Source organism: Haliotis rubra, unplaced genomic scaffold (assembly GCF_003918875.1).
Source record: "Haliotis rubra isolate DU_JTF1 unplaced genomic scaffold, ASM391887v1 Scf1120, whole genome shotgun sequence".
NCBI classification, from domain to species: Eukaryota; Metazoa; Mollusca; class Gastropoda; order Lepetellida; family Haliotidae; genus Haliotis; species Haliotis rubra.
The window spans coordinates 223,375-292,231 of record NW_025765027.1 but is presented as its reverse complement, the minus strand read 5'-3'; the positions used below and the strand labels follow the sequence as shown (position 1 = coordinate 292,231).

General features: G+C 40.5%; 1 protein-coding gene and 3 long non-coding RNA genes across 4 annotated transcripts; 3 read left to right on the top strand and 1 right to left on the bottom strand.

The window, feature by feature from the left end:
• The first annotated feature begins 14,815 nt into the window (after positions 1–14,815).
• On the top strand, positions 14,816–28,489 carry LOC124290093. Its single transcript, XR_006901830.1, has 3 exons — positions 14,816–14,928; positions 20,322–20,325; positions 28,179–28,489. It is a non-coding gene; the product is annotated as an uncharacterized LOC124290093 (long non-coding RNA).
• Positions 28,490–33,808: 5,319 nt separating this feature from the next.
• Positions 33,809–38,940, top strand: LOC124290081. The gene is made up of 3 exons (XR_006901827.1): positions 33,809–33,884; positions 36,541–36,580; positions 38,380–38,940. It is a non-coding gene; the product is annotated as an uncharacterized LOC124290081 (long non-coding RNA).
• A 50-nt stretch (positions 38,941–38,990) lies between these two features.
• Positions 38,991–40,099, top strand: LOC124290071 (MAP7 domain-containing protein 2-like). Its single transcript, XM_046726762.1, has 2 exons — positions 38,991–39,304; positions 40,089–40,099. Exons 1-2 carry the CDS (start codon positions 39,004–39,006, stop codon positions 40,094–40,096), a joined length of 309 nt encoding a protein of 102 aa, XP_046582718.1. The 5' UTR covers positions 38,991–39,003; the 3' UTR covers positions 40,097–40,099.
• Positions 40,100–44,728: 4,629 nt separating this feature from the next.
• Positions 44,729–46,172, bottom strand: LOC124290100. The gene is made up of 2 exons (XR_006901834.1): positions 45,706–46,172; positions 44,729–45,669 (listed from the first exon to the last, which is right to left on the bottom strand). It is a non-coding gene; the product is annotated as an uncharacterized LOC124290100 (long non-coding RNA).
• Between the last annotated feature and the right edge of the window lie 22,685 nt (positions 46,173–68,857).

Here is a 68,857-nt window from a genome sequence, read left to right as displayed (position 1 = left end):
AATGATGGTAAAATCCGTGTTAAACCTTACTTAATCATTTACGCAATCCAAACTGACAATTACCCATATTATTTCTACGATTATTTTTCAATAATGGAAAAAGGGTATGCTCGCTCCGCTATCCAGAATATTCTGTAATTTCTCATGCTGACAACAAGAAATTGTTGCAATGGCGCTCAAGCATCCAAGATGCTTTGTAATTTCTGTCCCACCACCTAATAACCGAACCAGGAAGGTATCTGGATCCGAAAAACACAACAGTCCCAGGGAAACGAATAAATAGGTCACAGTTGATGGCTCGTGAGACACTCCAACGTCGAGCCTTTGTGCTTACTTGTAAACATCAGACTCTAGGCTCAAGATAGGGCTATTTGAGGTTCATTGTACATACCTAAAAGCATTGAAAATGTAAACTGAGTTTAGTCATGTATATCTTTAGAAGTTCTTTAGCATTATGCGATCGTTCTGGGTTAATCATCGTGTACAGCACATTCTATTTGACTAGTTTTGTAAACGAGATATGCAAATATTTCTGCACTCTATTATTTGGTGTAGGCACCTTAATAAAGTGTTTGGGTGTGTTATACTGACACTGATCAAAGATCAAATTAATGATGGTTAAAGTGTAGATTATCTCTTTGTACAAACATACAGCAAAGGCATTATATATTTAGTTCAAATTTCACAATTAATGAATGTTTAACAAGGGTCTCTCAATTCCAAACATACGGTAAAGGCATTATGCGTTTGGTTCAATTTCACTTGGGACAATTAATGATCGAATGTTAAGTCGACAAGTGTCCCTCAATTGCAAATATACGTTAAAGGCATTATGTATTAGGTTTAGACTTCACTTTGATTAAATGTAGGCCTTTGGCACCTGCACATAGACAATTGTAATTTGGCATTTTATTGATCGAATGTTAAAGACAACAAGTGTCCCTCAATTGCAAATATACGTTAAAGGCAGTATGAATTAGGTTTAGACTTCACTTTGATGAAATGTAGGCCTTTGGCACCTGTACATCGGTTCCCAATTGCTGTTGATAACTGGATTGTCTGGTCCAGACTGGATTATTTACAGACCGCCGCCGTACACCTGGAATATTGCTAGGTGCGGCGTAAAACTAAACTCACTCACTCACTTTGGCACCTGCACATGGAAAATTGCAATTTGGCATTTTATTGGAAGACTGTAAATATTCACCATTCTACGAATTAAACAAACTGCGTGGGTTGAAATAGGGTTATCAAATAGCACTGTTCATCGGAGTTGTCATACGGCGCTGATCTACCTGTGCTGGGACACAGAGCATGGACCGCACAATATCTTCACTGCGCTGGTGATAAATAAACGTTTTTAGAGAAGGACACAATAGATAAGCTACTAAACTTTCAATGTCCGGGAGAAGGTAGTTTATGTCATTTGTCTGTCGACAGATATTGTTCACACCAGGATTGGTAGGACTAGTAATTTGATCACGGTAAGAGGACGATAGAATGTGAGGCGCTGTGTTTGATGGTACTGTTTCCAGGCTGGCATGTTGTCGCGTTGTACAGGTATTGGACAAAGTGATATATCAGGAATCGTGTTTGCGTAATATGTTAACAAAACAAACATCGTGTAGTAGACCAGTCAAGAGATCAAGAGTTCATTACAGTTGGTTTGATGAGGTGGGGATTATGCTTGTGCTTGAGTGTCTCTGTGTATGAGTGTGTGTATATATATATATATATATATATATATATATATATATATATATATATATATATATATATATATATATATATATATATATATATATATATATATATATATGTGTGTGCGAAAGTGTTTGTGTGCGTGAGTGAGTAAGTGAGTGAGTGGATGGGTGGGTGAGTGAGTGATTGAGTGGGTGGGTGGGTGGGTGGGTGAGTGAGTGAGTGAGTTAGTGAGTGTATGAGTGAGTGAGTGAGTGAGTGAGTGAGTGAGTGAGTGACTCGGTCGGGGATCGAACCACTGTCCTCTCTCTCGACATATCCACCAGTCCACCCATGGAGGTATAACTCACGACTGTACTTTAATAAGGTACGAATTTGTCCCCAGAGAGAACGGACGTTAAGCAAGGCGTTTTCTTTCTAACGTGACGTCAAAATGAGATGATGCTGGCGAAGAACACCAGATGATCTTTAATTCTAACTTGCACGCCACTAAGCTGGGATTGCAACATATCATCAGCTGATGAATGACTCGTCCCATTTCCCACGTCGTGCCTTGAGTTTCTCGTAATATGGCCTTCAGCCTGTTCCGTGTCTCCGCACCAGTTCACGTGTCGACAGCTTAAGCTATATCTAGAATTTAGGTAGGTGTATAGTCGAGCAGTCAACCAATTCATGAACCTGACCATCTAGATGCACACTGTCATCTCGTACGAAAGGTAGTTGTTGCTGGGGTCTAGTTATTTTTAACCCGGAAACCTTTCAGCTGTTGAAACAGACTGAGCATAGACTTACCGAGTCAAGGGGCGAGTAGCCTCATATCGTTTTCTGCCCCTCACATTGGTTCAGGATACCCCAGATGGGTACTACGTGTGAAGCCCATTTCTGGCATCCACCGCAGTGATATTGCTGGAATATTGCTAAAAGCGGCGTAAAACCACATTCACTCATATACACTCACTTACTACTGGGTTAAGGTAATGTGACTATGTTCCACAAATCACGAAGTTTGGGATTTTGTCTGGATGGGACTCAACCCTCAGAAGAGGACAAGGGTTTGTATTATACTGAGCAAGTTTAATCTGACACATATGTTGTTATATTAAGGTTCACTTCTATAGAAAACGACTAACAACATGCGTCAGTGTTGCCTTCCATGACAAACTCTTGGCGACTGGGCGCCTTGATAACCGCACAAAATACAAGCGCCAAATAGTTATAAGATGTGTTTATTTTGTTTATTGACTAACCACACACACACACACAAACACACGCACACGCACGCACGCACGCACGTACGCACGCGCGCGCATACACAGACGTACACACACACATATTTCAGCTATCTCACGGCTGTCTGTACATAAAGAAGTCTGAACCAGACAATCCAATGATCAACAGCATGAGCAATGATCTATGACATGTGTCCCGATTCCCTTAGTCGCTTCTTGCGACAAACATGGGTTACTGAAGATCAATTCTAACCCAGATCTTCACGGGTATTATCTTAAGAAGTCGCAGCTAATAACAAAGTCCCAATGTCCGACCATGTCTGTATTGTTCAAGCGATCGATTCAGGGCAAGCACCTAGCGCTGTAGGGGGCGTTGTCGTTGTCGTTGTCGTCACGGTCTGATTTTGTCCAGGTTCGTGTCTGCATGCTGTAACGTACCAGGCACAGGGGCTTGTAACGCGAAAAACTGACATCAAGGTATATACTGTCACTGGCGGGGTCTTAGTACTATATAAAAGGAAAGGGATGTAACGAGGTTCGTTTCAGGGCGAATTCAACAATGCTCACTGTATTATCCCATTTAAAGTATGCACACATTTCAAGCCAATAGATTTAACTACAAAATGAGACATACAGCACCAAACTTCGAAGCAGTACTTTGGGAGCTAGGGTCTTCGGAAGCTCGGAAATCGTGATTTCGCGATTCCGAGCCAAAATCCCTGCTCAGAATTTGTAGCGGTAACTCACCCATTTTCTTGTTTATTTCACAGTATACGCAAATGACATGCACGTGCATCCGAAAAATAAATATGTGTAAAAGTACATAAAAACATTCTGTCATGAAAAGCCTCCACGTTAATCAAACCCCGACATCCCGAATTGATTGGCATATACATGTATGAACGATTAAGAGAGGAACGAGGGTTTTGGGATCTGTTATCAGGCATGACCCTTCTGGACAGCCGGTCATGTCTTTCTTTGTCCAATCAACAACTCCAAAAGAATAGGAAAGGACTGGCACAGCAAAAGTATTGCTGGTTTTGACCTTGTTTTGATCATTTAGCTCAGAGCTCCAAATTTTCTTTAAGCGAGTTTTATTCTGAGCCGGAAGTTTTCTTGAATTTGAGCGTTTTGGAGCTTGTCTCGAACTTGCATTCCAAGATAGGTGTATGCCTGATCTTCCAGAAGATGCTCGATAACTCTCCCCATTGAATAGATTCCGAAGTCTGCACTTGCCCTTCCGTGTTCATCTCAAGTCGACCAGCAACTCATTAAAGACTTGAGTAAATCAAGTAGTCGCTCAGGGAAGTCAATACAATGAAGAGACTTCAGAATCTTTTCATGAGAGACAGAGTCGTGTGCCTTTTTGTAGTCGGCCCAAGTAACAATTGCATGTACAGATCCCCATCACTTCGTGGCTATCAGATACATGACGTTGTAGTCTCGCTGTCTGTCCCCACTGTTTGGTACAATGAGTGTAACTATGTATTTATTCATCCATGTCAGATGACCTGAGCTACAGAAGCCTTGACCAAGAAGCCGAAAAATTTACGGGACACTAACACCAGTAATAAGACAACTAAGTGCCGGAGTGAGTTTAGTTTTACGCCGCACACAGCAATATTCCTACTTAGAACTGCACACACTGACCCTTGCAAATAGCCTTAGCAACGTCAAATGTGCCTTCACAACACATTACGCATGCGCGGTGGGAGTTTCATGAACATGGTGACGAATATGTTGTGTGATTCGTGTGACGGAAGTAATGGGCGATATGTAATATCTCTGTGCGTTTGCATACTGACCTATAGCTGCGATAAGATATCGTCTTCTCAGAATCAGTTGTTGCAAAAAACTGCCTGACTTCAAGTTAATGTTTTAATGCTTGTTATTGTGTAAGAAATAGGCGTCACGCAGGGACTTGCAAAATGACGGGCGTATTTATGACCCACTTCTGGCATATGTCGCAAACACATGCACACGACAGTCATTTAGTACTGTGTACCGAAACAAAACATGGCATATTTACGCCGCATTTAGTAATATTCCAGCAACATCACGGCGGGGGACACCAGAAATGGGCTTCACATATTGTACCCATGTGGGGATTCGAACCCGGGTCTTCGGGGTGACGAGTCAACGTTTTAACCACTAGGCTACCCCACCGCCCCAAATTTAGTAGAACACGAAATGGGGAATTGAACTGGACACCCCAGTAGACGCTCGTGCGTCAAGTTCGGGCACAGCTGACTGAATACTAACAAAGATGGTGCAAGTTGATTTCAATTTTGACATGTTCAAAACCACGTTCCAAGGTTTACACATACGACATCTGCTAAATGCATGTTTCAATCCACTTACGTAAAATGTAGTTCCGCTGTCATGCATTTCAATACGATCACTTTATGATGTAACATGGAGCGAGTTTGTTATATACAATGTACTTTGTTCACTCATGCTCAACCCATATAAGTAAAGACGGAGTCTGGAAAGACAGCTAAATGTTTTCGCGTTTTAAAGTTGTGGGCGTGGTTGTGAGAAGGTTGAATGTAGACAGTGGTGAGAGCCACCTAACATGCTGTTAAACATTACAGTGTACAAACCCTAAAACTGGTTTTACAGTTGGTTTGTGCATTCCGACTAAGTCACCGCGTACTCGTTTGTCCAGAAATGAGAACCCGTGAAGACCCGGGTTATAATTGATCTTCAGCAACCCATGCTTGGCGTAAGAGGCGACTGACGGGATCAGGTGGTCAGGCTCGCTGACTCGGTTGTCACATGTCATTGTATCCCAACTGCGTAGATCGATGCTCATGATGTTAATCACCGAACTGTCTGGTCCGGACACAATTATTTACATATCGTTGTAATATTGCTGAGTGCGGTGTTAAACAAACAAACAGAAATGAGATCACACATATTTTCGTGAGTGGGAGTGATTGAGTTTAGTTTAACGCCCCACTCAGCAATGTTCAACTATATATGGAGCCTGACCACCCGATCCCGTTAGTCGCCTCTTACGGCAAGCGTGGGTTACTGAGGATTAATTCTAACCCGGATCTTCACGGCTGAACGCGACTTGAAAGAGCATGGGTAGATATAGGGATAAGGAGACTTGGAATGTGGCGTTCTTTATGTTTGGTCGTTTATGACTTCCCATGAATAATTAGTTCCTGATCGTTGTGTAAAGCATGAGTGTCGGTTTTATGAAAATCCGTTCTATTTTTCTTCATTTTTGTTGGGGAAGAGTAAGTGAGTTGGTGTTTACTCGGCTTGTAGCAATATTCCAGCAATATCACGGCGGGATCACCAGAAATGGGCGTGACACATTGTACGCATTTGGGAAATCGAACCCGAGTCTTCGGCGAGACGAGAGAACGCTTTAACCACTAGGCTACCCGACAGCTCCCGTCGGGGCAGAAGCTGAATAATCCAATTATCAGACATACAGAAAATGTGCTATACTATAATGCTTGTGTGATCGATAGGAGTATAACCACAGAGCACGTTAGGCAGTTATTGCAAGACAAGTGACAACAGTAATGTCCGGGTGGAACAAAGGCCGATAATCCAGACTGGCTTGCGACATCCACTATAGAAACACAGACGAGGATATTTGGAAATATATGACAATTTTGATGATTTGTTCACCCAAATGAATTTGATTGATATAATGCTTGTTTCAGAGTATCGATAAGTATTGGTTGTTTGATCGGGGCTCTATAAGCATGAAGTTGTTATCCAATAAGATGTCTGTCTGACTGACTGTGTTTAGTTTTACGCCGCTTTTAGCAATATTCCAGCAACATCACGGCGGGGGACACCAGAAATGGGCTTAACACATTGTGCCCATGTGGGGAATCGAACCCGGGCCTTCGGCGTGACGAGCCAACGCTTTAACCACTAGGCTACCCCACCGCCCTCCAATAAGATGTATGCTTCAATGCTTCATTATTTATGACTATTGTTACGTACACATACATACAATTATTTTTAATTCTTAATGCTATCAGTAAATGCTAGTCAACACAGCTCACTACGTCGGCGGATCTTACGTATGTATAGGTGCATAGGTCAGTGACCTTGTATAACGTGGCGTAATGTCCCTATCTATATAACCTGACTGACATTGTCACTCAGGGAGACCAAGCAGGGAGACCAGGCAGAGACCACTCAGGGGGACGATACGGGCCCAGATCATCGACAGAAGCCAAGGCCGTCGCCTCACCAACGACTACGTCGACGATGAAGAATCGCCGTCCGACTTCTGAATGTGTGTAAGTGACAGAGCGGGTCTCCACATCGGGAACATTTGCAACTCGGTCCCGATGTGCGTTCTGTCAAATGATTTCCATCTTATGTACCATTTCTACCATTATTCCCCAACCATAATAAACATGGCTGCTGCTGTCTTCAACTCTATCGCTGACTTTTGTACTCCATCTCTTGTCCACCATCCTGAACTACCATCCGAGAGCACCCCGACGAGCGCTCTTGGACACGTGGAACATATCAGCTGTATGTTTGTTGGTTGTTGAACGCCGCACTAAGCAATGTACAACCTGAATGATAACAGCTTGTAAATACCCGAGTCTGGACCAGACAATCCCATGAGCTCATGAGCATAGATTTACGCTAATGGAAGACGACGGAACGATTCAACCAATACTGCCAGTTCCTATTGGTCGCCTTTAACGACAAGCATGGGTGGCTGAAGAATTATTCCAACAGGTTCGGAGCATGGTGCATGTTAAGCAGCTGCCGAGAACGAATTCTTCCTGCTTTATGCAAGGACGATTTACACAACACACATACGGGATTCAAAACGTTCCAATTTATTTTTTAAATGTTTTCAACAAGAAAATAAATTGTAAGTTTGAAAGGGTAGGGTAATGTCAGTGTATGAAAGACCTGTCCGACAGCCCGTAACCTGATATCTTACGGTCTGGGCTGGCAGCTTTCGAAGTGTTTGTTTAATTTTGCCATTTAAATAGACACAATATCACATTCGGGCTGGCTAGTTTTCAAACGTATTTCATATAACGTGTCGTAACTCGCAATGGGCTGGTTGGTTGTTGTTCAACGCTGAAATATTCCAGCTATGCCGGCGGCCGACAATCCAGTGATCAACAGCATGAGCATCGATTTACGCAGTTGGGATACAAACAAGCATGGGTTGGGGAAGACCGGTGTAGCAGCCCAGAATACCCCCCCACCAGATATTACCCCGGGGTAAACTATGGGCTAGCCCAGTATATACCCCGGGGGTATAATCTTGACCAGGCCAAAGTATACCCCTCCAGCCCAGACTATACCCCTAAAAAAATATGTTGACAATTCACTCAATATGAGTGTGTGACTCAGGGCAATGGTCTTGGTGTCATTTAAAGGAATATGTAGGTGCATTTTATTTACATTACTGCATAATACAAAATTTATGAAGCATTTGTTTAGTGCCTCTCTGCGATGTGATATTTTCGACTTTGCGTAACCCAGCCATGCTGATATACCATCAAGGTTAGTAGTTAGTTATCTGCTTTATCTGGGTTAACTAAAGTATTTCGGCGACGGGGAATTACACTTATTAAGCAATGAGATGGAACCAAAAATAGAAAATTTGAGAGAAGTATATAGTAGTATCCTTAATCACTTGTTTTCTGTAGGGGTATAATCTGGGCTGGGGGGTATACTATGGCCTAGTTCAGAATATACCCCGGGGTATAAACTAGGCTAGCCCAGATTTTACCTGGGGTATAGTCTGGGCTAGCCCAGTTTAACCCCGGGTATAGTCTGGGACAGGGGTATACTCTGGCCTGTTACACCGGTTCTAACCTGAATCTTCACGGGTTACCCATAATAGGCCTCATGTGCCTTATTTAAAAAAGTGGAGTGGAGAGTTACTTGGACGGGCCCCTCGACGCGAAGAACATCACTTTGTTGAGAAAAAACATTCTTTACCAATGACGTTTCCTGGTGCAACGCACAGAGAAGAACATGTCTGTGTGAGCCACCTGAATCACACACCCATGTTGACATTCTCACGCGCGTCAACACATCATCGGTTTTAATACAAGACTTATGATTCATAACCAATACTATTGGAGAAAAGGATGTATATTGTGTAGGAGACTGTCCTCCCCGAACTCTCATCAACAAACAACTTCTACTATAACCTATAGTTGTGAAATATGTATTGGTAGGCGGACCTTGAATTCACCCAGTCAAGCGGCTCGCCCGATGGCTTAGAGAACACATTGTCAAACAAGGTCCATTGAGAACCTGCCTTTGTCAATGGTCCACTTTAGACGGAACATTTAGTAAAGGGTGGAAAAACTATTTGTGGAATGGGGTCAGGGTCAAGGTACATCAGCGTGCTCTCAAAATGTCCACATATTTGGAGGCATTTTGCCAATTTGTTTTAACATAACGGATGGATATATGTTTACGGTAGACTGTAGTTATTAGGAATGGAGTTTGTGCATGTATAGTTTGTTAGGCGGCGGTCTGTAAATATTCGAGTCTGGATCAGACAATCTAGTGATCAACATCATGAGCATCGATTTACGAAATTGGGATGCAATGACGTGTATCAACCGAGTCAGCGAGCGTGACTACCCGATCCCGTTAGTCGCCTCTTACGACAAGCATGGGTTTGTGAATGCCAGTTTTAACCCGGATCGGGTCTTTGAAGTTTTATTTGTATCACGAACGTATCCGTGTCCGTATCATGAAGCGGGTATGAAAGTAAAGCAACAAATGAGAGAAGGTATGTATGGGCGATCATCAAAACCTCCTCTCCTGTAGAAATGGGCCTTACACATTGAGTGAGTGAGTGAGTTTAGTTTTACGCCGCACTCAGCACTATGATGAATCGAACACGGGTCATCGCTTCAGCGAGCAAACGCTTCAACTACTGCGCTGCTTTATCGGTCCTTACTATAAAACTGACTGACTTAGTTTGTTTTTACGCCGCTTTTAGCAATATTCCAGCAACATCACGGCGGGGGACACCAGAAATGGGCTTCACACATTGTACCCATGTAGGGATTCGAACCCGGGTCTTCGACGTGACGAGCTAACGCTTTAACCACTAGGCTACCCCACCGCCCCTTACTATAAAAACATGACATTAAAAGAAATATCATGACCGCATCTATGGTGTAGTGGTTAGAGCGCTCGCCAGGAGAGAGGAAAGTCGCGGGTTCGATCCCAGGCCACCTTACACCAAAAGATGTTAATATATGGTACTTGTTGATCCCTGCCTGGTGATCGGTATTAATGGGTACAACAAGGACTGGTCGACTTGGTCAATGTCTCAGTGGGGTATTCATGCTTCACTACGGCATTGTATCTCAGAGGGCTAGCACTATAAAACCAGCTTAAGTCTGGGCTAGTACAAGCAGCCGCACGTACACACGCACGTACATCGTCATATGAGCGAAATATTCTTAGGTACGGCTTTAAACCCAAATTTACAGTAATGCTATGATCAAATCTATCTTTTCCCCCCTCATTTCACCACCCCCTCCCCTCCCCCCACCACCATCATTACAAAGAAGTGAGTAGATAAAAACAAATTGGATTTGTAAAAACAATTTGAATGTTATGCAAAACATCCACTCAAGATGATATTCAATGTGTCAAGGAATGGCTGTTTAGACTGGGATGTTGCTCTCGCATTACTTTGACGACGCATGGATTTAATGACTAAGAATATCTCAAAATGCAAATATACAGGCAACAGTTGAAGACTCTGAGCCTTATCCGTTCAAATGATGTTCCCCTTTTTAGTGAAGGGAGGTCTTACAAAGTGTGGTTATTTTCACCACTGGGAGGAATTCGATCTGCAAAATGGACCTAGTTCAAGTGACTAACTGACCAGGGAATTAAAGACAGTCTTAACGAAACAATGATTTAACCCTTGGTTACCTCAGCGCCCAACAAAATGGTATGCATGACGATGAACTGGAGTGAAAAAGGTTGTATTTGGAATCCCATTATTTACGCCAGGCAAAAAACCGCAGACACTGACGTATGTCAAAGCCAGGTTTTCCGACGTTTTGTACAAGTGGGATAAACCAGGTAAAACGTTAATGGTTTTAAAATCAGTCTTTTGAAATAGCCCCCCCGACACAATCCCAGTCCACAACTCGCCGCGTCTATTGGCATGTGTTCACCTTGGGAGGGGTGTGTATTACACGCTTGAGAAGGTTCACGTCCAGTGGATGTACATACACATCAGTGTTCATCACATTCAGCGTTAAGCCGGGCGGGCTCACCCATGCTTAGTAATGGATGGATGGATGCCTGTGTGGACGAATTGATGGACGTATGGATGGATCGATGCCTGTGTGGACGAACTGATGGGCGTATGGATGGATGGATGCCTGTGTGGACGAAATGATGGGCGTATGGATGGATGGATGCCTGTGTGGATGAATTGATGGACGTATGGATGGATGGATGCCTGTGTGGACGAATTGATGGACGTATGGATGGATGGATGCCTGTATGGACGAATTGATGGACGTATGGATGGATGGATGCCTGTGTGGACGAATTGATGGACGTATGGATGGATGGATGCCTGTGTGGACGAATTGATGGACGTATGGATGGATGGATGCCTGTGTGGACGAATTGATGGACGTATGGATGGATGGATGCCTGTGTGGACGAATTGATGGACGTATGGATGGTTGCAGTGATGTTTCTGTGCTTTGATATGATGATGGGCTGACGGATGGATGTTATGATGTCTAGGCGTGACGGGTGGACGAATAGAAGGTTGGATGGAAGGATAGATGGGTAGGTAGGCACGGATTGAGGGTGGGGCCTGGTTAGAGTGAGTGAGTATGGGTTTACGCGGCTTTTAGCAAGGGGCGGGGGGGGGGGCTCAACAGAAATGGGCTTCACACATTGTACGCATCTAAGATCGAACTCATGGCTTCGCGTGACGAGCGAATATTTAACCACTAGGCTGCTAGCCACCACCCCCTGGACACCACCCCCTGGTTAGATGGATATGTGGACGGGTGGACAGATGGATTTTTGATAATGGTTAGATTAAATATGGATGGACGGATGGGCGGACGAACGGATGGTCGATGGTGCTTTGGTCATGTATAAAAGGATGCATGGATATATGGATGAGCTGACGAACGGATGGTGGATGGTGGTTAGGAACAAATGAAAGGTCGGATGACTGGATATATGGATGGTAGGAGCGGAGGGAGAGTGGGTGATGTGTAGATGGATGGTAGGAGGGAAGGGAGAGCGGGTGATGTGTAGATGGATGGTAGGAGCGGAGGGAGAGTGGGTGATGTGTAGATGGATGGTAGGAGCGGAGGGAGAGTGGGTGATGTGTAGATGGATGGTAGGAGCGGAGGGACAGTGGGTGATGTGTAGATGGATGGTAGGAGCGGAGGGAGAGTGGGTGATGGGTAGATGGATGGTAGGAGCGGAGGGAGAGTGGGTGATGGGTAGATGAATGGTAGGAGCGGAGGGAGAGTGGGTGATGGGTAGATGGATAACACTGATGTATGGATGGTTTCATGGATGGATGATGGTTGCACGCGTGTGTAAATGTCTGTACATACCTGTATATACGCATATACATGAGAACTGTGTGATACATTCAACTATTGCTAGCTCTTCGGAAACCATAATCATATCTCGGGTAGTTATCTCGCAGTCAACCCTTAATCAAAATTTCTGCAAATATGCTCAAAACATAATCATCTCGACACCTAGTCAAGAGTACTGTTAGTTCAGATCGGTACTTAAAGAGCCAATTACTTCAAAATGGTATTTTGTATGTTTTGAGTATAAACGTGGTTTCATGCATGTGCATAACCCTATGACAAATGCGTTTCAAAAACGCTGACTTGCACCCATTATCATTATCGTCAGATTTTCAAAAAATGCAGCTAAGAGGGTTTAGGTGATCCTGACACAGTCAGGCTGGTAAGGCTCATCATCAGGTCAATGGGGTTTCTACCAGGGTGCGTGCCTTGTCGTGCCCACCAAGAACATATATAACAATCTGTAGAATTCCTGCATCACTCCGAGTGTCACAAGGGCTGTGCTTCTGCCAGCAAACCCACGCACTGTAATAATGTCAGGCTGGGAGGTACCAAACCTATGGTACGAAGAATATTGCGGAGTCCACTTAATACTATACTTCCTTCCAAACGTTTAGACTCACTAGTGTAAATATAGCCACTTACTTCAACTGTTCTATTCTAAATTTTGCAAAATAGTCCATACCGTTTAAAGGTACTGTTTACACATGAACTGATGTATTGTAAAACGAATCCGTAACGTTGAAAAGATTATAGTCATGAGTTCAATAAATGATAGAAATCAGTGAAAAGTGACGAATTCTTAACAAAACTTTACACCAAAACGCAGCTGGTCAAATGCACGATATTTTCACATGTTTTTCAGCAATTTGATGCATGTTCCTCATGCAATTCATCTGCATAAGGTTTGCAGTTGGTTCCCCCAAGTTAGTGGAGAAATCAATCTTTGATGTAACCATATGTATATGCATGCATATAGTGAATGTTTTAAGTGAGTCTAAACTCTTGAAATGAAGTATATTATACTAAATGCTAAAACGCGGATTTGGTGATCCTGACTTACTAAATCACCAATTAATGCCAATAAAATCGTCATCACAATGCATCGTACAGTCCATAAACGACTTCCTAACACTATTGAACTACAATTCATACGGCAATAAAACTATACTCTCACCTTCATGAAAGCGACAGACAAGCGAGCGCCGAGTTGTAGAGGACTTGCTCGACCCACACCTAAACCTGTTTTACTGTATCTCCAGAATGGCTCCCAGCTCCACGTTCTCGAGGTATTCAATGCGGTACAGAGATGACACAATGGGCGGACCATGAGTATCCCATACCAAAGGAGAGATAATTTTGTAAGTATATCCCACAGTTGAAAACAGGTCAGTGAATCTATTCATTCCATACGTTCAATCGGATTGTTTTGTTGTATGAATTAACTGCATGTACGGCGCTATAAGGTGCACTTCATGCTAAAGTGACTTTGAAAGGATTTTGTTTATGTTGACAGAGAGGTGAAATGGTTTTGTTGACTTACATCGCTTGGATGTGTCCGCCGGGTCGCCTGTTGGGAGGGTAGGGGGTGGGTGGCGGTGTCCTCATTCGGTTCAGTGATCACTGAATCTTTCTCAAGTTGCAAAATATTCCCAGGCGTAAGCATTTAACCTGAAACGTAGTTTACATGCAATATACAGGTAACGTGACACATTCTTAACAAAGTCATTTCGACCATCGAGTGATACATACCTCGAAACAAGCGGAGTGATAAACGGATGCTTTAGCACTGTTAAGCATTCTGCGTCTCCCTGTCATTAAAAAAACGGAAGTGACGCCATGATGCCATGGTAGAGAGAAACGCTGACGCTGCAAAATTGCTTTCGACATGTCAAAATTTCGAAACAAGCAGAGTGTCAGTCTGATGCTGCAGCACTGTTAAGATTGCTGTCGAGTTAACCAGACTTCGAAACTAGCAGAGTGACGAGTTGATGGTGCAGGGGTACGTTTTCTGTCGAGTTATCCAAAGTTCGGAACAAGCAGATTGTCAAGCTGGTGTTGCAGCTCTGTTAGACAGGCATAAGGCTATAGTGGACCCGTCTTAAATTTCGTCCTAAACGATATATCGAGAAAGGAATGGTTCGCGTTAAACGTGTATGCATGTAATTCACCTTTGATAACTAAGGAAACGTGAAACGCGAAATATGTAAGTCCGGTTAGTCAACTTATTTCAGACAATACCATGTCTAGTCAATCAACTTATTACTGACAATGCGAAGTCCATTCATCCAACTGATCACTTACAATACCGTGTCCATTCATTCAGCATATTACTGACAATGCGAAGTCCATTCATTCAACTTCATATTGACGATACCAAGCCCGTTCATTCAAATTATTACTGATAATACCCTGTCCATTTATTCAGCTTATTACTGACCATGCCATACCCATTCATTCTCCACGTATAACTGATAATACACCGTGACCATGCCATACCCATTCATTAATTCTATAATACCGTGCTTAATTCTACGACTACTGATACCATTTCATTACTACAGCCAGTAGTTCAACTTACTACTACGAGGGGCGTAGTCCAGTAGTCCCCCTTTGTTTCAAAGACGATATCTAACCATAACTAAATTTCATTTTGATTTTCAATACTTTTCATAAATTAGCCACCCTGCTCTGAAAACCGTTCCTACGCCCTGGAAATAAGGAGATAAACATTATTACTGACAATCGAATTACATTTTATTCAAATTATAACTGACAATACCCAGTCCATTAATTCAGCTGACAAAAATTCCATTAATCTAATTTATTTCTGACAGCACCAAGTCCATTAATTTAACATATTACTGATTCCATTAATTTAACATATTTCTGACAGCACCAAGTCCATTTTAATTTATTTCGACAGCACCATCCATTAATGAGACAAATTACTGGTAATAACAAGTCCAATGTTTCAACGTGATGAAAAACCCTGTCCATTTCCATTAGTTCTTTCTAAAAGCCACACAGTTAACTACGGTTATGACGAACTTAGGCGACCCCTAATTTTAGTTTATTATAACCTGTGTCCGTTATAAGCATTTCGTTCTGTTTGGATTTCCACTAAAGATTGGAGAGTGGAGCAAGTGGACTTGTTGGTCTTGATAAGCATGTTCGTTATGTTTGGATTACTGTCGTCCCAAGAGTTGTCTCGTCATATGAGCGAAATATGTCCATTGTATCGTCCATTCTCCCGTATGTCCACCCTATTCATTACGTACAGGATAGTTGTTTGTTGTTAAGGCAGTAAGTTACAGACATGTGACTCGAGAGACTTGACAAGACAAACATGTGATTGATAACAAGAACATCTGGTTTGTTTATATGTTTAACGCCGCACTCAGCTATATTTAAGCCATTTGACGGCGGTCTGTAAATAATCGAGTTTGGACCAGACAATTCAGTGATCAACAACATGAGCGTCGATCTACGCAACTGGGATGCGATGTGTCAACCAAGTCAGCCAGCTTGACCACCTGATCCCGTTAGTTGTCTCTAACGACTGGTGGGGTAGTCTAGTGGTTAAAGCGTTGGCTCGTCACGCCGAAGGCCCGGGTTCGATTCCCCACATGGGTACAATTTGTGAAGGCCATTTTTGGTGTCCCCCGCCGTGATGTTGCTGGAATATTGCTTAAAGCGGCGTAAAACCATACTCAGTCAGTCTAACGATTGGCATGGGTTGCTGAAGACAAATTCACGCCCGGATCTTCGCGGTTCTGAGAATATCATATACCCACATGGTAGTGAACATAATAAACCATGTCTCCGACCCCCGCCACTCGATCAGTTAGTCATCTATAAGGTCAAATAGCGTAGGTTGCTGAAGACCCCTTCGAGTCCAACACACCCACGAGGTAAGTAAGACAGTCTGAGAAACTACTTTACTTGTTCTGTGTCCATCAAAGCTGACACGCATTTCAAACCGTATAAATATATTTCTCAGATAATACCACTCAGCTGACATCGTGTGATGTGAATGTGAAATGTTTGTTCAGATTTACTAGCATTTACCCTCACAATTGTGCAAGTAAATCATACATTGTTGACCTTATGATTTGGGGATTGCGAAAGACGGCGATCCTCTATGTGCGTTGGAGTGCTGTTCCGCTGACGGCTGACAGTATCAAAAGTAGGTGTCGACAAAGATCAATAGGTATGGTCAGGGGCGGTTGGGTGACCAAGTGGTTAAAGCGTCCGCTCTTCACGCTGAATACCGGGGTTCGATTCCCCATATGGATACAATGTGTGAAGCCCATTTCTAGTCTTCCCTGTCGTGATATTGCTTGGATGTTGCTAAACTCATACTCACTCACTCACTGGTCATATACGGACAGTGTTATTACACTCAGTAGGCACGGAATGTTATTACACTCAGTAGGCACGGAATGTTATTACACTCTGTAGGCACGGAATGTTATTACACTCAGTAGGCACGGAATGTTATTACACTCTGTAGGCACGGAATGTTATTACACTCAGTAGGCACGGAATGTTATTACACTCAGTAGGCACGGAATGTTATTACACTTAGTAGGCACAGAATACAACAGTTACTGCTGAACAAGAGGAGAAGTGACTTTGTTAAGTCTGGCGGTCGGGTGGCCTAGTGGTTAAAGCATTCACTCGTCATGTCGATGGCTCGAGTTCTATGTTCCACATAGGTACAATGCGTGGTGTCCCCGCCGTGATATTGCTGGAACATTGCTAAAGGAGTAAAACCCAACTCACTCACTCATTATACACAGACGTAATTCAAAGTCGTAAATCCCTCACCAGCAAAGCAGATTCCACGTTTGTTTCATTATTCACTACAATCAAACGCATGTGGATACTTTGTTTTGTCGCTCAGTATGTGTTGTTCAAAGATACTCTCCGCATTGTTCCGGCAGTATGAAAGAAGTCGGTAAATGATGGAGTCTTGACTCGACTAGTCATCAGTTCCGAGATTGAACTCGCGACCTTCCGCTCTCCGGTCGGACGCTCCACTATAACCATTTCGCACTTTCTTTCGCAGTTGGGATACTATGACATGCATCATGTAAGTCAGCGAGCCCGAACAGTAAATTTAGTTGCTGAAGATCAATTCTGACCCGGATCTTCACGGACCGTTAGAATAGCGAACTGGGTGTACACTTGCATAGTATACTGCCCTGTGAAGGTAAGGAACAGCACGGCCACACGCAGGGATTGTTGGATGGAGGTCACAGCCGGGATATCTAGTCACGAGGTCTGTTTATTGTTTGAAGCTGCACTCAGCTATATTGTTTCCAGCGGCCTGTTCAAGACCAGACAATCCAGTGATTGATATACCGAGCGGAACGCCGTCGTCGGAGACGTCAGCCAACCACACCAACCACGCCACCTGACCTAAGTTGCTGGGTTTTGATACCCCATGATTCGTTCGCTGTCTGCACAACCGTGAGGGACCGTTCATTATGTATGGGTAGTGGGGTGATGATGATTTTTATGGAGCAGCATGTACAATGTGAATGACCCCCTACATTTATGTACAAGGTAAGTGACCCCCGGCTTGTCATGCGCAAAATTAATGACCCCCATAATTTTTAAGAATAATTTTTAATTCTATTATGACCTTCCCTAGTGCATGTGTACAAAATTGATGACCCCCTACTTTCCCAGAACAAAATGGGTGACCCCTTAAAATCGTCATCACCCCACTAACCATAACTTATGATCGGTCCCTAACGCTGGTACTGCAATGATGCAAATATAATTACTTGTGAGCTTTCAATCTCATTAGGAAAGAGTGGCCTCCCTTCGCAGTTGAGAGAACTAGTGTCAGCCATAGGCTGTTCTCCTTCTGCATGCTTTCAATCACATTAGCAGACACTTGTCTCCCTTTGCAGTTGAGTAGAGACAGTGTCAGCCATAGGCTGTTCTCCCTTTGCAGTTTCAATCTCTTTAGCAGAGACTTAGAGTTGAGTAGAGACAGTGTCAGCCATAGGCTGTTCTCCTTCTGCATGCTTTCAATCACATTAGCAGACACTTGTCTCCCTTCGCACATGAGTTGGCCTCAGACAACAATTATTTTCCAGTCCACCATAGTTGACATCGGTCGTACGCTGTTCTCCTGTTGCATGCTGACCGTCTTGTCTCTTGTCACTTAACCGGCAAAATATCGGCCTGGATTCATCATCTCAATGTAGCTGTATCAACTGTCAACAATGGTCCCCGGAAGTTTAGAGCCGAAAGACACTAAACAGCCTTGAACTTGAAGTCAAATCATGGAGGGCTGGAGTCAATACCATGTGCAGATTGTGGACATAAAGATTTTCAAATACAGTAGAATGTTCGATCTTTCACAGAAACAGCCACAATTCACCCAGGAAAAAATTGCACAGGCAGAACAGCTCATTTGAAAATTGTCCTTCCAATTCACCCAGGAAAAAATTGCACAGGCAGAACAGCTCATTTGAAAATTGTCCTTCCGGGTCAGGGGTAAAACTTAAGGGAGGTAACTGTGGTCAGATGCAAGTTGAGACAATGTAAGCCATTAAAACAACACTGTAGTCGATGTCTTATACATTGCCTGACTTTTACATTTAATTTTTACAAAAAACCCCAAAAACAAGCGAAAATAGAATATGAAATAACCACCAAACTGGACCTGCAAGATACTCTTAGTATTCATCTTAGCGGCTTTGTTTTCTTTCACCGCATCCGAGACGTTTCCTGTCGCCTATGTAAACAAAATCACACCATGTACTCTTATTGCACTGTTTCATTATATCCGTTTTAACGTATACCAAAACTTCACAACCGCGCCTAGCATAAAAATCTGTGTTGACAGTTTATCGTCAATCACTGACCCTTTCACGTGTTGGCCGTAATGGCCTATTTACTGGTGACGGGGTAAAACCAGTACTCGCACCTCTGTTTGCTTTCACAAAATTCAAAGAACGGAATACGATTGTTGCCCAGTGTGTTAAATGAAGCTTACAACATTATAAGCTCAAGCATATTTGTAAACGGTTTTGGAGTAGGCGTGTGGGGGACAATTCCTAATGAGACGGTTTCGACGTCATTACAGTGTGCCATAACTCGTAAACATCGACGACTCGATAGAAATATTCAGTTAATGAGTTTACCATACACCGTGTGACTGACTTTCATAGTGCATATGTAGGCGACATTTTCTGCTTAAGAAAAGTAGTTCTAAGAACGCTTAGTGTTGTGGAGGAGAAGAAGATTTCAATGACATTGTGCCTCAGAGGGGAGTTATTGGATCTCATTCGTAACTACTCGTGCCGGATGGTGTCTCGTACCCCTCTCGTGGCCATGTGGTTTAAACATATTTTTATTCCTAGAGAATCTGGTTTGGTAAACAAGCAGAACTTTGCTAAAAATCAATACCTCACCAGTACATATATCATTTAAACAAATACACAAGAACTGGATACAAAAACCGACAAATTAAATCATATATGTGCGTTGTAGGTGCTTATATACATTGAGCTTGCAGCTACACTTCATTAATTGATTGCATATAATTGTTAGTATAATTTGTCAAATCGTTTAGACTTAAAGATGTATTGATGCAGGGACTCTATTATGTTCTAATTGACGTTGTTGTTTGCCGGAGGTTTTCCGTATAACACAGATTGGAGATTGTGGCCATTTACATAGAAGTAGGTATTATTTCTAATAGCAGTGTATAACTTACATGTAAAAGGATAATGAACAGTATCTTCATTGTGGCATCCAGAAGCGCATCAAGGGTTGCTAGAAATGTGTCTAATTACTTCATCCGCATTCAAATCACTACAGCCGAGCTTAAGTCGACAGTGTACGATCTGACAGAATCGACTGCCATAATTTAGATCTAGATAAGTAATCAGTTTTAAGCAGAGATTTGAATTCACCCATTGAGTTAGCGAATACTAAATTATCAGGTAATGAATTCCAAATTTTAATTGTGTCAGGTAGGAACGACTTTTCATATATTTTAGTCCTACAATTTATTGTTTGTAACTTAAATTTATAACGGAGATTATATTGACTGTTTTCAGAGACAAAGTTAGGGACAAGGTCACAGAGGTAGTCAGGTGCGAGATCGTTATTCATCTTGTAAAAATTGATTAGTTTAATGTCGCGCCTCCTTTCTTTTAATGGTTTAGACTTTGTTTCGATATATAACCTATGATGACTAGTGCCACGAACTGCGCCGCATGTTGTACGAAGTGCATCTAGATGTAACCGTTTAAGAATAAGACACTGATCATTTGTACAATTATCCCAGATATGACAACAATAGTCAAATATCGGCATCAGAAACGATTTGTACATGTTTTCTAGCGTTTTTCCGGAGAGGCGATATTTAAAACTTCGAAGACAATTTATCATGGGGCTAACTTTCTTAACAATATCTTCAATATGACTTTTCCATCCACAATCACTCTGTAGAGTTATACCCAGGTGTTTATGACTTTCCACTTCTCGTATTAGGGTTTGGTTCATGTTCAAGGTCGGAATTGTGTCGTTTTTATGTTTACGAGAGAAATTGATTGTTTCGGTTTTATCAGGGTTGAAGGTAACTTGCCACTTGTCTGCCCAGCTAGAGATACGGTTTAAATCATCGTTCAGACAGGATGCGGCAGTATCGTGATCATCTACAATTACGTAAAGTGAGGTGTCGTCAGCAAATAAACGTATGTGGCTTTTTATACCAACTACTAAATCATTTATGTATACAATAAAAAGTAAGGGTCCCAATACGGAACCTTGTGGGACGCCAGCAAGTTCAGGTTTATAATCGGAACTGTATCCATTAATGACGACATTTTGTGATCTGTTTTGTAAATAACTTTCAAACCAATTCAAAAGTGATCCACCAATGCCATAGCTTTTAAGTTTAGAAATGATGCCCTTGTGCCATACCTTATCAAATACCTGGCATAAATCCCGATCGTAAATTGGTTAAAATATCATTGTCTCTAAAGAAATTCAATACATGTTTAAAAACACATTTTTCTAACTTTAGACAAACAGCTCGTAAGTGCGACCAGTCTGAAATTGGAACATTCATTTACACTATTTTTTTTTATGGAGGGGCATGACTGACGCTTCCTTCCAGAGGGCTGGAAAAGTGAATTTTTGAAGAGACATGTTAAATAGTTTTGTTAATAGAGGAGCTAAACTTTTCGCCATGGCTTTCAGAAATCTATTTCCTATTCCATCTGGTCCTGTAGCTTTTGATGGATCGAGAGAGAAGAGAATATCCTGAACTTCATCAAGTGTAAGATTGACTACATTTAGTGAGTCTGTAGTAAGTTCAAAATTACATTGGGGAGGTCGTAAATCTGAATTTTCTGTTGTAGACTGACTCACAATGAAATCATTCAAAACATTTGCAATGTCTACGGGGTCGTCGTAGATAATGTCATTTGATATGATTGGTGGAAAGTAGTTACTTTCAGACTTTTTGTTAATATATTGTTTTACCAAACGCCACCATGTTTTTGTACCCACCGAGGAATTTATCCTATCATCAATTTTTGAAACACATTTTCTTTTGGAAACGCGTATTAAGTTGACAACTTTGTTTCTGACTAATCGGAAATTAGCCCAGTCGGAACGACGGTTTCGATTTTTAGCTTTTTTATGAAAACTATTTCGCTTCCGTATTGCAGAACGGATTTCGCTCTTCATCCTTACGGGATCTTTAGCTCTAACATTGACCAGTCTGTTTGGTGTACAGATGTTTAATATGTACTTTATCTTTTCCGTTAGGATTTCTACTGCAGTGTCATGTGTCGTGGCCATGTTTACGACTGGGCCCTGTCTAATCGCAAACGGGCATGGAGATTAAAATAGTCTAGTACTATGATCTAATGTAAATAGAGGTGTTAACCAGAGTTATATTCTAACATTTATAGATGAAGAAAGTAGTGTTTATATCATATGACAACCAAAACAAATACAGATTTGTTTAATGCTGCGTAACATAGGTGTCTATCATACTGTAAACATACGACATGGTGTCATACTATAATAAAGCCATAATAGGGGGCGGTGGGGTAACCTAGTGGTTAAAGTGTACGCTCGTCACGCCGAAGACCCGGGTTCGATTCCCCACATGGGTACAATGTGTGAAACCCATTTCTGGTGTCCCCCGCCGTGATATTGCTGGAATATTGCTAAAAACGGCGTAAAACAAAGTTGTGCAACCTCCTCCGGAATTAGTGCGAAGGTTGTAGTAGATATTACAGATAAGGATGGTGGTTGAAAAGAATCACCGTGTAGTATCATGGGAAGAATCGCTGACAACTTTAAACTTCCCTAGCTCCACGTCCTAACGCGTTAGATTTCAGCAACCCATGCTTGTCGTAAGAAGCGACTAACGGGATCGGGTGGTCAGGCACGCTGACTTGTTGACCCGTGAAGATCCGGGTTAGAATTGATCTTCAGCAACCCATGTTTGTCGTAAGAAGCGACTAAGAGAATCGGGTGGTCAGGCTCGCTGATTTGGCGACCCGTGAAGATCCAGGTTAGATTTGGTCTTCTGCAACCCATGTTTGTCGTAAGAAGCGACTAAGAGAATCGGGTGGTCAGGCTCGCTGACTAGGCGACCCGTGAAGATCCGGGTTAGAATTGATCTTCTGCAACCCATGTTTGTCGTAAGAAGCGACTAAGAGAATCGGGTGGTCAGGCTCGCTGACTAGGCGACCCGTGAAGATCCGGGTTAGAATTGATCTTCTGCTACCCATGTTTGTCGTAAGAAGCGACTAAGAGAATCGGGTGGTCAGGCTCGCTGACTAGGCGACCCGTGAAGATCCGGGTTAGAATTGATCTTCAGCAACCCATGTTTGTCGTAAGAAGTGACTAAGGGAATCGTGTGGTCAGGCTCGCTGACTAGGCGACCCGTGAAGATCCGGGTTAGAATTGATCTTCAGCAACCCATGTTTGTCGTAAGAAGTGACTAAGAGAATCGTGTGGTCAGGCTCGCTGACTAGGCGACCCGTGAAGATCCGGGTTAGAATTGATCTTCAGCAACCCATGTTTGTCGTAAGAAGTGACTAAGGGAATCGTGTGGTCAGGCTAAATGACACATGTCATCGTATCCCAATTGCGTAGATCGATGTTCATGATGTTGATCACTGGATTATCTTATCCAGACTCGATTAGTTACAGACTGCCGCCATATAGCTGGAATATTGCTGAGTGCGGCGTTTAACAACAAGTAAACAAATAAACAAACATTAACATTGGAAAACAAATCGGATCCTTCAGTTTGGCGAGAGAACCCTCTCATCACGTCATTTGCAAAATGTGTAATGTTATAATATCGTGTTCCCAAAACAGACATCCCTCTTAGTCACAATAACTGGGTCTGCGTGTTCAGCTGATCTTGTCTCGAGTGTATTCCAGTTATTATATGTCCTTCTGACACGAACTGTCTTCACTCAACCGTGTGTGGGAATGTCTACCTTGCTGAAATTACATATACGCAGCCCGGCGGAAGAAAATACAGCTGCATACAAAAGTTTGTTCACCCAAGGAAATCCACTCAAACCATTCATATTAAGCTCGAATAAGCAAAAGAAAACAAGGAAAACACAATGAGAAGTAGTTTATGTGTGAACTTTATTCAATAATGAGTAGCTCCACCTTTGGCCGCGACCAGTGCTTTGATTCTCTTTGGCATGGGCTTGTAGAGATTCTTGAACACTGAATTTGGCAAAGAATACCAATGTTTTTTGACGGAGTTCATATGGCTTGATGTAGGCATATCTTTAGCTACTTTCTTCCCAATGATATCCCACACTGTCTCTATGGGATTCATATCAGGGGAACTTCCCGGCCATGGCAGCACCTGAATTTCCCTGCGAACCAGATAATCACGTGTAGATCTGGATTTTTGAGTTGGAGCATTATCATGCTGGAACACAAAGACTTTGTCTGGAAAGACCAGACAGGAACCAAGACCTGAAATATCGTTGATGATATGTTGTTGATATCGTTCACTATTCAATGTTCCTGGAACAATTTTCAGAATCCCTGGCCCGTTGTGGGAAATCATCCCCCAGACATGAACTTGAGGGGGGTGCTTTACAGTGCTCTGTAAACAAGTTGTTTTGTAGCGTTCATAGCTGAAACGTCGAACTCTCATGCGTCTTCGGATACTGAAGCAACGGAAAATGGATTCATCAGAAAATTAAATCTTGTTCCACTGCGGCAGCCGAAACTGTTTGACCCGTTTAGCCCATGAAAATCGCTGTTTTCTTTGCTTCTTATTGAGAAGAGGTTTTCTGGCAGGGACAAAACATTTTAACCCAAATGTTTGTAGTCTACGAGAGATAGTCATCCGACTAACCTGTTTACTCATTGATTGCTTTAGTCTACCATGAATAATGTTCAGTGTAGCATATCTATCTTTCAGACAGTTTCCTGATTATTCGATCTTCACGTCTTGAAGTACATCGAGGTCTGCCTGACCTTGGCAAATCTTCAATACCGCCAGATTCTTTGTATTTCTTATATAACTTGATCATACCTCTAACTGAGACATCACACTTGTATTCTCTCGCCATAAACTTCTGAATGGTCATCCATTTATTCCCTGTATCCCTCAATGTCACAATCCTGCTCCGTTCCAAGTTTGTCCAGTTTCGTTTCTTTGCCTGATCCATTCTGTAAAGACATCACGACAGTTTATTATTGACACATTGTGCGTTACCAAATGTTTCAAACCGAAGACTAAAAGCATCCCGGAAACGAAACATTATACTTTCAAGCAGAAAAGTTCAGATTTCTTACAGGGAAGATTTTATACGCTTAATTATGATGGCATGAAATTTGTAACTGTTCTATCTTTCTGCCAGAAGATAGTTTAAATATATCCTCACAAATGTTGACGTCATAATTTAAGCACAATAACAAAATAAAAGTATAACTCACCTTTCTTTCTCAATGAGCGCCGCTCCTGAATTTCATCCTGCGATTCCGTTAATGTATCAGAGCGGTTACTAAGTTGTGTAAACGCACAGCAATGATGAGAACACACAACTTGAGCTGATTTGAATGCATAATTTACGAATACGATTTGCAAACAGACACTGGAATTAAATTAAAAGCAGTACTTTAATGTAAAAGTACTAAAAGCGATTCCATTTATGAAGTGAACAAATTTTTGATACGCAGCTGTACAATGTACGGCCCTGGAAATTGGACTTGTCCAGCAAAATTTCGGACGTTTTCAACCCTAGACTTTATTTCCATCGGGGATTTACATACCGTACTGTTTCAGCAGAACATAGCTATATATACGTATGGAAGTGCATTCATTGTCAATATGATAGTGAGTGAGTGAGTTAAGTTATACGCCGCACACAGCAATATTCCAGCTATATGGCGACGGCCTGTACATAATCAAATCTGGACAAAACAATCCAGTGTTCAACATCATGAGCATCGATCTGCGCGATTAGGGACCGATGACATGTGTCAACCAAGCCAGCGAGCCTGACCGTCCGATCCTGTTAGTCTCTTCTTACGACAAGCATAGGTTACTGAAGGTCCATTCTGAGCCGGACCTTCACGGGTTGTAAAAACGATAGTGAACTTTCTGGAATTGATTGATGATTAACAAACGTTTCAAATATGTCTCCGTGATCACCAAACGACTGAAACTCGATCCTAACGATTCCTCCACCTAGTCTTGGTTGCAATTACATGGATACTGATCCAACCCAGTGTACAAAATAGATAGTGATCATAACAAAATGGACATAATGACAGCTAAATGAATAGTGTCGAGGCCTAAATAGATAGTGGCCATATCTAAATGGATAGCCCTTAAGCGGTACTTGGAAGATTTATGGATTTACAACTTCTTTACTGCCATATATGCGACGTTTCAAAATGGATAGCAAGTGATCACTTCTGTTCAAGTGATCACTTCTGTGATCACAATAAATGATGATCATAATGAATGGTGATCACAGTTAAATGGGTGACGATCACAACACAGGATAAAGAGATAGTGAGTGAGTGAGTTTAGTTTTAGGCCGCACTCAGCAATATTCCAGCTATATGGCGGCGGTCTGTAAATAATCGAGTCTGAACGAGACAATCCAATAATCAACATCATGAGCATCGATCTGCGCAATTGGGAACCAATGACATGTGTCAACCGAGTCAGCGAGCCTGACCACCCGATCCCGTTAGTCGCCTCTTACGACAAGCATGGGTTACTGATTTTAAGTTCATTCTAACCCGGACCTTCACGGGTGGATAAAGAGATAAGGACTGATTCGATGACAGAACGATAAGGCGATGATGGGGTGGAAACACCCCATTACCAAAATCATTTCTTTATGTACACATGAGTTACATAGCGTGCGTACGAAAGACAGGAGTGGGTGAGTGAGTATGGTTTTACGCCGCTTTTAGCAATATTCCAGCAATATCATGGCGGGGTACACCAGAAATGGGCTTTACACATTGTGCCCATGTGGGGAATCGAACCCGGGTCTTCGGCGTGATCATTAATTAGAATCAAAGAAATAAAGAATTAATGGTATATGACGTTCGTCATAAAATATATTATGTACTCGAGCCTATGGAGAGTGCATCTCATTTGCATACTATAGCTTGCATCAGAAACGTCCATTTTGACATTGATGAAATTTCAAGAGGTAAAATTAACAAGATTTGCTCTCCTGCAATCTAATTTATTTCGGATGATTTTACAAAAATAGTGAAAAACAAAAGTTGGGAAAAACGATAGTCATAGAATATTTAGTTGTGTTCAAAACTACGAAACAAAAAAAGGCAAAAACTATTTGATTTCTATTTCCGTGAATGCTTTAGGCTAGATTGTTCAATCCGTGTGGAAACAGGTTGATACCATGTCATCGCGCCCTTCCTCGATCTCGTATGATCTGTTTCATTCTGATCTACGCGTGACTCTTCACAGATCACGTGGTTGTGGCTGACGACGTGTACAACAAACCACGGAGCGACAGGAACAAACTACATGTTACACAAGATGAGTGTTTGCCCTTAACCCTGAAATGCTCAGGCTCTAAGGAAAAAGAACCATAAAAATTTGTGAGTACAGAACAGAATGTGTAGGCAATCTTGAAACACATAACATGTATGGTATCAAAGATACAACAGCTATGCTGCGGAGTTGTGACTCTGTGTAGTGGTAACATAGTACTACTTAGTTCAATGTCAAGAATGAATGAGTGAGTGAGTGAATACGGTTTTACGCCGTATATATCAATATTCCAGCAATAATACGCCCGGTGAAACTAGAATGGGCTTCGCGCACTGTACCCATGTGGGAAATCGAACCCGGGTCTTCGGCGTGACGAGCGAACGCTTATACATGTATCACTGGGCAGCTCCATCGCCCCATCTACAGCATGAACATGGGTACAACATCACCCCATCCCCACCCCCAACCCCCAACCACACCATGTAAATTAATAAATACATGAATAAGTAAATAAATAATCACTGGTGTTATTTCATTTGTGGGGATCGTGAGTTAAAAGGGGGTTTTAAAGTCACGGAAAATATTCTTGCTCTCACAGGTCATTGTGTGCAAGTGGAGCATATTCTTAGTGCAGTGGAGAAATAATTGTACTCATTACACCAGTATACCTTTATCCAGGAATAGAGAAGTGATCATGGTTCTAATATCTGGAGAAAAACATATGTTAGTATATGGAGGAAAACATCCGTTAGACATGTGTTCTCGTAAACTTCTAGGTGTAATGGAATACCCGTGAATTCTTATTGTGTTAGATCATGTCTTCTGACTAAGGTAGTGACAATAGGCTGATCTGAATCGAGTGACTCAACATTGGCTTTGTGTCCTCACCTGAAAACAAGAAAAAATATCAAAGATTTATTTCAATGTGTATACGCCCACAACATTTAACTTCAAGTAAACGCAAGCATTCCTGAGATCTCTTTACAGCGCTGTTCTTCGTGCGAATCTCTTACAACTGAAAACTCCGTGCAGCTTCACACCACCGTGACTCGAACACAGTGGCTGGAACACAGGCAGTTAAAAGTGTCGTAACTGCTTTCGGGCGTCAGTGAACCCTACAACAGGCACCTACAACAGTTACCTACTCATATTACCATTCCATGTTGTCACTCGTCTGGTCCGTCGAGGGTCGCTAAGGCAAGGAGTGAGGGGTAGGAGGACCGTGACTCTTAACAGTGTATGAAATAAGGCCGCCTGAGACGGGCTAGATTTCTGCCGGATGGTCTAATTTTACAGCTGGCCAGCCCGATGGACGGGTGAAAAAAATATTTCAATAACATGCCCACTGGCACTGACTTGTTAAACCTCTTCTGGGCTGGTAAGTTTTTGAAGTTACCAGCCCAGATGTGTGGATGGGTTTGGGCTTATTTCATACACTGATCTTAACCGTTTATTCATGCACTGATGCACATTCATGAATTGATTAACGCAACACCTGATTCGTTATAGGTTCACTCAGGATAGGCCTGTCCATTGTAGGAACTGAGTAACGCGATTCGACTCGGTCCACTTGGAAAGCCAACATGACTGTATAGATTTGGACATGATTATCCACTAAGACCAGCTAGAGATATTCAAAAGGGATAGCTTTGAAGCTTTTGCCAAATACTTATAAAGATTTCCTGATAAAAAAACATTATAAGATAGCAAAAATATTACTATGGTTAATCTTTTTCTACAGTAAACGACAGTATCAACATTTAGAGTTTATTGAATGAAGAGTGTGATTTTACAACACTTCAACAATTTTGTGGAAGACATTTTATAGGTGAACGTTTTAATATTATCTTGTCTTGAGTGAGTGAGTGAGTATGGTTTTACGCTGCTTTTAGAAATGTTCCAGCAATATCACGGCGGGGGATCCCTGAAATGTGCTTCACTCATTGTACCCATGTGGGGATCGAACCCGGGTCTTCAGCGTGATGAGTGGAACCACTAGGCTAGCCCACCGGGAAGTAGAAGCTCTAATACAACTTGGCCAATTTCTTTTATGAATCGGTTCAACCTACTATTGATACTATACTAAGATGGCTACATTCGAGGTTGGTTCATAGAGTGAGTGAGTGAGTTTAGTTTTGCGCCGCACTCAGCAATATTCCAGCTATATGGCGGTGGTGTGTAAATAATCGAGTCTGGACGAGACAGTTCAGTGATCAACAGCATGAGCATCGATCTGCGCAAAGGGGAACCGATGACGTGTGTAAATCAAGCCAGCGAGACTGACCACCCGATCCCGTTAGTCGCCTCTTACGACAAGCATGGGTTACTGAAGGTTCATTCTAACCCGGACCTTCGAGTCAACCAGAAGTTCGACACATCCAGTTCGGCAGAAACATATTAAATATTAATGTATTAAGGATCAGTCACTAACTTGCTTTGAGAAGGTCCATTCGAAATAACAAAAACAAATGAACAGAGAAAGGAAAGTATTTAGTTTCGCCTGGTTTGCCGTAAAGAAAGACCAAGATATGTAATTACCATGACTTGTCAAATCCCGTGTTTATTTTAGTAAGTCGAAACCGTGAGAATATTCGCTGCAGAATAGGTTGAAGTCCGTTTAACTACATATATGCTGGTACAACCCAGGCTACACACAGCTGGGATGAACAATGGCAAGACTTCTGTTGTAACTCAAGTTCTTTGTGCATTAAACTCCTCGTATTTAAAAGGCATGTATCTACAACCTTATATATATACATATACGTAGATACTTCCAGTTATCCGAAGTTTGACACATGACTGATGACGCGATAAGGGATAAGCATGGACCAACCTTCATTTTGAAACATCAAACTTTGAGATAAAGTATTTTTACTGTACTATATAACCATCTGATTATAACTTAACATGTCCATGAATATCCGGGTGTGAATTGGTTTTCAGCAACCCATGCTGGTCGTAAGAGGCGGCGTGCTTTCCCTTAATAGATTGATCATTAGTTCGTCAAGCAGTCAGGGATTAGCGAACTTCGGAATAAAGTACGCCTGCAGGGTTATGACACTCATTCTGTTTTGAAACCCGTAAAGATCCAGGTCAGAATTGGTTTTCAGCAACCCATGCTGAGGCGACTGACGGGATTTGGTGGTCAGACTTCCTAACTTGATTGGCACATGTCATCGTATCCCAAATGCGCAGGTCGATGCTCATGCTGTTAATCACTAGATTGTCTGGTCCAGACTCGAATATTTACAGACCGCCGACGTATATCTGGAATATACCCGGTCAGTGAATTCTATCGCCAAGGTTCACACATACGACATCTGCTAACTGAATGTTTCAATCCACTGACGTTAAATGCAGTTCCGCTGTCATGCATTTCAATACGATCACTTTATGATGTAACATGGAGCGAGTTTGTTATATACAATGTACTTTATTCGCTCAACCCATATAAGTAAAGACGGTGTCTGGAAAGACAGCTAAATGTTTTCGCGTTTTAAAGTTGTAGGCGTGGTTGTGAGAAGGTTGAACGTAGACAGTGGTGAGAGCCACCTAACATGCTGTGAGTTGTTAAACACATTACACTGTACAAACCCTAAAACTGGTTTTACTATTGGTTTGTGCATTCCAACTTAGTCATCGCGTACTCGTTTGTCCAGAAATGAGAACCCGTGAAGACCCGGGTTATATCTGGTCTTCAGTAACCCATGCTTGTAAGACACCAATTGCGCAGATCGCTTCTCATGGTGTTGATCAATGGATCGCTGGTACAAACAGCATACCTTAAACGATATGATGGCATGGCTCGTTGCTTTTACTACCGCCATGCCTGTGGTTTTGACCACGAGGTCCATCCATCATGCCCAGGGCCTTATGGAAAATGCTGCCTTAAAACTTTTGTGGAATAGGCCCATATACAGCCTCAGAAGAATTTTAACCAACAAACCTGAACTTTTCGTTTTTGATAAAGCCAATGAATTTATTTATGTCATTGAATTTTTTGTCCCTTTTGACAGCAAAGTGATTGGCATGATTCAGGAAACGCATGTCAAGTATGCGGACCTCGCCTTTGAAATATCTCGCTTGCATCCCAAGTACACTGTCATCAGGCTCCCCATTGTCCTCGGTGCCCATGGTTGGGTACTCCTGATCTCTTGGCGCAGATCAGGAGCGTGTCCGGGTTCTCCACCGCCGGGAAGCACAGCCCTTCTGACACACGCTGCAGTGTTGGGGAGGCATCATATTCTCCGGAAAGTTCTTGGTTGGTCCGACTAGGCAGCGTTTCCTGGGAGAAGTCCCATTCGCTGTCTGGGCTGCATGTACTCAGGACCCTGAGCTGATGATGGGCCTTACCAGCCTGACTGTGCCAGGATCATCCGAACCCTCTCTGCTGCATCTTTCTTCCTAATCTGTAAAAATAATAATAAACTGCGCTAAACTCCTTTCTCTAGGTGAATGCTCAAAGCGCTAACAAAAGTCATCTGGTATTTACAAAGTTGGTAACTGGGGGAAAGATTAGGCTGTGTTTCAAAATTGATTAAACAAGTAGGTCTTTAAAGTCCTTTTGAAAGTGCAGAGATTTTCAATTTTGTTTCAAGTGAACAGGCAGTTCATTCCACAATGTTGCTGCATTGAAGGAAAAGGATCTTTTCCCAAACCATCTAAGCATTGAGCTTTGCACAGGTCTTCAGATCGAAGTTGTCATGGTGGTTCATAGTGTTTTGTGAGTTTTGACAGATAGGCAGGAGCAGAATGGTGATAGCATTGATAAGCTAAGGATGGTATCATGTATTTAATCCTGGCTTGAACAGGAAGCCAGTGAAGCTGGATTAGAAATGGAGTTATGTTGAATGATTTCTTGCTCCTCATCACAATCCTGGCTGCTGTGTTTTCAAAACGTTGCAACCTCTGGAGTTGCTCGTTTGATATGTTGGCCATACTGTTGCAGTAGTGCATATAACACCAAAAAAGCGCACAAGAGCATGGACCGCATTTGTGGGAGGAAGATGTCTGATAGCCCCGATGTTTCGTAGCTGGCAGTGACAGGACCTTATCGTCTGACTGATGTTTGCTTACAAGGAGAGTCCATGGTCAAGTAGGAAACCCTGGTTCTTGACTTTGTCTGAAAACTGAATGTCAGACTTCCCCCCACACATATCTGAGCTTCCTTCACTTTCACACGATTGGTACGAGTTCCCACTAGCAAAGCTTCTTGCTGTCATTCAGCTTGGGCATATCTGTGTTCATCCATTGCTTTATGTTATCAATGCAGACCTCCATGTTTAGACGATTCAACTGAGAGTCATCTGCATGCAAGTGATGACCTACCTCATTGACACCAATCAGTTGACCAAGCTCACACGTAAACAGGGTAAGAATAGGGCCCAGAACTGACCACTGTGGAACGCCATACTGAGAACACTCTGATCTGATGTGTGACCCTGACAATCACAGTTTGTATTCGGTTGGACAGATAGGATTAATTCCAGCTGAGGGCGGTTCCAATCACACCAATGTTATTCTCCAGTGTTCTGATGAGTCTTTCGTTGTCTATCGTGGCAAACGGTGAAGACAGGTCCAGGGATACAAGTAGTCCAACTTGTCCATTATCAACAGCAACTTGCAAATCATTGAGAACACGGAGTAGTGCAGATTCATAGCTATGACCCCTTCTGTATGCAGGCTAAAATTTGTCCATAAGATCATACTGACATGGAAGTGAAGACACACGGACCTTAACAGGTCTGTAGTTTTTAATTCTGATGAATCCAAGTCAAGCTTCTAATGAAGTCATAAACTACAGACCATCAACTCACACTTTCATTAACGATTCCTGTGATAACCGGAATCAAAACGTCAATACGCATCAAAATAACTAGTAGCAGTAGTAACGTTGTTAGTAACAAAGTGGCAGTACTAGCTGTCGTTGTGGTGGTAGTGGTGCCATTGGTGGTGTTAGGTAGAAAACTGAACATATTTTATCTGCCTGTCTTTAGAAGGACATCGTGTGTTACAGTGAGTGAGTTTAGTTTTACGCCGCCTTTAGGAATATTCCATGAATGTCGAGGCGGGAAACACCAGAAATGGGGTTCACTCACAATATCCATGTGTGGAATCGAACCTGGGTCTTCGACGTGACAAGCGAACACTCTAGACTACGCTTGTATGTCACATAACACATGGGGCTATTGTACTGAACAAACATATGACGCATTTGCGCACATTATTGGTTGGTCTGGTCATGTAACGACTTGTAACTGAAGGCTGTCAGTATATACCAAATGGAGGTGGTAACACGCCGCATTGTAATTGAAGCTGGACTAGGGCACAGTTAGCACATAGCTGGTGAGTAGTGCTGATAACTTTACTGTTACAAGATGTAAACTAAATATTTAACCACTTATCAAATACATTTATTTAACCTTGCACTATTCAACCATGCGATGAATTATCCTAATATTCTTAAACTATGAACATTTCCATTGAGCATAAGAGACATGTGTGGAGCCGATTTCTGGTGTTCCCCACCGTGATATTGCTGGAATATTGCTGTAAGCGGCGTAAAACTAAACTCACTATTGAACATAATGTAAATTGAAGCTTAACAGTACGTAATAGCCAAGACAAGGAGGCATCTAGGAGTTCCAAGCTCAGAGTTACGAATTTCATACTTCAGCCATCGTGGGATGAAGTGTCTCACACGTTAAGGTTTAACTGACACTAGTAAGTTGTGGTGTTCTTTTTGACTGAACTGGCATAACCTTACATGTATTTATAGCTATATCAAAACTCACTTAACATGTTCTCATTATACAGGTATGCAAAAGGTACTGCATTCGCATGAAACCACATGAGAGACTTCATTTCATGTTCATGAAACCATGACACCGCGATGTCTCTTGTAGTCGTTTTTAACTTAACACACGATGCGGTGAAGAACTATAAGGGCAAGGGAGATAATCGTTGACGTGAATAAGATAATATACTCTATCAAAAAAGAAACGCATCATGAAAATAGCAATTTCATGTATCAATGATTCATTTTACAAAAGGTTTTGCTCTGTTTATGAGTCCTATGGTGTTTATGTTTTGAAACATCACAACAAAACGCGCCATCCGTAAAATACCCGTATTTAAAAGCATGATTTTCAATTTCGGCCTGTAGTGTCACAGAATACACAATTCACATGCAATGCACGTGAAAGTTGGGGATCATATAGTCTCAATGATGATTATAAAAGGTTGATCGCTGTCTGTTGATTATTCACTGTATTTCGAATATTGTTTAAGTGAAGCCAACCATCATATCGCTATTAGTTTGCTTGAAGCTTGTCAGTCTCAATGTGCAGTTGGCGGACGCATGAATGTTCACCAAAGCACCATTTCACGGCTCTGGGAGAGATATCGCCGGCAGAATTCGGTAGCAGATGCCCCTCATAGTGGGCGACCTCGAGCGACCACTGCGGCTCAGTATCGCTACATCCGAGAACATCACCAGCGTCATCGAACAGCTACGGCCACCAGTACCGCTCGACATATACCCGGATTGAGGAGGCTTTCTGCACAGACCGCCAGGAACATGTTGAGAGATGCTGTTTTACGTGCCAGAAGACCTTATTTTGGCCCTGTGCTTCGACAACAACATCGTCGACATCGAGTTCAATGGTGCACTAACGTTCAGGCCTGGAACCTACCGAATTGGCGTAGAATCTTGTTTAATCACGATTTCTATTGGAACGACGCGATGGAAGAATGCGGGTGTACAGACGTCGACGTGAACGTTTCGCCGACGCTTGCGTTCCCCAGGTGGACAGATTCGGCCGGGACAGTGTTAAGATGTGGGGAGAGATCACCTGCCGTAGGAGAAGTGATTTGGTGAGTATCCAGGGCCACCTGACAGCTCAACGGTACTGTGACGAAATCCTACGCCCACACATCCTTCCAATCATTTATCGCCAGAGGGAGTTGTTACAACAGGACAATGCCAGGCCCCACACAGCACGTCACACTAGAGACTTCCTCCAGAACCACAACATCAGTGTGCTCCCCCGGCCCTCAAGATCGCGGACTTAAACCCAATCGAACATCTGTGGGATGCCCTGGGCAGACGGGTGCGACGCTGTAACCCTCAGCCCCAGACACTTCAGCAACACGCACAGGCACTACAGGCAGAGTGGGCTGCGATTGGGCAACACGACATTCTGAAACTTATTCGTTCGCTGCCGAGGCAATGCTGTGCAGTTCTGGATGCCCACGGTGGTCACACGAGGTATTGACTTCAGCGCCACCACACGTCTCCACGTGACACTCAAACTGACTTTCCTCGAATTGGTGCCACAGACGGATAAGTCTGCATTCCCAGTGTGCAATTTCGCTATATTTCATTGACATATAAAGCCTACTAGATGTTTCAAAATAAACATAAAAATACAGTTGAAATTCCTATATGAGTTTCTTTTTTGGGAGAGTATATGTACAGTATCGCAAATACAGTACGGGATATGGGTCTAAACGTTATGTAAAGGAAATATTCTTCAACGCCTAATACTGTATGTGTGGCCATTGCAAAGTGTGTTTTTTTTTTGTTTTTTGGGGTGTGTGTGTGTGTTCATTTTTAAATAGTATACTATTTGGAAAAGTATATATTATCACTGGAGGGGCGGTGGGGGTAGCCTAGTGATGAAGGCGTTTACTCGTCACACAGATGACCTGCGTTCGACTCCCCACATGGATACAATGTGTGAAGCCCATTTCTGGTGTCCCCGCCGTTATATTGTTGGAATGTTGCTAAAAGCGGCGTAAAACCATACTCATTCACTAACTCACTCACTCATTTTTCTGGTTGGCTGTATGTATCAGTAATATTTATTGAGAAGCAAGGGTTGATGTGTCTAGAATAAGTCAATATAAACAGTTATCGCTCTGCTTTTCACACATGGGCAAAGTCTACTATTTGATAACTGAACAATGATAAACACAGTTGTGTTCATATCATTTTCAGATTGTTCAGATGACAACACCCTTCACAATGGCCTACAAAGGTATTTTCCTATCCAGTTGTTTGCTTCAGTTATACAATGTTGCTGCGTTGAAAGAAAGTTATCCCGACTTCACTTTACCAACATTAGAAACAAAGACGTGTGTGATTTTTTATAATAATTCTTTTACAAATAGGAATCATTTCCCAATAAATTAACTGAAAACGTATTGTAATGTCGGTCTTGCATTTGCCACAATTCATTTGGAACGAGTCAAGGGGTCAAAATTAAATATTAATATGCAAATCAAGGTCTATTCAAAAAGTGTATAAAGAGTCGCATAATGAGACAGGAGTCTGGGACACCACTCCGAGCACGTCTCCTCTATTGACGTCGTCAGTCGGCGGATGACGTCAGCACGATTCCTGTTCCATACATCCAAGAGAGACTGTTGGGGTTGTGAGGCCTTGCGTGGTCGTGCTGCAAAATGACTCCTCTTGACTCTTGGTTCGCACAAAGGGCACTTAAAAGAACACTTCATCCCGCTGGGCAACATCTTTAGATGATAAGCAGTCTTATTATTCTCTGGCCACAAATGCGTCCATGACGCCTCCACCATCGAATGGATGAGATTTTTGGCGCCAGTCGCTGTCCTGTAGAACTCGAACTCTGCCATTGTACCGAACCAGCTGTGAAGAGTATTCTCGCTAAGTCACGTCTTTGCCACCGACGTACAGTTCGTGCCCATTGCAGTCTGCGTTGACGGTGTAGATGGGTCAGGCTTGTATTCCATCCACACCAAGACGTCAAAGGACTGTTCACCTGCTGAGAGCATGTCCTCGTGCAATCTAAGTAACGAATCTGTTCCGGAGGTGAATCTGCCGGTGTTACCGGTGTTCGACTGGTGTCGTGACTCTTGGTCTTCCCTATCTTAGGTGGTCTTTGGTATGGTCTGTTTGCTGGCAGCAGTTTATCAATTTGCTGATGGTGGTCAGGATACAGTCCTTGCCAGCTGACGTTGTGAAGCCCCCATATTGGCCATACCGATTGCCCTGTCTCGTTGTGCTTGCGCAAAGTTTGGAATATTCGTGGTGGTGTTTTGATTACTGCATGTTTGCTCTGTCCAACATCGATTCGTTCGAAGTTTTCGGACAGCTTCGCTGTTACAGGGACCATGTTACATTTTGGTGAATGACTTGTGCTTGGGTTCAAACCTGTTTTCGTTTTATGTACAATTACATTTATCAGTGATAACTTTCTTTTACCCGGTTTACATTACTGTGGTATCGTTTGAGGCAGGCCATACTTTCCAATTTACATTGATCATTAGTTCATCAAGCAGTCAGGAATTAGCGAGCTTCGAGATCAAGTACTACTGTTGAGATCAGAACCCTCATACTGTTTTGAAACCAATGAAGATCCGGGTCAGAATTCGTCTTGAGCAACCCATGCTTGTCGTAAGAGGTGACTAACGGCATTCATTGCTCACTTGGTTGACACATTTTATTGCATCGATGTTCATGCTTTTGATCACATGATGGTCTTGATTACGATTACTTACTGACTGCCGCCATATGGCTTGAATATTGCTGAGTGGGGCATTAAACAACAAACCTACCATACTGAACAAGAAACAGACACACTGATACAAATATTTTGCAATGGGTTCTCTTTTTGCAATGACACACACACGTTCCAAATGAATGATCTGGCTATAAAAGTCTGAAATAGGTCCACTATAATGAGTGCCTTAAAAATAACGCTTAGAAACAGTTCTTATCAAGAAGTTCAATTTGCAGTCAACTGATATAATTAATGTTTTGCTAAGTAGAGTGTGTTAGGACCGCTATTCTCCTTCACAGGAAAAGGTTCCGGTTTTCTGGAGAGGGAAATTCGAATGGTACTTGTTGGAAAGACTGGAGTAGGTAAAAGTGAAACTGGAAATACAATATGTGGAGCCGGAAAGGGGGCACAGATATTCCAAGCATTAGTGAGGGCAATGTCTGTTACAAAGTAATGTAAACAGCATTTCTTCAAACGTTTTGGGCACGAGTTGCAACTTGTTGATGTCCCGGGCTTTTGTGACACAAACAAATCACATGAAGACATCAAGAATGAAGAAATGTGTGGGTATGTCATCTCCTGGAATACACGCCATTCTTTTCATTGTGAGAATAGGAAGATTCACCGAAGAAGACAAAAATACACTGGAAACATTCCTGCAGTGCTTTGGAAAAGGAGCTAAAAGATTCGCCATTGTTGTATTTACTGGGAAGGATGACTTGGAAGAGGCCAGTGACACAATTGACAGCTATCTTGGAGATGTTCCAACGACACTGAAGCAGTTTCTGTTTGATACAAGTCTTCGTTTTATTGCTGTCAACAACAGAGGGACGAATGAAGAAAAGGAGAAATTTACCAAAGAATTCATAGACAAGGTAAGATGCATGGTTGACGGAAATGTAGGCGAATGCTAAACAAATGAGATGTACGAGAGATGTGAAGCTGATCTTCGGGAAGCTGAGAAGATCGAAAAACTTGAAGAAAAGAGGCAGATGCTACTCGAGGAGAAACTGAAAATAGAAGCCGCTACCTTGGAAGAAGAGTTAAAAAGACAGCGTATTCAAATGCAAGAAATGGTGAAACAATTTGAAAAAGAACGTAAAGAAAGGGACGAAGCTGATCAGTTGAGAAGACAACTAAAAGCCGTAGAACTGAGACAAAAGGAAGGAGAGGAAAAGAGACGTCTGGATGAAGAAAAGAAACGACAGGCAGAACAAGACACATGTCATCGGTTCCCAAATGAGTAACCGGTGAAGGTCCGGGTTAGAATGAACCTTCAGGAACCCATTCTTGTCGTAAGAGGCGACTAACAGGATCGGGTGGTCAGGCTCGCTGACTTGGTTGACACATGTCATCGGTTCCCAATTGCACAGATCGATGCTCATGCTGTTGATCACTGGATTGTCTGGTCCAGACTCGATTATTTACAGACCACCACCATATAGCTGGAATATTGCTGAGTGCGGCGTAATTCTAAACTCACTCACTCACTCGCCAAATGATTAGATTGGTGCTCATAATGCTGATCACGGGATTGTCTGGTCCAGATTCGATTAATTACAGACCGTCGTAATATAGCTGGAATATTGCTGAGTGCAGTGTTAAACAACAAACTAACACCAACCACGGGGGCGTGGTGGGCGAGGTGGCTAAGGTGCCAGGATAGTGATTCAGCGAGCATGAGGTGCCGGGATCAAGCCCACCTGTGACCGGGTGTAAAAACCTTGGAGTCAGTTTTGTGTGCAGACTCTTTCAGTGTTGTCACAACCCCTAGTGTACAGCGCACAACCCTGTGCACTTAAAAGAACCCACGAATCCGTTGGTATATGACCAGATGGTGGCCACATGAATACGTGCAAACACCTAGCTGCCGGTACAGCAACGTGCAGTAAACGTGGACAAAGTACTGTGACTGTGTCCACCCAGCTGTGAATGGGTACCTCGTATGGATGGGAAAGCCACAATAACTCGGTGCGCCTTGTGGCAGCAAGAGTTGTATACTCTCCAGGGAGCTGAGACTGATAATAAGATGTGCCGTTGAGATTGACATCCAATGATCGAGGGAAAAAATACCAGCGCCTTGAGCATGCACTAGTTCGTGGATATGTGCACTTTATAAATATCCAATAATAATAAATAACAGTTGCAAATCCGCGCGCAAAAGACGCGTGTTATCTGGACCCGCACGTTAAATCTCCAAATTGTTATCATCAGGTCACAAGCACTCCACAACGAAACGGAATCACATGATAACACCGTGCCCAGGGTTCCCTCTCCTGTAAACAGTCCAAATATTAATTAGTTGTACTATGTGAATGTGTTTCAATTACTTTGTGTTTTATGGGTGTATTTGTATTTGTTCACATAGTTGAAGTCACGTTGCGTGTATCAGTGTTAGCCTTTATGGTAATATTGTAATTAAAGGCACAAAGTCAAACATTTTCGACAATATTTTGCCCATATTAATTGGGGCACATGTACTCACTTTAGCTTCCTATTCACGCAACAAAAGATGTATTATCCCTTACGACTTGCCTGAAAACGATAATTGAAATTTCGAAGCAAACAGATTGCAAACAGAGAACACTTTCCATATATGGAATGTAAGCAACTGTCGCACGCGGTGTTGTCGGTGTTTGTCAAACTGGTTTCAATCACATGTCATTCATAAAGAACACTTCAAGGAACATAACCCTATGGGGTTCCCTTGAAATATTGTTCCGCCGGTAGAGGGCTCGAGTGTCCATAAATTCTATATGGTAGCTTCCCTGAAGGCTGATAATATCATGGAGAAGTATGCATTATATACTTTGAGGGAAGTATGGTGTGATTTGGTGCCTTTAACCCAAGTAATCATAGCGTTATTTGTATTTATGAAAGACTTCGTAATGTGAAAATAACCGACTGTACTGTGAATTAGGGGAATCTTTGTTGATACTGTGTAATGTTCATACTGATTTATCTCCTCTTGTTACAAGGGACGAAACATTCTAAGACTGATTATGTACAGGTGCATAATCATATTTTTGTTTATTTTGTTTAATTGGTTTTGGGTTGTTGTGTTTTATCACTTAGTTGTGTTTTGTGTGATAAACACGGATAATTATATATGCTAAAAGCTACAGCAGGTGTGGAGTTTAAAATGTCCGACTAAAGATGTATATGCTCTTTGTATAGATAACATTTTTCGTCATTTTTTTTGGTATTTTCCATTTTCATTGTTGTTCCACCAATAAACAGAATTTCGTTAAAACACGGACTTCACGCAGTGTTCAGGGATTCTTTACAAGGATCCTCTTGCAAACAAATGTCTACTGCTAAGCGAGTCCTGTACTTGTTTCTGTAAGGAGAGGTCTAATATTTACCGTTTCAAAGTGGTGAAAAATAGCAATGTCAAGATTATATAATAAGAAGAGGTGTTTGTGCGCCCGTATGTATGTGCGTGCTTGCGTGCGTGTGCGTGCGCGCGTATGTACGTGCGTGCGTGTGTGACTGACTGCGTATACTCGTCCGGACTGATGTTGGTATTGTGGTGCTAGCTTCAGACAGACACAGCATACTAGCATACTACAATCTGTAAATCCCGAGCGCCACCCTGAGCGGAAGGGCAACGACTTCTGGTTTGAAGAAGCCTTGGGATCGAACCTCCGACGTTCTTCTCTACTGGCAGGCACTCTTTCCACCGGACTGGGGAATAACATGTGACCATGTTTTGTCTCTCCCCCTTTCTATCTTACAAATTTTTTTGATGATCGCTTGTTTTCTGGAAGTAACACAGTATAAGATAGAATATATGATTTGTTTAGGTCACAAAAGATGTCACTACAGGTTAGTACCAGACAAATGTGCATTTGAGTTTAGAAATGATCCATCCTTTTCAACTTGGCATGTACAATTAACAATTACGTTCTATTACAAATAGTTTCGAATGGGAAAGTCACATTACAGTGATTTTATTAAAGGTCACATGCAACGTAAAACACAACTTTGCAGATTCTGATACCTTTTGGTATGGACATACCGAAACAAATCGTCAAAAATGCAAATTCAACTTATAAAGTTGAAAAATAACGCGATGAAAAATAACGCGCGAAATCGGAGTTCAAACGTTTCACTAATTTTCCCCAGACTTTTCTGGGGAAAACGGGTTTCAACAGCTGGGCTGCGCTCATAGCACGTGCGCAAGTAAATAGGTTCGCGCAGCTTGGAAGCGGGTTGTCGGGTGAATACTCGGTGAAGGCTTTGGTGTGAGCTATTTTTCTAATGTTTTGTTGATATCTCACAGGCGTGAGCTTTTTATATGTTATGACAGTAAATTAACTGTTTATATAATTTCATTTGTCTATTTCACCACACGTTCTTCTTACCGAGACACTTTCTCAGTTCGATACTTAAAAGCAATGTCATTATTTAGCGTTGACAGAATTTCTAACTGTGATACAGATATGTCGTTGTCACAGACAAAACTCAATGTCTTGTTTTATTGACACCTGTGTGTCTACCTGCCTGTCTGCTAATGACAATATTCAATACACAGCTGCTATCACTGACCACATGCAATTTGAACTTAACACCAATCAGGCTATACACCATAAACAAAATGCATTGATTTATGGCACGAGTTCGGTCTCTGTCACATTATGTAATTACACAGACAGGCAGGTGTGATACTTGTACACATGACATGTTATGATGTCTGTTTATTTCCAAATGTTATACACAAAAAATGAGCATGTATTTACAAAACCCAACATCTCTCTATATATACACACAATTAGCCGTGAAGGCATCTGCAAATGAACCAGCCGTTACACTTGAGTGCACACCCACCCGCTCTGACTGGGTTCGGTATCCCGGCTGCTTCGTTTCTTGGGAAGTAAACCGAAGTACACAATTTTGCACTTTCGATTTGCGATTGTACGCTTATAATTTTGTTTACATATTTTTTCGTAACCAGCAATGTATATTATATGTCATGAATAAGTGATAATTGTATTTTAATTATGTTTGATTTTTTGGTTGCATGTGACCTTTAATCTTTCTTTTTTATTAATCTGTCTCAATTTCTATAATACCTATTTTGATTCATACCACGTTATTTTCACTAGGAATAACTATAGATGCCCTTTTTATAAGTTTGACAATTGGGTATCATCTCTTTGAATGTTTGAGTGAGTTTTGTTTTACGCCGCAGTAGCAATATTCCAGCAATAACACGGCGGGGACACCAGAAAATGGGCATCACACCATCTCTTTGAATTTTTTGGTTTTTTTGTTACAGAGATAGGATAGTCGTTGAAGTGTTAAACCCAAATATATCACTCACTCAATCACTCATTGAGTACTGTGGAAATCTTACAATGTTTACACCTAAAACATTAGGTCCATCAATGTTCTGGGACTGGCACTAATTCTGTAATTCATACTGTCAATAGATTCTAAATGCTCTATACGCCGCCTGTGTCCGTGTACGGTGTCCACATTTAACCACTCAGTGCGGCTGCTGATTATTTTGAGGGACCAAATGCGCTGCATCACGGGTTGTCATTGCGATTTCAGACCTCTTATTGACCAAACAGATTAGAGTATATTTTATTTAATCAACTATTCATTACGTGACCAATTGAAAGTAAACTGACTACACTCGACTCAGAAAAATCGTTACACGATGTCTGTGATGACACTGGCCACGTTAATGGAAATAGGCTGAGAACGTTTAGACGTTTCAAGACCTCTTTACATACATCGTGTTATGTTCGCGTTATTATAGATAGGCAACACAGAAGCATGTGGGCCAAATTACGTTGCAGTTCTCTCCCTTTGGAGATAGAAGTGGTGCAGTTAAGCTTTGTCACAGCCATCGCGTTGAAGATGAGATACATTTTTTGACTGAGTGTGAATTTTATTCCGATTTATGCTACGAATTGTTCAAGTTGGCTTCCTCAACTGATTCCAGCATCTGTTGTAAAATACACAAAGATCAATTTATATGCTTGACGCCAAGTGCGTGTGTCAGGGGAGAGAGGGTGGGTGGGTGGGGTGGGGCGTGGCGTGGTGGTGCGTGCGTAGTTGTAACTGCTTTTTATAAATGGAGGAAACTCCACTCTGCAATATAAATACTTTTCTCAATTACTACCCTATTTCCAGCATCAAATGTATGTTCTGGCTCTGTGTCATTGGTACTGTGGCGGCTCACCTTGGGACCCGCCCGCGACCGCTGCCTCCTTCTCTCACTCTTTCTCCCCCACTCCTCCCCACCGCAGTGATCATGGCCAAGTGCGTGTGTCAGGGAGAGAGAGGGGTGGGTGGGGTGGGCTGCCATGTTGCCGATGTCATAGAGTTAGAGCATGCACAGCACCTCAGTGGTCCATAAGCATACATGTATTTTATCGTTATTTACGATTTTATTCATGATATCTATCTGTGACAGTGTCTCGTAAGCCTTATGGCCGGATGGTATACTTTTTAACCCTTTTTTCTGTTTGACACTTTTTTTTAGTAATGTATATCATGTGACACTTAAATAAAATATTATCTTATCTTATCTGTATGGAGTAGGCCACAATCCCAAGCTATCACAACATTCCGACTTCACGGCAGACAATAACAGCAGTATATGATGTGCAAAAAGGTAAAAACTGGAACATGTCAGGCATACTCAATACTAGATCTGTTTATTAGCAAACGTTGTGTACGCAATCCCTTGTTTAACGGTCGACACCCTCGTGTCTTTGGGAGGATTAAACATTAAAATAAAGAACTTTTTTTATATTTTTAATTTTTAATCCTCGCAAAGGCACGAGGGCCTGTAGCCACTACACACGTTGACAACAGTCTCAGCTGACAGGTAGGTCCTCTACTACGACAGGACCAAACCTAACTCTGTTCTGCCCTGTGTTTCTTTCACTGTTTCTCTTCCCGGACGATGTGCAGGTCTGCTGGCAGGAGGAGAGTTATCCATGACTGGACTGACTCTGACGTCACATGTGATGTACACTATGTTGTAGTTCCCAGCGAATTTGAACACCTTCATCTGAAAGTCTGTGTGGTGATTGGTTGTCCTGAGGATGCGGGTACCACTGTCTACTGCGCAGCTAGAACATACGGCATCATCGATAAAGGGATGCAATTATAAACTGGTACAATAATGTGATTCTGCCAAAATGAACTGCTACAATAACGTATCTCTGTCACAAAATATTGCCATAATAATGTATCTCTTCAACGAAATACTGCTATGTACAATAATGTATCTATGTAACAAAATACTGCTACAATAATGTATCTCTGTAACAAAATACTGCTATGTACAATAATGTATCTTTGTAACGAAATACTGCTATAATAATGTATCTCTTCAACGAAATACTGCTATGTACAATAATGTATCTTTGTAACGAAATACTGCTATAATAATGTATCTCTTCAACGAAATACTGCTATGTACAATAATGTATCTCTGAAACAGAATACTGCTACAATAATGTATCTATGTAACAAAATACTGCTATAATAATGTATCTCTTCAACGAAATACTGCTATGTACAATAATGTATCTTTGTAACGAAATACTGCTATAATAATGTATCTCTTCAACGAAATACTGCTATGTACAATAATGTACCTATGTAACAAAATACAGCTACAATAATGTATCTCTGTAACAAAATACTGCTACAATAATGTACCTCTGTAACAAAATACTGCTACAATAACATATCTCTGAAACAAAAAACTGTTACAATAGTAGTCTCTAAAGAGACAATACCATGTCCAGTAAATCAACTTATTAAAGACAATACCATGTCCAGTAAATCAACTTATTAAAGACAATACCATGTCCAGTAAATCAACTTATTAAAGACAATACCATGTCCAGTAAATCAACTTATTAAAGACAATACCATGTCCAGTAAATCAACGTATTACAGACAATAACATGTCCAGTAAATCAACTTATTAAAGGCAATACCATGTGCAGTAAATCAACGTATTACTGACAATGCAAAGTCCACTAATCCAACTTATTTCTGACAATACATTTCAATGTCAAATATGTTCTCGTCACGATGTGGCTGAAGTATTGCCGATGTGACGTTAAATCTTAACTTACTCACTCACTATTACTGACAATACAGTGTCCATTCATTCAGCTTATTACTGACCATGCCATACCCATTCATTCGGCGTATTACTGATAATACCGTGTTCATTAATTCTATGTATTACTGACGATACCAGTCCATTAATTCAGCTCCAATGATTCAACGTATTTGAATATACCCTGTCCATTAGTTCTTGCTAAAAGCCACACAGTTAACTACGGTTATGACGAACTTAGGCGACCCCCATTTTTAGTTTACTATAACCTGTGTTCGTTATACTTATTTCCACTACAATTCTGAGCAAGTGGTCTTGGTAAGCATGTTTGTTATATGTTTGGATTACTGTCGTCCAAAGAGTTGTCTCCCTTATGTCCACTGTATATTCACCTATTCATTAACGTACATGATAGTTGTTTGTTGTTAAGGCAGTAAGTTACAGATATGTGACTCGAGGGACTTGACAAGACAAACATGTGATTGATAACAAGAACATCTGGTTTGCTTATTTGTTTAACGCCGCACTCAGCTATTTTTAAGCCATATCACGGCAGTCTGTAAGTAATCGAGTTTGGACCAGACAATTCAGTGATCAACTACATGAGCGTCGATCTACGCAACTGGGATGCGATGACATGTGTCAACCAAGTCAGCGAGCCTGACCACCTGATCCCGTCAGTCTTGGATTGCGAAAGACGGCGACCCTCTATTTAGGCTGGAGTGCTGTTCCACTGACGGATGACACTATGAAAAGTCGGTGTCGACAAAGATGAATACGTATGGTCAAATAGGAGCAGTGTTATTACCTTCAGCAGTAGAGACTACACCAGTTACTGCAGAACAAGAGTAGAAGTGAGTTTGTTTTGTTTGATGGCTCCATAAGATCGGGGTTAAAGCAAACGCCCGTCATGCTGAATTCCCGGGTTCGATTCCACACATGGGTCCTCAGTTCCGTGATTGACATCATGAGCATCGATCTTCGCAATTGGATTCAGCGACATGCATCAGTAAATTCAGTTTCTGAAAATCAATTCTGACCCGAATCTTCACGGACCCTTAGAATAGCGAAGTGGGTGCACACTTGCATAATACACAGCCCCGTCAAGTTAAGGAGCAATTCGGCCAAATGCAGAGATTGTTGGAAGGAGGTAACAGCCTGAATATTGAGTCATGTGGTCTGTGTCTTGTTTGAAGCCTCACTCAGCGACATTGTTTCCAGCGACCTGTTGATGACCTGACAACCCAGTGATCGATGTGGACTGATAATAACTGATAATAAACCCAACAGGACCTGCAAGATATACTGAAAGGCAAAAGAAACGTCGTAATATTAGAAATGACATTTGAGTATCAATGGAACATTTGAACCTTTTTTTTTACAGAATACGCCACTGAAATGCACTACCGACTTTCATCAGAGAAGATAACCCCTCTCCATTGTCCCCCACGACAGTTTTGCCGCTGTTGTGTCCACTTGGATACGTTCCCGGCGGTGACGTTGGGTGAATATGGGTCTCCTGGCAGGACATCGACAAAACAGGTTCCTGGCTTGGAGACGTCGCCGAATGGTAGGTCACTGACTGGTCGCTGGTGGTTTCCTCTGGTCACCCAAGCTGTTTCTCTGGCCCTTGCGGATAGGTCTTGCACGTGTTGATGGACGATATGACGGTCCTGGCGGCGTGTTGTTACGGGGTTGTTCCACTACGTGGACGGTCATCAGTGCTGCTGTTGGCGTTATATCGCGACTCTAAGACGTTCTATCGTTCGTACGCTGCAACTGAAATCATTAGCAATGACTCGAGCATGTTGACCAGCGTGCAGACGTCCAATAGCTTGTTGTGGTTGATCTCTCGTTAACCTAGTCATAGCTGCATTTTTTCAGAAAAAAGTGAACGATTGCCATTCAAGCCGGCAATTGATGCCTGAATGCATTTATGATGCATGTGCATCTCGATTTCAATGTTGTGTTTGTGGGAACTTTTCCCTCTCCAAAAACCAAAAACATTTCTAACTTCAATCTCAAACAATACTTTATTGGGCACTGCAGGCTATACGACCACGATTCATGTTTCCTCAAACTTGACTTCTGGTGTATATTTAAAAAAATAGGTTCAAATACTCCATTGATACTCAAATGTCATTTCTTATATTACGACGTTTCTTTTGCCTTTCAGTATATTTATCTTAGTGATTACATTGTTGTGCACTCAGAGGCGTTTCCTGCCACCTTCAGTCGACATTGAAGGTCCCGTGTTGGCGTAACGAGGTTGAAATCGGAGACATACAAAATTAGATTAGTTTTAATAGAACAGCGCAAATAGAATAAGAAACTGCAAAATATTCATCTCAGCGGCTTTATTGCCTTGCACTGATGTCGCTTGTGGTTGCCTGTCTTGGCGTCTTTCATTGCCGTCATGACATTAAAGGTCAATAAGTGTAAATAAGATCACATCATGTACACTTATTGCACTTTTGATACATCATTTCCCTTTTTGATCTATGTCAAACCTTCACAACCGCGACTAGCTTAAAACTCTGTGTTGACAGTTTATCGTCAATCACTGACCCTTTCCCGTGTTTGCGTTCATGGCCTATTTACTGGTGACGGGGTAAAGCCAGTACTCGCTCCTCTATTTGCTTTCACGAAATCCAAAGAGCGGAATACGATTCTTTCCGAAAGTGGTAAATGAAGCTTACAACATTCTTATTTCATGCATATTTTTAAACGGTATTTTGGGTAGGCGTGTGTGGGTAATTCCTAAGGGGACTCTTCGGCGTCATTGCTGAGTGTGCCATAACTCGTAAACTTTGAATACTCGATAGAAATATTCCGTTAATGAGATTACCATACACCGTGTGACCTACTTTAATAGTGCATATGTAGGCGACATGTTCTGCTGAAGAAAAGTAATTCTATGAACGCTTTGTGTTGTGGAGGAGAAGAAAACTTCAATGAACATGTGTCTCAGAGGGGGTGATTTAATCTGTCCGAATCTCGTAGAGTCGGGTTAGGACCGCAGGACAGAGAGGTCATCATCTAATGTCCATAGAGCTGTTAACTAGGGCAATATTCTAACATTTATACATAAAGAAACTACTGCTTGTCCTAAGAAGTGACAAAGGGAATTGGGTGGTCAGGTTCGCTGACTTGGTTCACACATGTCATCGTATCCAAATTACGTACATAGATGCTCATGATGTTGATTGATCACTGCATTGTCTGGTCCAGACTCAGTTATTTACAGACCGCCGCAATATATCTGGAATATAGCGGAGTGCGGCGTTAAACAACAAGTAAACAAATAAACAAACTTTAACATTGGAAACAACATCGGATCCTTCAGGCACTATCATCACGTCATTTGCAAAATGTGCAATGTTATAATATTGTGTTTCCAAAACAGACATCCCTCTTTGTCACAATAACTGGTTCTGCTTGTTCAGCTGGTCTTGGTTCGAGCGTATTCCAGTTATTATATGTCCTTCTGACACGAACTGTCTTCACTCAACCGTGTGTGGGAATGAGGGCTGAAATTACATATACACAGCCCGGCGGAAGAAAGTACAATGTACGCCCCTGAAAATTGGACTTGTCCAGCAAATTCAAACGTTATCAACCCTAGACTTTATTTCGATCAGGAATTTACATACCGTACTGTTTGAGCAGAACATACCTATATATACGTATGGAAGTGCTTTAATTGTAAAAATGATAGTGAGTGAGTGAGTTTAGTTTTACGCCGCACTCAGCAATATTCCAATTATATGGCGACGGCCTGTAAATAATCAAATCTCGACAAAACAATCCAGTGATCAACATCATGAGCATCGATCTGCGCGATTGGGAACCGATGACATCTGTCAACCAAGCCGGCAAGTTGACCACCTGACCCCGTTAGTCACCTCTTACGACAATCATGGGTTAGTGAAGATACGTTCTAGCCCCGACCTTCACGGGTTGTAAAATGGCAGTAAACTTTCTGGAATTGATTGCTGATTCACAAAAGTTCCCAATATGTCTCCGCGATCATCAAACGACTGCAACTCGATCCTAAGTGTTCCTCCACCCAGCCTTGGCTGCAATATCATGGATAGTGGTCCAGCCCAGTGTACAAAATAGATAGTGATCATAACAAAATGGACATAATGACAGCTAAATGAATAGTGTCGAGGGCTAAATAGATGGTAACCATATCTAAATGGATAGCCCTTAAAGCGGTACTTAGAAGATTTATTTATTTACAACTTCTTTACTGAATATATGCCATGTTTCTAAATAGATAGCAAGCGATCACTTCTGTGATCGCAATAAACGATGACCACAATGAATGGTGATCACACTTTAATGGGTGACGATCACAATACAGGATAAAGAGATAGTGAGTGAGTGAGTTTAGTTTTGCGCCGCACTCAGCAATACTCCCAATTATATGGCGGTGGTCTGTAAATAATCGAGTCTGGACGAGACAGTTCAGTGATCAACAACATGAGCATCGATCTGCGCAATGGGGAACCGATGACATGTGCCAACCAAGTCAGCGAGCCTGACCACCCGATCCCGTTAGTTGCCTCTAACGACAAGCATTGGTTACTGAAGGTTCATTCTAACCCGGACATTCGAGTCAACCAGAAGTTCGACACATCCAGTTCGACAGAAAGATGTTTAATATTAATGTATTAAGGATCAATCACTAGCTGGCTTTGAGAAGGTCCTTTCGCAATAACAAAAACAAATGAACTGTGAAATGAAAGTATTTAGTTTCGCCAGGTTTGCTGTAAAGAAAGACTAAGATATGTAATTACCATGACTTGTCAAATCCCGTGTTAGTAGGTATATTTTACACAGTTCAGGACACACAATGCATTCCTAAGCCGAACGATTACATTCCTAAGCCGAACAATTACATTCCTAAGCCGAACAATAACATTCCACAAGTGAAAGCCTGAAGTATTCAGGCTCGGTTACGCTGGTCACAGTTCTGAACGTGAATAGCATACCAAAGGTGCACACATTAAAGCGCCTGAAAGCACTTAAACTATTTAAGGTGCAGTGAACAATAGACATTCCAATGGTTGTAACCTAAATTCCTTCAGATTCACACCTATGAGTGTATTCTATAAATTTAAACACAAATTCCTGAAGAGGTCACATAACACAGGTGCTCACCTTAGTGTGTCTGAAAGCAGCTAAATTATTTTTAAAATATTCATGCTTTTAGCATTCCATCCATGTAGCTTGTATGTGTACTACTTCACATCCAATCAAAAAAGCTCTTACTCTAAACAATCCTTTGATGTACCTTCAAGTCATTTCAAATCAGTTTCTTTGCTGTCATAGACCAGAAGAGTTAAAGAAAGCATCTCTTTGCTTACAATCAATATGACACAGAGGATGTTGGACATCAGACATGTGGACTTTTCAACAGACCAGTTACTTACTACTGTGTTTCAAGAAGTGCAGGATATTGTGAATACTCAGCTACATTTGCATGAAACGATGATGAGAACAAGTGGGTTATATAAAACCACATACACAGACATGACAGAACGGATGAAAGCCATAGAAAAGAAACTTCCATCAGTATCGCCTGCTTTTCTGAGTTTGCTGTTGGATTACACAAAACTTGACGCCACCTCTCCTGATGGAAAATCAGTGAACAGAAAGCGAAAATCTCCTGATACCCATCGTCCTAAAGTTATGAAAACTAGAAAACCAAAGGAGAATAAGGAGCAACCAGCAAAGGTAATGAAAGTTTCACATATGAAGAAGGAGAAGAGGGACCAGAAGATGAAAAAGAAGGATTCCACTCCCTCAAATCCTTTGCAGCCCAGGTAAGTGTATATTTTTATGTTTCAACATTTATGATTCTAAATTTGTAAATCTTATTTCTTTTCTCTTTGTCATTTGTAGAGAAATGGGAGAGGATACTGAAGCAGCAACATTTCCATTCCACATGGTTGATGAACCCACCTTAAATGACCTGTGGTTGAATTATACTCAACTCATGGAGGACATAGAACAGCAGGAGAAACAAGACACAGAGATCACTGCTGATTCATCCAGCAGTGACACACATCATTCAGAAGAGCCTTATGAAGAAGAAAAACTTACTCCTCTTCAAAAGAACTGTTCAATATGCTGTCACAATAACATGTTGCAACATATGAGTTGTAATAGCGGACAGGTTCTGTGCCATGTGTGTTGTATGGATCTCATGAACTGCATGTGCTATCATGATCCAGAGGGGATGGAAGACATGTTATCACAGGATTTTGAGGGTCATATCCTAACTGTGTAAATTCTGATCATTTTCACAATAACATAGTAGATTGGACAGTTGTGTTGGTTAATCTCTTACAATATGAGATGAAGAAATTTGATGAAGATGCTCAGAAAGAGACAGAAATATGGCGATACTTTGAAGGACACATCAGAACGTTATTGTGTACTTATTTCTTTATGGACAGACAGAGCAAGTGTTGACAAGTAAGAAGAAGCCTATTGATTCTATACAGATGGCATGGTCAAAGATTTTTTTCTCTGAAATGATCGACTGTGTCCTCAAAAGTGCAAAGCAGCTGGTGTGTGGACTCATTGGAGAGTGGATATTGCAAGAGACTGATGGTATTATGAATGCGGATGTATACTAGGATTTAAGTTTGGAGCTTTAGAACTTTATGAAAGTTGGTGTCATGATCCACCTCTTGACTGTCATCATAAATATGATATAGATATCATTAGTCCAATGCAGATATATCTACATCAATAAAATTGAATTGAATACATTCTTGTCATGTGTTATATTTTCTTGTTGCATAATTTTTCTTCAATTCATCATGAGTTCGCGAAAGAAGAACATCAGCAAGTCAAAGCAGGAAAAACCATTAGAAAACTATTATTTTAATCTTCAAAAGCCAGGAGCTTATTTTGGTCCATCTAAACTTCGTCATGAATTGAAGAAAGCAAGCAACACAATTTCAAGCTGAGGTAGGTGAAACAATTTGTGAAAAATCAAGATGCTTATAGTTTACACAAGCCAGTGAAACACAGATTTAAAAGGTTAAAGATATGGGTGAATTCTATGAATGAAATGTTTGATATAGACCTTGCAGACCTTTCTCGCTACAGTAAAGAGAATAAAGGTGTCAGATATTTGTTGATAGCTGTGGACATTTTTTCACGCTATGCTTTTGTGCTTCCTCTAGCCAATAAGAATCCAGAGTCGGTGATGAAAGCTTTCAAAGATATACTTAAAATAAGACAGCCAAAGAAAGTTCATGTTGATGGTGGCAGTGAATTCAAAGGTGCATTTCAATCTTATTGAGAGAAGAAAAACATCACTCTTACCATTGCACGAAGTGAAAACATCAAGAGCAATTATGTGGAACGATTCAACAGAACATTGAAATCATTGATCACACGTTACATGACTCACAACAACACCAAACACTACCTGGATGTTTTACCCAAACTAGTACACAACTACAATCATACTTTGCATTCCTCTCTACCTAGTTTATCACCTGCTCAAGTGAATAAAAGCAATGAATTGCAAGTGTGGCAACATGTGTATGTCAAACCTTTGATGAAACAGCTCAAAAGTAAAACCAATTATCATGTGAAGAAATTCAAATATAAAGTAGGTGATCTTGTTCGTATTCCATATCTGAGAAAAAAAATCAGCAAAGAACTTGATCTGAAGTGGACACAAGAACTCTTCAAAGTAGCTCACCGTTTTAAAAAGACAGGAAATTTCATTGTATAAACTCAAAGATTTTCATGATGAAATGATCAAAGGCACTTTTTACACCAGTGAATTGCAGAAGGTCAATAAAGGAGAAGATATTGAGTGGCAGGTGGAGGAGATCTTGAAACGAAAACATATAAATGGAAAGTCTTATGCCTTGGTGCGATGGTTAGGTTGGCCTAGTTCCTTTGATTCTTACGTGGAGGAAAGTCAGCTGAAAGACTTGTAATGGAGAAATATGTGTTTCTAAAGTCTTTAGACTCCAAAAGTAGCTATTTTAAAGAGAACACTTCATATCATTTTAGAGTGAAACTGAATCAGAGACTGGTGTTTGACAGGTTCTGGGTGGTCTCCTTGTCAGAACTGAATTTTTGAAAAACAGATCTCACACAAATGAATGATCCTTATGTAGATATACTGTGTAACTTATGCAATAGTTCAATGGTAGGTGATACTCAGTTACCATTGTTGAGACGCATTGATTAGAGAGAGGGGCCTAATTTTAAATTCACTAATGAATACAATATTCATGTCATGGTGAAAGAATATCCAGACATTGAAATCTGTATAACAGCAAACGACAGAACTCCTCTCTCATTCTTGAAAGAAGAGACTCACCTCAAACTTCACCTACAAGGTCACCCTTTTACCAATTGACATGGATTCTTTACCTCTGTATGTCCCTGATTACAACAAAAGGCAGAAATACTTTGAAATACACATGACAATGAGTTCTCAACTGGTGAATGGAAAAACTCAACCTAATGTGATTGCATCTCGTCAACCTGACGATTCATCAAAAGAAAAGTCAAAAGTCATCAAACTACAGATGACTTCTGAACCTCAAAGTGTTTTGGAGAAAGCAGATGCCAAAGAGAAATGTCAGAAGTCTTTAAAACAGCTTCAGGTGAACAAGTGGTCACATCCAAGAGGATACATCAAACAAGTAACATCCCCCCTCAAAGACTGCTCGAGTTCTGAAGTGTACTGCAGTGAAAGAAAACGATATCTTCAGTTAACACTAAGACGTTGCTGACAAGTAAAAGTTTTGATGAGGTTGTTCCTGAATCTTTAAACCTTTTCACTCTACCGTCTTTTCAAACTTGTGTTCAACAACATTACTTTAAAGATGTGCGACCAGTGAGTCATATTAATGATTCAGCCCCTTTGGAATTCGAAATTTCTAATACTGGCAGTGACTACATTGATTTGAAGAGGACAAGATTACATGTGAAGGTTAAGGTCACCCATGCAGACAAGAGCACTTTGGTGAACAAAGAACACATTGCCCCTGTTTGTCTTTTTTTACAATCACTTTTCTCACAACTTTCAGTTTATTTGAATGGACAATTGGTTTCCTCAACTAATAATCACTATGGGTTTAAAAGTATGATGAAACCCTTGTTGAATTTTGGAGCTGATGCAAAATCTATTCAACTGACCTACTTGAAGTTGTTCTACAAAGCTACAGGTGACAACAATGATGATATTGAATCAACAGACCCTTAGACAGGAGTTAACAAGGGACTATCAGTACGTGGAACATTCATTGCTAATGAGCCAGGAAATGACCATGTCTGGTAATCTTTTCTCAAGATGTGTTTGACATAGACAGCAACTTGATTAATGGTGTAAACCTAACTTTGAAATTTTTTCTGATCATCACCTGAATTCTGTCTTATAAGTGGAGTGGCAAACCAAAAATTCACCATACACATTTTAGATGCTTATCTCAAAGTCTGCAGACTGAAAGTCAACCCAGCACTCATCCTGGCTCACAACACCTTGTTTGAAAACAACTCTAATGCCCTATACCCTTTCATCTAGTCTGAGGTGAAGGTCACTAGCATTCCTGTCTCTCAGTTAACACATACCATTGACAATGTTTCAAACCCCATTGCTAACGGGTATACTGTTCGATTTGTAGAGAGTAGCAGTTTCAGTGGAAAATATGATGGAAATCCCTTTAATTTTCAATCTACCATGATTAAAACTGTATGTGAATGGAGTCCTAAAGCATCAACATGTGTGAACTACTAGAAAAGCATGCTCATTTTTAATCGGTGTTAACACAAGCTAATCCTGCACAGAGAAAAGCTATGCTGACTCATGCTTCATCTGAACAGTTCATGACAAGTATTACACTTGTATATAATATTCTCATAGGAAACATAATGGTTACAGAAGATAAAACCCGCCTGTCTCTTCACAAGCAAACCATTCGAATGTTAGTCTCCAAAAGTGTCAGTAGACACAGGAAACGTCAGCTCATCATCACATACCATTCAATTCTACCTATTTGCATAAGGAGTTACCAAACCTACCTGTCTACAGTACAACATGAGCAAGCCTATGATTCTTTTGACAAGAGAGAATTACCAGAGGTTGGTGTCCAAACAAGAAGAACAGACAGCTCATCAGACAGCTCAACCTCCAGAGAAAGAAATGAGACAGATGATGACACTTCACAACTGATAGCTAACTCAACACAACCAGCTGATAATCATGTATGCAACAAGAAAACTGAGCTCCTGTTTCAAGTTCCTAACCGATTAATCAAAGACATTTCTTTTACCAAGACTATTGGTAAATTGATGACAATGTGGCTCTTTGTGACAAATAACATTGTGAAGGGACAATTAGATGTAGATGAGAATTTACAACTTGTGTTAAGCAATGGCGATCAAGTGCAAAACTCAAACATAGTCGACTTGATTCGGTTTTTCATCCTGTCACCTCAAAGTAAACGTTCACCTGTAGGGTATAAGCAGTTTCTTAAACTATTAAAACATTTACATGTACCCAATCATCTGATGAAAAAAAGACAAAAGAAAGACAAAACAAAAACTGTTGAAAATACTTTATACATGAAAAGAAAAGCATCCCAAGGTGTTCCTGGGATGAGTAAATCAATAAAATTAGAATCATTTTATTGAAATGATGTTGATGCTCAAACTGTATGTACTTTATTGAATAAAATATTGTTCCTTATTCACTGTTTGTTTTCTTGTGTATACTTAGAAGTCACAAATAGTGTCTAGTGTCTTGGACCTGTAAGATTGTCACTGTACAGGAAAAGAACACAAACACAGCCAGCCATTGGAAAATGTCTTCTTGTTGAGTGCTGGTGTCTTTTGCTCTGAAAGTCAAATTGACATAAAACTGTTGTACACACAGAGCAGGATAGAAGTCAGTCACTATGATAAACCTTCCTGCATGAACATTTACGTGTCTTCTTTGTCTTCTTCCTCCTTACGGGACACTTGTCAGTTTGACTGATAAACCTGTGATAAGTATATTTAAGTTAAAAAATCTGCTGTATACACAAGTAAAAAGTCATTGTTGATCTTCTCCATCTGCATCAATGAGTAAATACACCAGGCAGTCATTGCACAGATAGGTTGTCTCACTCATCCTGTAAAATAAATCAAACACACATAGTAACACAGAATACAATCATAATTACATGAACATACATTCTAAAATTTCAAAACACAAACAGAAACCAAATACATTTAAACCAAATTTACATTATAATCATGTAGCTTACCTGTGGAACTTGTAATTTCACTGAAGATTTTCTTGCAGACACAGTGTACAACTATTCAGTTGGTGAATAACCATAAGGCACGCTATGGATATCATCATCTAATATGAAACGTTTATTGTCTATGGATGTCAATGACACTTTGGTATGTTTTTGTGTGTACAAAGTGTTATTGTGCGACTGAATCAGATAATAAGAACAAGAGACTGCTTTACTGTCAAAAAGACACTCTTTAAACATCTGATGTCTGAGAAATTTCTTGATGACTGATTTTTAAATACCTGTGGCTGTTTTCTTTTCAATGAGGTCTTGTCAGTTTTCATCAAAAAGGAATACATCTTTGCCTTTAATCCACAAAATTCTAAAATAATGTTTCCACCTGCTTCGTCTTTCATCTTGCCTGGCACGTTTCTGTTTTGGTCTGAAGACAATCCCTTGAGGTCATTGGGTTCATAATTGGAAGTGTCAAAGATATGCAAATTCTGCTTCATGAATACATAAGGATCAAGAAGGGGTTCATGAGGAGGGGCATGGACTGGCATAAAAAGACTGTCAGTGTCTGTCATGAGCAAATGTAAACGTTCATGGTCATATTGTTTTTGCATGACATTGTAGAAAAAGTCATAAATTTCATATTTGGCCAAATCCAAAATGGTGAAACCAACAGTGATGGGTTGATCTAAATGTACACTTGTCTTTTCTAATTCAGCAGCAACCACCTCATCTGAATAAATTTTGATCTGCTTGAAATTGTTTTTTACTGACAGTTTTTATAGTCTAGGTCTTTGTGTTACCAACTGCACTGTCTTGTGTTTGCGTTTATTCATACAGAAACGACCAAAAACCCAATTGTTCATCAATTTGTAACGGTCTTTGTCACAATTATCTTTTGCATTTTTACGATTTTGCAAGTTGAGTTCAACATAGGGTTTTAACCACGGCCCTTGGGTAAATTTTAAAACTCGGTGTATACTGTCCAAAATCAAACCATTATTCAAATACAACTGCAAGGTTTTGAAATAATTACATAATGTGAACGGTCTTTCAATGTACAAAAAAGCTTTCGACCAGATGATTTCTTTGGAAGTTTACGGAGTGTTTTTTAAAGAAAATGAGCCAATAGCTCTTTGTGCTTGACTGATAACTCATGAAAGGGGATATCATCATGTGTTCGGGCCATGGGGAAAGCTGCATGAGCTTTGTGTAAATGATTGGGGTATAACAAATCAACTTCTAAGATATACCCTGTATCACCCTCTGCATCTATGGTGGACCAGTCTATGGAGTTGAACTCTGCAGGTTCAATGAATTGATAATTTCCTATTTGGAGTGGTTGCAACATTACAGTGGCATACAAAGAATTTACATCAAAGGAGAGAAGAGTGGAAGTGTCTTTTTCTGGATTAAAATCGGGCATGTGTTCATTGTTGCTTTCTGCATATGTTTAACCAATGACTGACACACCACCACGAATAGAATTTTCAATGAAATTGTAAGCGTCTACATCTGTAAACAGATCAAGTTTAACGCCAGTGATTTTCATAGCAGCGTCCAAAACAGAAACCAGGCATGGAATAGTAATGGCAAATGTCCAGTCCATAGTCAGTTAAACAACCAGTTCTGAATGTTTCAATAATATCTGTTAACAACAACAACACATCTACTGTCACATACAATCTCATGAAGTCGCTCATCGACTGGCATTGAAATGTTTGCCACAACTGATGTGTAAATGCATAGTCATCATCACTGATGTTCTGTTCACTAAGTGAACTGTAAAAGGCTTCTTTAGGAGGCAAGCATGTCTCATTTAATGTTTCCCATGAAGCCATATGCTCATAGGGAAATGGAAGTTTTCGTGTTAATATGACAATATGTTGTGGGAATTCTTCTTTCAAATAAACAAAGGAATCAACACCCTTCATTAATTGATTTTGGGTAAGGTCATCTAAGGAACTTTGTAAAAATTTATAGGAATCCAGAAAGACTAATCTATTGTCCACTGTAAAGGACAAAAATTGCTCTGTAGTGTGAAGTATGACTGTGATTTCGCGATCATCAAAAGTTTGTGCTACCTCTATCAAAAGATGGGCATCATAATGTTCAAAATTATGAAACATTACAATCACCTTCTTTCTCAACTGAAAATATCGATTGCATTTGTTATGCAAGACTTGACGGAACTTTCCTGATAAATGATCATGATCCAATACGTTATCAGTTCCTAGCAGCTCACCACATAACAAACAATGAGTTGTATTGGTTATGGTTGTTTTATCTTGATCAGTGAGTTGCATAGGTTTGACAGAATCAAACAGATTCATGATATCATCATATTCTTTAAAATATTTTCAATGAAATGTTCTGCTGCGTTTTCACCTACATAAGTTTGAATAGGTTTTGAATATTGCTCATCAGTACATACCACCTTGTAGGCATACCCACAAGGGACATGACGATTCACGCGCGAAGAATGTTCTTCAGGGATGAGAAGACTTTCAAAATCGGCTACAATCAAAAACTTCTAATCTTTCTTTACTAGTGTAAGTCCACAAACATTTTCTATAAACAAAGTTGGCATGATAATTTCTTCCTCTGACTAATCGGTTAAATTATTAATGAGACAGAAGTGTGTATTAGGCATGGAGTCTACATCCATGGTTTCCACATGACATTCTAAACCAAGAATTCCATCAAAATCATCTGGCTGACTTTCTTGTGACAGTAGCAATACATCTATTTGACTATTTTCTCCTACATCCATCTCATTACTGATATACATAGGATACAAGGTACCCTCTTCAAAACCATACACATTGATGCTCAACTGGTTCAGTTGTTCAAAACGAGAAATTTGCTTCAAAGTCATAGGGAAGGTAAACCCTTCTAAATTGAGCCTATGTAGATATGGGAGGTAATTGGTTTCTCTCTCCTTATGTTGAGAAGCTGGGTGCAAATTGGCAAGAATGGATGAAACAAAACATAATTCATTGTTTTCATTTTTGATCATGGTAATACTCTTGCTATGTTTTGTCAGTGCTGGTGGCAATGGGATGTAACTGCCACCTTTAAATGGAGTAAACGTCACCACAGTGAGTTTCAAAAGGACAATGGCTGAGACATTTAAACCTGAATGAATCCCCTCATATTCATCTAATGTTTGTAGCATTTTGTTCATGGCTTCCAAATATTGATCAATTAAATCAGTGCCTTCGGTAGCTATTTGCATCTCAGATCTGAAATAGGCTTCATTTTCACTTGGTTTTTCCATTTTGATGTACAAACATAAACTCCATTTAATTGACTTTTTTTCATTTATTTCCGATTCAAGAGTTGGAATAACATTACTCTGTTCGCTGACTAGAAATTCTAATGGGTCGGAAGAATTCCCACCAAAAAAATCAAAAACCCTGCTATCACCATTGAAAGCCTGACTAGAACATGGTTTTGAAACAATGTCTTTAGCATTCTGTGATTGGTGGGAAGTGGGTGGGAGTGAATCAGGAGGTGAATCAGGAGGAGGTACAGACACAGTAGATGACATACGTTTTCACCTAGATTTACCTTTTCCCTTCCCCTACCATATCATGACCTGATTTATTTTTGTGTAATCTCAATGCTTTTGTTGTGGGAAAGGACTGATGACATGATTGGCAAGTGTGATTGACAGTCTTATTTGATGCACAGTGATGGTTTTGATAATTAGTTTCATTGGGAAAATGTTGAAAGCAATGTGGAGGACATTGACGACGATAGACAACTTTTTGTTTACAGGTTTTGACATGTTGATTCAAATTATCGTTTCGATTGAAAGTCTTTTGACAAAATTGACAAGCATATAATGTCCCTTCTCTACAACAATTCCTTTGATGTCGTACTAAACTACATTTATGTCTAAAGGTTTGATGACAATGTTCACAAATGAATACAGGACAAGTTGATGGTTAGACATTATGACTAAAAGGTTATTTACCAACTAAACAGTAATGTGCATAACGGCTCAGAACCTGTGAAAAAGAGAAATACTGAATAATATATCTGCTTCATCAAGCGGCTCCCGACCAGAACTCCTATTAAATATACTACTATAATCATCAAGAAAACAGTGAGCCAAACCCCCATTACCTATACATCAATAATGATACCCTCTTAAGCAACATATGATATAACTCACTCAAAATTAATATGTGCAGTAAAAGTCAGTGATAGCTTACCTTTCTATTGAGTGTATATGTGTGAAGGAAGAGATAAATTCGTAGTGATGCAGAAGCCAAGGGTTTGTTTTCCTTCGGTGTAAGTGGGCAATAATAGAAAGTAACTCTCTATGTTGCCTGATGAGTGTGACTGGAAAATGTGAAAGTTTAAGCTTATGTACCTTGTGGTTGCAGTAGGAAATCGTGAAAAAGGTACACATCATCTACATTTTTTAATAAGACCTGATGACAATGTAAAATCATTTGAGAGCAGTAGGTCGCAGCGTGATGAAGTATTGAATAGAGAAGATATTTTCGAATTTTCAATTTGTTCATGTCTGTGTGAGCTGAATGGTTGTCATGATGTCTATTGTACATGGCTTTGTTGGAGATGAAAGCGGTTGAGCACGTGAGGATGATTCAGGATCATGTGAGGTATTGATCTACTTATGACAAAAGTAATGCAAACTCATTCTGAGTCAGATGACAGGTGCAGTTCTAGATTTTCTATATTGTATAAGATCGAGACATCATTTGTGGGGAATCTTTCAGTGATTGGTTCCAATAAGGTCTTTGTCTGCATTTTGAATAAGATTTCAAAATTAAGGATGACAGGGCAAAATGTTTTGACATCTTGCTTCAAGAAAGTTCTTAAAGCATCAATAGGTATCACAATTTCCACGACACAGAACTCAATTTCAATAGATAAGTTTGTGTGTGAAAAATCAAATTTCTCATGATCTGAAAATCACGTGATCAGAACGATTGTGCATAAATACGGCTTGCAAGTCTTATCTCTCTCACACTGCTTCCCACAGTGCGACTGGTCAAAGATCACCTCTTTCTGAAGATGAGCGAATCAATGTTTCAGTTCGCATAAAAACATTATCTTTCAATCAATTACTTCAATGGATGTGTGTACGTTCATCTTACTAATTGGAATTCTCGAGGAATCAAGAAATCCATCTCGATGACTTCAGAAATCTTCAAAAGTCTCATGCAAGCGGACTATACTGGAAAAGTTGAGGATTTTGAATTGATGTGTCATGTTGCAGACGATGTACCTGTACCGGAAGCGGAAATTGGGGTCACATCTGTGGGTTCACAGCCGACTGCACTGATGATGACACCAGGAGAACCGACTCCTCCTGCAGCCGCTGGTCATTGTAGAGGAGGAGCGAACATGTCCTCACACCTGCAACCTGTTGGTAACAGACCAATGTAACCAACTTCAGTCTCCAAAGCGCTTCATTCAGGAGAATGTTTCAATGGCCATGCAATAATATATGGGCCATGGGATTATTTCCATTGTTTTTGAAATAAGAAAATGTGTTTCACGGGAATTCCACGAAAACCACAGACAAATGCACGTGGCTTTCAATCCTCTCGTAATACAGCAATTCCACAGGTGTCACAAGTTTACAGGTATCAGTTTCAGACTAATGAGGACATTGATTATATTTGTAAGGACAATTTATTGCAGCGTGCTTAACTTATTTGGTTGAGTATATACTACATTCTATGTAACATTTGGTGTTGCGAATGAACCAGTTCGTTAACTTCATTGCTGTGAAAGTACCCTTTACTCATAGAGGTTTACTTAATAAGCAAGTTTATTCAGTATATCCATAGTACACACACTGAATTAGTCAAGAATCATGTCAATCCCGCCATGAAGTAATTGCAAAAAGCAGCACTAACGGAATGTGAATACAATGTTGTAGAGACGCTCGATTAGCTCATGCTTAACAATAAGAGTTAAACAACATAGATGTTCATTTATGTCGCGCAACACTGCGCATGTCAATATTGTTGACCGTCCCCTATCTGCCGGCCATGCCAACAGTAACAATGCAACATACATCGTGTACAGATATTTGATTTTAGCGCCCAACTTTGTTCCGTTAATGGTGAGATACAAGACTACAGTGCATGTTTCTTGTGATTGACTTCTGGAAGCATTCTCTTTTCACATAAAAGGAGTTTAATTTACCTGATCAAAGACAACCGTTGATCACCTGATTGTCTGGTCCGGACTCATATAACTGGAATATTGCTGAATGCGGCGTCAAACAACAAACAACATACAAAGAAAACCTTCATTTCAACGATTACTATTCGAATGAAATCGTCATGCAGTTACGCAAGTTGTGGTTAAATACTCAGTACATGCTCTCGTTAGTCCATCTGGCTAAGCTAAAGAAGTTTCTTGACACGCTCGGCGTTCCGATTTGGCCCCTGTCTGCATTATGTAGAATTCAAAATTGGAATTTACCCATGAGACTTGCATTTCACAAAAAAAACAAAACAAACAAAACAAAACAAACAACAACAACAACAAACAAACAAACAATAGAACACACGAGTTAAGGGCTGTTCAGTTTTACGTAAAGGTATATTTAATTTTATTTTTTGAATTTAAACAAAAGAATGCATAAAGATCTTTGTTCTAATTCATAATCGTGTCACTTTTCTACGTAGAAATCCAATACAAATGTATTAAACTCCAACAGAACATGCTTGTAGTACAGTAACTTAATATTCTTAAAGGTATTTAGTATTAATATCTTTTAGGTGCGATGATTTTTCATTTTGTCCTGCTATACGTATGTATCCATTGTATGTCCGTGATGCACCGTAATGGCATTCAGATCGGAATTAATTTGTATACAAAGGACGTGACTGAAGCATATCAATGACAAGTTATAAATACCTTAAATAATACTACGAACAAAAATTGAAATCGAAGTATTGTTATAGTGTAATGCACCTACATCTCCGTATTGTTCCGAGTAGACTTCCAAACTAAACCCGGAAATGTATATGCAGAAGAATTCATCCTCAAACCAATTTGCAGTAAAGAAATGTTTTACAATTAACAGTTGTACCATAAAATTAACTGAATTTACATGTCAAAATAAATGACTGCAAAATAATTTCTATAGCAGAAGACAATAGACTGGCAGTGCAAAGTTCAATGGCAGTACCAGTTTTAACATATTTTAGTTCAGTGGGAAATTGACAATGGTAAAGGTGAACAAACACCAATTTTACTTTGAAATGTATGAAATATATTGAAACCTTAATGTGTTGTAATCTTTACCAATTCAGTATTTTCAAAGTCCGTCTTTTGCTTTCCAAATAGCTTAGTCGCACATTTTCAGCTTCATATATGAGTCTTTGCATATCAAAAAAATGAATAGTATTCTGTTACCCTTTGTGTGAATAGAGATTATAATTCCCCGCATTTGAAGTTATTACAAATTGCTTCAGCTTTCATTATGGTTTACCACAGTGCAGTTATTACGATTGGTTGCCGTTCTTATTCTATTGTATACTGTAGTATTACTGTTTACCTCAGTGTAAATACGTTTACCGCGTTATTACAATTTGCATCATAACATCATTACTTTAAAGCTACTTCTCTCCTTTGAAAACTGATGATGATGAAGTTAAGCATTCTAGACGGTATGCTGTAGAAAAAAGCACTAATGTTTCTGAAAATTGTTAAAATACTTTTACTTACATGACGGTAGTCGATATTGTCAAATTGACCATGACTAGTCAAAAACCGAGCAGATTGTCTATACCACACTGTGCATGAATGTGAGATACTGACCATGTGTTTAATCTATATCACACCGTGCATGAATGTGAGATACTGACCATGTGTTTAATCCTCACCCACACCATGCATGAATGTGAGATACTGACCATGTGTTTAATCTATACCACACCGTGCATGAATGTGAGATACTGACCATGTGTTTAATCTATACCACACCGTGCATGAATGTGAGATACTGACCATGTGTTTAGTTTACTCCCACACCGTGCATGAATGTGAGATACTGACCATGTGTTTCATCTATACTACACTGTACATGAATGTGAGATACTGTGTTTAATCCTCACCCACACCGTGCATGAATGTGAGATACTGACCATGTGTTTAATCTATACCACACCGTGCATGAATGTGAGATACTGACCATGTGTTAAATCTATACCACACCATGCATGAATGTGAGATACTGACCATGTGTTTCATCTATACCACACCGTGTATGAATGTGAGATACTGACCATGTGTTTAATCTATACCACACCGTGCATGAATGTGAGATACTGACCATGTGTTTAATCTATACCACACCGTGCATGAATGTGAGATACTGACCATGTGTTTAATCTTCACCCACACCGTGCATGAATGTGAGATACTGACCATGTGTTTAGTTTATTCCCACACCGTGCATGAATGTGAGATACTGACCATGTGTTTCATCTACACCCACACCGTGCATGAATGTGAGATACTGAGAGTACCGACACGTACGCAATTAATTGTCATGTGAAACACGTGCAGGTCTTGACCGAAGATCAAAGGTGCGACAAATGACGGTTAACTTCAAAGACAGTCACAGCGTGCCCTACACCCTTCCCATCTAATATTGTGCGTGCAATCACGTCCGAGATAGCGTCGACCGGTATAGTATGTTACACTTTGTATTGTTTTAGGAATCGTAGGAAAATTAAACACTATGCTAATAATCGGTATATGATATGGAGCATAGCTTCCCTAAGCTGACCCTATCACATTATATATGACACTCATGTAGTTATACAATGAAATAAATCTAATCTACTGACCTAGCTTTTAACCGCGGTCGTTTACCATCCATTATATGCTGGCAACTCAACTGATATCCTAATCAACAGAGTTACAAAATGATAACGGGTCTTACCTTAGGATGCTTGAATACGCAGCATTTGACACAACAACATATTTCTCTCGAACGTTAACAAAGCTTGTTTCACTTCTTCTTTTCTCATCTGCATGCGTGTTGTACCGCAATTAACATTTACAATCAAATCGTTAGATAATGAAAGATTAAATTCAATTTCGCAAGGTAAAAATGTACAGAAAACAAGTTTTGTTGAAAATAGGAAAATGTTTGTTTTTCAAATAATTTCACTTTTTTTAAATCAGTAAATTTAAGATGACTGCAAATAACAATTTCGTCACTACCGTCTGAAATTTTAAATCCATCTGCAGATCAGACAGACAGTGAAGCAAACATAGCAAAAATTCTGAGAGAGGTTTTAGATGGTGTTTCCTCTATCTATACACACCCTCTGATAAACTGGTTTTGAATAAAATTTCATTTCAACGATTGAGATAAAGTGAATAAGCTGCTGGATGAAACAGAGCGTATTGAAACTGACAAAGATGTATGTAGACTTAGAATTGAATAGCGCGTTATAACTTGTTACAAAAGATTCAATTATTAAATTAATAATTCAAACAAAAATAACTTACCTTCTTGAAAGGATTCATTCATAGTATGAATCTCTTGCTCAGCCTCGTGACGTATGATTGTTGCTATTATTTCCTTAACTTTTGTATAATGAAAGGTAACAGATTTTTGATTTCTAAAAAAACTCTAAAAGTTCACTATGAAAATCGAATTCGAAATGTACATTGCATTCACTTGCAGTACAAAACCAAAGATTATGCACCGCACCGATTGCGTGCAAATTAGATTGATGAAAAGCTTTATGTAGTTCCAAAAGGTGCAATAAAATAGATTTTAACTGATTTTTTACTTTATCGCAAAGAGTAATTTTCTCAAGAGATGTAGTCATGAAACAATATTGGGAGTCAACTCCGTCAATACGAAACTGAGCCATTGGAAACAGAAAAAGCATATGATGTTAAATTCCTCATCTATACATCCATATATATATAGATAGATGGATGGATAGATGAGGAATATATATATTGAAAACAAAAAGAAATGAAAGTCATGATGTAAAGATACTACAATTTATGAGGCTATTGAATCAAACTGGTTATGAAACTTCAATAGAAATTCAAAGTCATGGTAACAGCTTTATTGTGACTTCAAAAAGATTTGTACAGTGAATATTACTATAGCAAACGAAGCATGTATGTACTCTCTGTCCAATGCGCTTCAAAAGATATTGCAAGTGATGGCTACTTCTGCAGTGAGCGGTGTTTGTTAGTACTCGATGTCCTAATTTATCACTTGGCATGAACCCAGACGAGATTGTGGTTATGAAACTTCAATAGAAATTCAAAGTCATGGTAACTGCTTTATTGTGATTTCAAAAAGATTTGTACAGTGAATATACTATAGCAAACGAAGCGTGCATGTGTGTATGTGTGTGTGTGCGTGTGTAGGTCTACTCTTAGACTAAGGCTTAGTCTCTGATTATATAATTTTGATAGTAACAAACAAGCCCATTTATATTGAAAAGGAGCCCTAGGGAGACCAGAGATTCAGAGACTAAGAATATCTGCATTGGGGCTACACTTGCTGGGGTCATTACCAATTAGAAGTCACATCATACAACCATCAGATAACAATATAAGTGAAAGGCATATTTATTGACCCTCTGCAAGTCTAATGGTAGTACAGTTGTTATCCATAAACAATCTTACTTTCTTATAAGTCACCAACTTCTAAATGCCAATCATACAGAGCTCGTGTCTACTGATATCAATTATATCAACAGTCGTTGATAAAGGTAAAAAAATCCTCGGCAAGCCTCGGATATTTGTAACTTTATCAACTCGTGTTGATATAATTGATATCAGTAGACACTTGGGTGAGATTCTGTATTTGTTTTCCTGCGGTACATATCTGGGCGTTTTTCAGCTGCTTGCACATGGAGAGATACAGTTGACGAAAAATCGTTTTTCACATAATCATGTAAATTTTTCACAAAACTTGATGAAACGTTCTTAATGCAGCAAATGTTGTTTGGTATGAGATTAACTTTTAGAGCGTAAAATTGAGGTATTACGACATATGTTAAGCCCTGTCCTATCTCCATGCTGTTATCACCTCACGTGGGCCGGTCAAATGCCCCTACTGCCTAACATTTTACTGTTTGGAAACTTGCAGCCTACAATGTCACTTTGACACTAGATGACCAAGGTGCAAGATCTGTCTGGAACACTAACAAAATTATTTATGAATTTGAACTTATCTCCAAAATCATCAGTTTCCATTTGTTTATATGCGAAGAGGATATAGATAACCACCTTTTTTAAAACAAACTGTTCAATGGGGCCAGCGTCTGTTTTACGCTTGAAGATGTTCTGGGTATTTCTAGATACTACATCATCCTCACTAGATTTCACCTTGCATGCCTC

What these genes read in the sequence shown, in the direction of transcription:
- LOC124290071 (XM_046726762.1), top strand. Translation starts at nt 39,004, where the DNA reads ATGTACGAGAGATGTGAAGCTGATCTTCGGGAAGCTGAGAAGATCGAA.